Source organism: Haliaeetus leucocephalus, unplaced genomic scaffold (assembly GCF_000737465.1).
Source record: "Haliaeetus leucocephalus isolate CR32 unplaced genomic scaffold, Haliaeetus_leucocephalus-4.0 Scaffold587, whole genome shotgun sequence".
Taxonomy (NCBI): domain Eukaryota; kingdom Metazoa; phylum Chordata; class Aves; order Accipitriformes; family Accipitridae; genus Haliaeetus; species Haliaeetus leucocephalus.
In genome coordinates this window covers 5,492,048-5,559,482 of record NW_010973023.1, presented here as the reverse complement: position 1 = coordinate 5,559,482, position 67,435 = coordinate 5,492,048, and the positions used below count along the sequence as shown (strand labels likewise).

At 40.9% G+C, this 67,435-nt stretch overlaps 3 protein-coding genes across 5 annotated transcripts; 2 read left to right on the top strand and 1 right to left on the bottom strand.

Annotated features, from left to right (window-relative positions):
* Nucleotides 1-7,552: 7,552 nt before the first annotated feature.
* LOC104838285 (chromosome unknown open reading frame, human C6orf62) lies at nucleotides 7,553-14,806 on the top strand. 2 transcript variants are annotated; one of them, XM_010577946.1, is made up of 5 exons: nucleotides 7,553-9,115; nucleotides 11,090-11,263; nucleotides 11,835-11,957; nucleotides 12,844-12,978; nucleotides 13,526-14,806. In XM_010577946.1, exons 1-5 carry the CDS (start codon nucleotides 8,987-8,989, stop codon nucleotides 13,649-13,651), a joined length of 687 nt encoding a protein of 228 aa, XP_010576248.1. In that variant the 5' UTR covers nucleotides 7,553-8,986; the 3' UTR covers nucleotides 13,652-14,806. The 2 variants fall into 2 exon arrangements, with proteins under 2 accessions (XP_010576248.1, XP_010576247.1); XM_010577945.1 differs by having other exon boundaries at nucleotides 7,558-9,115; nucleotides 11,087-11,263.
* A 6,962-nt stretch (nucleotides 14,807-21,768) lies between these two features.
* ACOT13 (acyl-CoA thioesterase 13) lies at nucleotides 21,769-28,750 on the bottom strand. 2 transcript variants are annotated; one of them, XM_010577944.1, is made up of 4 exons: nucleotides 28,650-28,728; nucleotides 28,372-28,476; nucleotides 25,125-25,309; nucleotides 21,769-22,925 (listed from the first exon to the last, which is right to left on the bottom strand). In XM_010577944.1, exons 3-4 carry the CDS (start codon nucleotides 25,307-25,309, stop codon nucleotides 22,769-22,771), a joined length of 342 nt encoding a protein of 113 aa, XP_010576246.1. In that variant the 5' UTR covers nucleotides 28,372-28,476; nucleotides 28,650-28,728; the 3' UTR covers nucleotides 21,769-22,768. The 2 variants fall into 2 exon arrangements, with proteins under 2 accessions (XP_010576246.1, XP_010576245.1); XM_010577943.1 differs by lacking the exon at nucleotides 28,372-28,476 and having other exon boundaries at nucleotides 28,650-28,750.
* An 82-nt stretch (nucleotides 28,751-28,832) lies between these two features.
* Nucleotides 28,833-36,635, top strand: TDP2 (tyrosyl-DNA phosphodiesterase 2). Its single transcript, XM_010578006.1, has 7 exons — nucleotides 28,833-29,036; nucleotides 29,149-29,240; nucleotides 32,022-32,189; nucleotides 33,530-33,621; nucleotides 34,672-34,790; nucleotides 35,171-35,341; nucleotides 36,174-36,635. Exons 1-7 carry the CDS (start codon nucleotides 28,833-28,835, stop codon nucleotides 36,453-36,455), a joined length of 1,128 nt encoding a protein of 375 aa, XP_010576308.1. The 3' UTR covers nucleotides 36,456-36,635.
* Nucleotides 36,636-67,435: the final 30,800 nt, after the last annotated feature.

The following is a 67,435-nucleotide window of genomic DNA, read 5'->3' as shown; positions in this document are numbered from 1 at the left end:
GAGGGGGAAAGAGGACGGGGGGGGAGGGGGGGCACGAGATAGGAGGGCAGGGGATGCGGGCGGCGTGCTGCGGGGGGAAAAACTTGTGTGGGTAAAGGGGGTGGACAGGAAAGACAGACGTAGGGGGGAGGCGTGGGGGAGACAGAGACGGACAGCGTGGGGAGGGAAGAGGGAGACAGATAGACACAGTGGGGCAAAGAGACAGACAAATGGACACGGGGGGGTAGAGACATGGACATGGGGGAATAGACACAGCCATGGACAAGGAGGGGGGGAGACACGCTCAGGGACACGGGTGGGGGGCAGAGACCCACCCATGGACACAGAGCAAGGAGGGGAACAGACACACGCACAGACACGGGGTGGGGGAGAGACACACCTGCAAAAATTTGTCAGCCCAACTCTAGCAGAATATACATTTCTTCAGACCGAGTGCGATATAATGCACTTCAGCTTGTTTGTTTCATAGAAAATAAAAGTCTCTGTCACAAATACTTCTGACTATTTGCAGTGCAAGCCAGCCTAGGCAAACATGCTGAGGTTTCCCACATAGCTCCGCCAATTTGTTAGATTATTCGTGGCAGTAGAGAATGTGTACTTTTTAGGGCTTTTATACTCCATTGCTATCGATAAATGTTAGCAGTTTTTATAGCAAATGACAACAGAAAAAAAGCTTCTTGGAGGGCTTCATGTGCCTGGGAACATGGAAATAGTTGGGAAGGCACTACCCGATCCCCAATAACTCTGGGGTCCACTCTTGCTTAGACGCCTGCATGTGGAAACTTCCTAAACATTGTAGAGAGAGAGTTTGGACTTGGCCATCTGAATCAAGTACTGGCAAAACAATATTTCTACTTTACAGCCACATTGTGCCTTTTGCCAAGGCCTTTACAGTAATCCACAGGTAATTACCTAGCTCTGGGGTGCTTAAGGACTCTTTATTTTTACCTGCTACATTAAGTGCAGGTAAATTACATTGTAATTTTGTATTTTGTAAATTACATTATTATGTAAATATCATAGATGCTTTCCTATTTATTAGTATTTAATGTAAGCAACTGCTGTAACTGTTTTAGATGCAGAGAACTACTGTGCAGAGGGTCAAGGGAGTCCGTGCAGCGTTGTGCCTCTGAAGCACGTGAATGTCGTACCGCAGTCCTGCTCCAGGTGCAAGCCCTGCAAAAGACTCCAGGCAAGGAAGCCCTGAGGCTGGGTTTGGGATCTCTGAAACAATAAACAGGAACCGTGGCTCCCATGGTCCCTTTCTGCTGTTCTCCTGGCCCTTCTGCTCAATAAAAAGATCATTTACCGAAGGGATAAACAGGCTCCCCACAATTCGCTGGATGACACTGTAGGTGACAGCATGGCATCATGTCGGCTAATGCTTCCCTTCCCTCAGCGTCTCGTTCCTCGGGTATTACCTTGTATAGACAAGTGTTTTGTATGTTACCAACATGAAGTTAATGATTTGTCTTCTTTTCCCTAGGTTAATCAGCATGGAAGGTTGCATGCTAATGAAACTCAGTCCAAAGAAAGGATTATATACACAGCACAGTGCAGGTATAATTCATAATGCAAGCTGGTTTTCAATGATGGCCACTGCTATTAATTAAATATCTCCACAGAATCTGCAATTTTCATGTATTAGAATAAAAGATTGTCCTGTGAATAGTGATCCTTAGTGCTTCAGCGGTGAAAGGTTAAAAGAAAAATCTACATCTCACCTTATGAATTTTTTCCTAGTTATGTACTGTGTGAGTCACTAAGACATCCCTTAAAACACTGTTAGGTCCTAACCTTCTCAGCTATGGATTTACCTTGAAAAAAACATCATTTCTGTCATGTAAGATTTAAAAATGAAATATTCTCTATAAAGGCTAGGAATTATTAATCTAAAGCTACTTCCAATTCTGTTGACTACAAGTATTTAGAATATTATTTACAGACTGAGCAGATAAAACAAGTTGTTTCAAATTTTACTCTTATTCTTGCAAGCACCTGCTGAGCAAACACAAACCCTACATGACTATCTTTGGTTTTGATAGATCAAACCAGTCTAATAAAGACAAATGCATTTGCATATCACTAACTGAGAACATAAGTTAAAGATGACACAGCACGGTGACAAAGAGTCCATAGTCTTTCAGACACCAAAACACTTTGTCCAATGGAATTTGAATTGCAGGTTTACATACAAAGTGCAGGCAAGGATCCTTGTTTTTCATGTGCATTTCCGATGTTTTCAAAATAAACGCAAAGTTTTAGAGACAGAACGTGTGTTTGTTACACAAACAAATGGCCAAGCTGCTAAAGAAATCAAAACTAACATACTCAAAGAGGCAATTGATTGGGTGTCAGTGTTTGGGGAAACTATCATCTCAGCGAAGGCACTGAGAACCTTTAGTTACTTTTGACATCATAACTGCACATACTCAGCACTCCTAAACGAGTGAGGAAAGCACAAACTGGACAAGCAGAAAACGAGAACACACATACTCAAGTGTACTTAAGTATATATATGTATATATACACACACACATTAAGATGGAACAAACCCAGCAAGATAGTAGGTATAGTTCAGCCAAAGTTTAGGATCAATATCTCACATGCCCAAGAACGTATGGCCCGTTTTACGACCACCGCCCTACAACTAGAAGGCAGGACATAGGGAAGTGATGAATGAAGCTTAATATTGTAGCAATAGCTGTGCAGTGGATATACATTTGTCCACAGCATGATGTGAGGAATGTTTTATGCATTAAACGTTGCCATTTCTCTACACAAAAGCATTCCTGTTATGTCTTAGAAACGAGTGTTTTCTCTAAAGGCAGGAAAGAGTGAATCACAGTATATTCTGAAGTATATGAAAGAGTTTAAATTGCCACCTAATTTGTTTTGTTTGAATTTAGAAAGAATACTGATTTATTTTTGTCTGATGCATAAACATTTGGCACTGAATTAATCACAGTTCTGTTTTTGAAGCGAGTAGCTTCAGGGCTGGTACAACTCCAACATACACAGCCAGTACAGTATGCGTGGAAAGTATAAACAGAAAGATAACAGAATCCATTTAATCTCTTCCTAACCATAACATATATAGCAATTTGCTGCAATCTGTTAAAAACTTATTCTTATCTAGGAATTATTAAGTAACTAATTATTAAGCTGGAAATTAAGAGCAGAGGCATTAGAGTACAATCTTGCCCATATGCTTATGAGTAAATAGTTAATTCTGAAAACATGAATTAGATTCTGAAATCCCATAAATTTTGGGAAAAAAACCCAACAAGGTGTTTCTATAGAGTTATCAATCCTTTTTAATTTACAGAAAAAAACACAACTTATTATGCAACTGAAATGTGAAAAAAACTACGGTGCTCAATTTCACTGAAAATGGCAAGGAAACAATAAAATGGTGAATAGAAAATACAAGTTTTTCAGAGCAGAAAAGGAAAAAATACACAAGCAACCAGGCATTCCAAACTTGCAGTGCTTCTCAAAACTACATTACTCAAACACTTTCTTTCTCAAGGAATATATTTTTGTGACAAGGTCTTTCCTACCTAATCCTCCCCCCCACCCCGTGGCTGCAGAGACCGAAGTCCCTTGGGATGTGCGTGCATTTGATTCTCCAAAGACTACAGGACTGCAGCTACATGGTAACGTACAAATTCCTCCTCACTTTGAGTGGCAGAAAGACTAAAGGACACCAAAGTTAACGAAGCAGAAGCTGACCCACTCTACTGACTGCTTTGCTCAGCCTGGATTTAACATGCACAAGAAACACTATTTTTGCTGTGCTAATGGGACTGAAGCCTAAATAAAAAACTATTACATATTTTGCATATACTGCCACAATCGACTTGTCAGGTTTGTTTTGTATACCACGCACATTTCTCTCTTCTTAGTAATATAGTTTATATCATTTTAAATTAGATTTGAAGAGAGGCAGTCTGTCATTAGACCAAGTGTTATAATGCCAAAACACACACCAGCTTTCAGGCACACAAGCCTCTCTTAGAAATGGTACAACATTGCATAACCAGTAAAAAGCATAACAATAATATACAATTATCTGGTCAAGAGAATTATGGCTCAATAGCATAGAAATATTTATTTTGCTAAGTTGTAACTCTCCATTCAGTGAGAGATGTTACTTAATAATATATATTTTCACTGAGATGCTGATATTTTTCTACTATATGAGCTTCATCGTTGTGCACGATGGAGGAAAAGAAGCACAACTGTATAAAAGAAGGACAAGACTCAGCTCTTACCCATGGCTTTAATAGTGCAGAAATTTCTGCACATCTATGTATAAAAAACATACTTTGGTTGGTTGATGTACTCATTTGCGTAAACGTCGTCAGGATCTCTTTGCTAGCCCATAAGAGAAAAGAAAAAACTCTTCTCTGAGTTTGGTAAGGGAGGTAGTTGCCTATATAAGGAGGAGCAGCAACCTATACACAGGGAACCTGGAGTGATTTCAGTTCCCCATCCCCTTCTGAAATGTTGTGAAAGGATTTGAGCAGCCTGAGTTTCCAGAAGACAGCTGGTGGCTGCTTAAGACGTAATACTCTGTACCCGATCCCTCTAGGTATATATATATATATATATATATATATATCTCCTCTAAGTATATATATTCCTCTCCTCATAGCTCTTCTAGAAAGTCCTCCAGAAGAAAAACTGTTCTTGGCCTGCACTACATTTGACAAAATTTTTTGGATGCATTCCTCAACCTGGGGCTGGGCACCTGCCTACTCCCTTGTGACAAAGGGCAGTAGCTGTGGCTGCATCCCTGCACTCGAGAGGGCAGCTGGAGTTACTGGGCTGGAAGAAAACTCCTTCCTTTCTCCTCCGCAGGCAAGCAAGGTGCCAGTTCCCTCGGAGAGCCTTCTGTGCCGGGGCGATCCTCACGTCAAGCAGTGCTGCTGTGCCGGCACAAAGAGGGTCACAGGCCAAGTGTGAGTCACGGCTTAAAATAGCAGCGGGCACAAGACGGGAATTTCAGACTGCGGCACAAAATGCCGTACAGGGCAGCACGGCAAACAAAAGCGCTCTGACTGAAAAAGCGGGTAGCTAAACACAGCTCTCGTTAAGGGCAGGCTGATATTACAGTTAAAGAGTGTTGGCTTTTTGAAACAGTCCTAGCAGTGCAGAGCTAATGTAATACCCCTGTTTAGATGCCTTGCTTTTTACCTCCAAATAAAGGGTTATTTTCAATAGGCGTTGCCATTAGGAGCAAACAGCAGTCTGTAAGTGGGTAAAAATTACCCGTTTCTGCTCTGTTCCTGTTCAAACAACAGGGGAGCGTTCTGGGTAACGCCTGTGACAGGGAAAGCAAGGTTGAGTGTTGGCATCCGAGGGCCTGACTGATGCCGGGTGAAGTCAATGAGGTCTAAGGGCTGCGACAGAGGACAGGCAGGAGGGAAGGAGACAAGGCGTCCAAGGGAAAGTGCGTGAAGGTGTGCTAAAGGGACATAGCTAATATGAAGGTCAGGAGAGAACAAGGGAAACCAGCAGAGACAAGTAAGAGCAGAGACCAAGGGAAAAAAAGACTGAAATCTACCGGAGTTTATTGGGGAGTGCCATGGCCACGCTGCGTGGGCTTGGAAAGACAACCAGATGAGACAGACGGTGCCCGCGCTTGTCTTCTGCTTGTAATCTTTTTAATATCGTTGCTGTTCTGGTGAGTCACAGGCGCCAGCTTCCAGAGGGAAGGTGGGAGAGACGCCTTCGCCCACCTCGGCGGCCTGCCTCTCCCTCAGCGAGTCACCGTCCCCTTAGCTCTGGCGCAGCTGCCGGGCATTTTGGAAGCACGTCCAGCCTGGGTAATTCTGGATGGCGAGGCTCTCCCTGGCACGCCTGAGGGGAGACACGAGGGGTGGGCGCCATCGAACGCCCGAAGATGGCGGCTCTCCCGCCTCGCCTCCCGCCTTCCGATGCAAAGCGCCCAGGTCAAAGTCAGCTGCGTCGCAGGGAAGGTGAAAGGAGGGAGGCATAAGCCTTTCCTTGTAGTACAGAAATAAAAATGCTTACTTTTCTCCAAGGATTGGGTCTGCGTCTCTGCAATAGCCATTACTTATTTATAAAAATTAGGCAGCCTCCTCAGGAAGCATTACTACCACCACGGAAGAACATGGATTGTCCTACACGGGCTGGGCCCTGGTTTCTGTTGCAAGATCAGTACTGGAGACGCCACGTAACCTTTCAGTAAATGTTAGGGGTTTTTTTTTATTTATTTACAGTTTAGTTCACGTATGTACGATGGGCCGAACACCAACCCCAACGGACGAAATTAAACAAAATGCACCACTACAGGACTTAAAAGCTGTATTTACCAACACATCACGATGCTTAAGGTTGAAAAAAGTTTAAATATTCCCTTCATGTACGAAGGGGGGGGGGGTGCCCCGGGCAGATACCACCTCGGGGAGGGGAGGGGGGGCGGCCTCCCCTTCCTCCCGTTGTGCCTTCCTGCCCTGCCCCGCTCCCCCCCCTCCGCTGAGAACTGCGTTGAGCAACCCCATCCGGGTCCTTGTCCGGCGGGCCGTGGCCCACTCGGCATCACGTGGGGCAGGAGGGCGGTGGCACGAGGCGTGACAGTGGGGGGGGGAGGAGCAGGGAAGTGCGACCCGGATTCTTGGTGTGGCGACGGCTCGGAGATGCTCTGCCGCCGTCATACTCTCCCCTCTGTCTCTCCCGAACAGGAGTGTCTGTGGCTAGCGAGGCTACCGCTGAGCCTTACTGCCTGGAGCACAACGTTCTGTGCCCCCCCCCAGGGGTGGGGCACTTGCGCTTGGTACGCGCCCGCCAGAGCGCGCCTGCGCAGTGCGGGCAGGGCGGTGCCTGTGTGACTCAGGCGCTGCCATTTTGAGTGGTGGGTCCTGGCCGCGCAGCTCCGCTCCGCGCTCGCTCCCTCCCGTGCCGAGGCACAGGCGCAGACCGAGGCGCTGCCGCTCGCTCCTGCCGTCGCCTTCGAGGACGTCCCGGGACCGCCTGGGCGAAGAGAGGCTCGCCTCAGCCCTTTCGTCCTTCTCCCGGCCGTCCCCGTCCTCCTCCTCCGCTGCCGCTCCGGGATCTCTATGCCCGCCGCCCTCCGTAGGAGCCACTAGCGCAGGGACCCGCCGCCGTCTCCTCCTCCTTCCGCTGCTGCCACCGCCGTCGCCTCTTCCTCCTTCTCCTCTTCCTCTCTCCGCCACCATTTCCCCACTCCCCGGCACCGGGGCGCTGAGCTAGACTATGGGGACCAGGTTGGGGCTGAGCAGCGGCAGAGCGGGCGGCCCGGTCACCGTGTCCACTGCAGCAGGGATGGGGGGGCTCCGCGGCTTCGTGGCTTTATCTTGACATGGCTCCTCTCCGTGCTGCTAGCAGCGCCGCCGCCTCCACTGCTCCTCCTGCGCCCGCCGGCTGCGGGTAGCGAGCGGGCCACGGTCTCGGTCTCTTGCCTGAGTCTCTCAGTCTCTTGCTTAAGTAGGGGGGGGGAAGTTTTGGGAGGGGTTCCTTTTTTTTGGTTTTTTTTCCTTTTTTTCCCTTTTCCTTTCTTTTTTCTTTTTGTCAAGAGAGGAGGGGGAATACTTTTTCCCCTCTTCCTAACCTGGTCTGACGAATTTGCTAACCTAAAAACTTTTAACCCCGACTAATCAAACACCTGGGGGGGAAAATGTCTGGAGAGAGGAAGAAAATAACCTGATAACCGGGGATTTGCTTTTTTGGGGGGGAGGGTGTTTTAGAGGTTTAAAATTGCAACCTAGGCTTGCAATTAAAAAAAGAAACCTCGCAAAAATTTTGACACCGAAAACCTGTTTTGCGAGAAAAGCAGGAGCAAAACTCTCCATGTTTTCCAAGTCGTGACCATGAAGTGAGAGGGGAGACGCCGTGCTACTGTGGGTGTCCCGCTGCCCTGGGCACAGGCCGCCCGCTGCAGCCTCTGCCGTCTTGTGTAGAGAGAGGCCTAAGGAGAAGCGAAAAGCATTGGCCATGCACAGCCTCGGCTAACTGTGCTCGCTGTGGAGCGCAGCAGCAGCAGAGAGAGAAGGATCCCCGGGGGATCGGCAGCCCAGGGAGCGTGTGAGGTGTTGGGGGATGTAGGGCTCTCCCACTGGTAAGGAGCCCGGGTTTGGGGCACCGATTTGGGTTTTAGTCTCTAGGTGAGATAATACTGTCCCTTGAACCCCTGCCCGCCCCTCGTCTATGGCCATCATGATCCCTCTTCTCTTTGGCAGCAGTAGCCTCAGGGCAATGATGTGCCTGATGATGAGCAGGATGAAGTTAGAAATGACTCCGCTGTTTTTTCTCTTTGCTCCCCTGCAAACCAGCACTGTGTTGTCTGTAGTTGATTTTGTTGTTGTTGGCAGAGAAATGTCATACCTCCCAGGATGTGCACTCCTCCTTTGCACCCTTTTCTCTGCTCTCCACCAAGTGTAATAATTCTAAAGAACAAAAAAAAAAAGACGGGCAACATAGCAATAGTGGAAAGCTGGGAATAATAATCAGTAGAGTCATGAATCTGGCTGGGGTAAAACGCAATTTGTAATTTCAGCTTCATTTTTTTTTGTAAGCAGAGCAAAAGTACCCCCCCCATGGATTGGGCTTGTGCCAGTTGCTTTTTATTGTACACATAAATTGTGATAAGATTTGTTTTTTGTTTTTTTTTTTTCTCATTCTTACCCACTTATTCCTGCGGCTAAACTGTTCAAATTTTTGTCTTCAAAATTCTTAGGGTTTTTTTTTCTTGGTTTATTGTAAACCTCTTGTCCAGCCATGGCTGGACAACTACTTACTTTGTTTCTTGACCCCTCCGATACGACATTCTCGTAAAAATATTGCCTGAGGTGCGGTTTTGGGTTACATTAGTGTTTTATCTATTCAGTCGTATTAGCAGGAATAAAACGACTTGTTTCTGTTGTACTTGAGTCTTACGAAAAGGTGCCCATAGTTTAGCAACAGTTTCCAAAGGCTTTAGTACCACCTGTATTACAAAATGGGGGACCCAAACTCCCGGAAGAAACAAGCTCTGAACAGACTTCGTGCTCAGCTTAGAAAGAAAAAAGAATCTTTAGCTGACCAGTTTGACTTCAAGATGTACATTGCCTTTGTGTTCAAAGACAAGGTAACTTGGTTTTAATGTTTCTCTCTTACTGTGTTGTCTGTTACAATGCATGTTGACTACACTGTGCAAAGTCTTGCTGCCTGATTGCATCCTATGGTTTATCCTGAATAAATTCCATTGACTTTCTAACATTTTTTACATGGCTAATTGCTATAAAATTTACTTAGTTCATGTTTGCAATTTTGGCTTTTTGTATGTTTGTAGTTTTGTAATGCAGAGGGTGCTAGTGCCTCATTAAATGATTACTTGGTAACTTCTGCATTGGGTAAATATTTTTCAAAGTTACTGTAACTCATTAAGCCTAATTGGGGTCTGAATTGCATAATTGTTGGCTGTGAACAGTGGAGTTGGAAAGGGAGACCTGGCTGGAGCGATTGCTAAAGTTACTGCGTTTAACTAGATAAAGCAGAAGGGAAGACCTGGCAGTTGAAGGGAGGAGTTGTAAAATGCAACACTGAAATGGCCCAAGCATGCAGGCATATGTGAAACTGCTGCTACCATTTTGAAAGGGAGTGGGGAGGAAAAGAGGAAGTCTTCATTTGCTTGGCTGCCTCGCCTGCTGCTGGATGCTACGTGTCTGGGCCAGGGTGGTATTTCTAAAGTTAATTAGACCCAGAATTGTAGGAGAGTTTCCGTCCACAGAAGAAATAGGTGCTTATACTAAGTGAATGAGCTGAACAAATGATGAACAAGTGAAAATAGAAGCAAGTGGCAACAGGGTACATAATGTGCGAAATGCATGTAGATAAGCACTGAAATTCTTTAAGCCCCTCAAATGTATAGTTTTTGCATTTGCTGTAATAGTTATGTGTGTTTTAATGAAGACTCTGTTCTTTGAACTCTTAATTGAAAAGTTTCCGTGAAATTCCTAAGTTCAGTTTGCTTTTGTTCATCAGTTCTAGTGCAAACAGAGATGGATGTAGTGGGATGTAATTTCTTGGTACTGTCTCATAGTCATAAAGAGAAATATGAATGTTTAGTCAGTGGTAACAATTAGATTTTCTTAGATGATATGACTTTAATAGTTTTGGTTGGAGCATTCATACTACTTCCTGGTTGCTTTGTAGAAATTTGTTGCAAATGCCTGTTTTAAATCCTGTAAAATTTGCTTATCGCAGTGAACTGAAGATGTCCATCCAGTACCAGTTTGCTTAAAGTAGTTCAGCTCAGCCTAGCTTGGTCAGCAAATAGGTGCCTGTTATATATGTTCTGGCTGGGGGTGTGAAGGATTATTTGATAAAATATGCTTTGCCTGTTATGTAGTTCTTAAATAGGTCAAGACTTCTCATGAGCTATAAGAAAGCTGTTAGAAGGAGACATACAACTTTAAGTGATTTTACATACAGCAAAAACTCTTCCAAATTCCCCATAATGTTTTGGCCTTGTTTGAGAGATACTGAAATATTTGTAGTCAGCATAAAGGTTATTTAGCAGATTAAAATAGTCCTTCTTTGAGGAGGTTATGACTTCTAGCTAACTTCAGATTGGATCTTGATCATGCACTGCTACCAAATGTGGCATTGAAAGACTTCACTTTTCATAGAAGGCCAACTTTAAAGTATTGCAAAGGCCAGGGGTGGGGAAATGGGGATGGGGGAAGTGTTACTTGATTTGCAAAGAGAAGCTTGCAGAGGGCTCTTGGTCAGCCCAAAGTCATGTAATCTATGTGATAAAAGGGCAGTTCTGTTAATGGTTGGATACAACTTTAATGTTTGCAAGATTGGCGTGTAAATCTGTATCTTTGGAGACTACAAAAACATCTTCAACTTCTTATAAAAAGTTGTTGGACTGATTCTGTTTAATTTATAAAATTTTGCATGTAAATTTTAGTGTGGTTTGTGTCAAAGTCCTAACTTGTGATGTGCACTTTATATATGAATGCTAAGAGAAAATCATAAACTCTGAAATAAACTGTTAGCTATAATTGCCTAGAAGGGATTGTAATCTTGATGTAACCTGTGCTTTTTTTAGAAGAAGAAGTCAGCGCTTTTTGAAGTGTCTGAAGTGATACCAGTCATGACCAATAATTATGAAGAAAATATCCTGAAAGGTGTGCGGGATTCCAGCTATTCTTTGGAAAGTTCCTTAGAGCTTCTGCAGAAGGATGTAGTACAGCTTCATGCACCCCGCTACCAGTCTATGCGCAGGGTAAAGTTCCTCTTGACACTTGCTGAATTCTAGTTTTTCAACACTTGTGCTTTTCCTTGTGAATCTTAAGGCTAATCTTGCTTTTTTTCTCTGTGCTGCATGAGGGTTCTGCAGGCATGTGTTTATGGGATCTAGTTTGAAGGGTTAACAGCCTACGTGTTCTGTTCTGAAATTCTGTTTAAATATGTAGTGCTGAAGCTTGACCTTTCATCTGTCTCACTCAGATATGCCTTGGGAATTATATCTTCTTGCCATCCTTGTCCTTTAGTAGGCATGTGTTAATTCTTGCAATAACTTGCTGTACAACTAAGTGGGTTTGCTCTGAATATTGGAAGATAGTCTTTGCTAATGTTTTCTTAAAGTTGGAATTTATATTAACTGGATTCTGATACTAAAACTCAGTGGAAGGCAAGGAAGACTTTAGTTGTGCTAAGAGTAATACAAATGGAAAATTACATAAACATGGTAATAAGTACCACCTTTAAATGATGTGCCTGTATAGATTAAGTTGCTTATCTGTATCTTTGACTATAATGGAGGGAATGTAAGTACAGAACTTTACTACTTACAGGACGTGATTGGCTGTACTCAGGAGATGGACTTCATTCTTTGGCCTCGTAACGATATTGAGAAGATAGTCTGTCTCCTGTTTTCTCGGTGGAAGGGATCTGATGAACCCTTTAGGCCTGTTCAGGTATTTGTTTTTGTTTTTATAACTTCAGTAAGTAACTTACACCTGGAGGGGAAGGTAAGTACTGTCTCTTCTTAACCAATAAGTTGATAAGGTATGTGATTTCTGTGGATGTTAAAGTATGCTGTCTGTTTTTATTTATCAAGTAGTCAGTGTTTTGAATGCCAAATTCTGGTTCCTATCTTTATGCACTGTTATGTTAGCACTTGCAGAATTTAAGTGTCTGAAGGGCCTTTGCAAATGATGTGTATGTATAAATACATGCATGATGTTAGTGTTTGTACAAGTGGATTAGATGTGGCTTTTAGTACAGTTGAACCTTTGTCTAAATACGATGGTGTCATTAAGGGTCTGCGAGTTTCCTAAGTTGCTGTATTTTGTTAGATGAAAGAGGGTCTGAGATGGAATTGTTTCATAATAATTTTACCTTGAAATAAACTTCAAACATTTTAGACTATTTTTTCAGTAGCCAGCTTTAGCAGTTTACGTTCAGATTTTTGAACAATGTTACATGTATTTTCTGTGCTGGTTCTGCAATAATGGGAAGCTGTTGGAAGAAATGTGCTGTGTTGTTGATGCACAGGGATGTTCTGCCACAACAAGCTAAATCTGGTTTTATACATGCAGTTAAAGTTGTACCTTTGAATTGTTAATCCATTGTTGCAATGACTTAACGTCAATGTTGGCAGAATGAAACTAGGTAATGCTTTAAATAGTGCCAAGACTCAAGTGTGGTGGTGTTGCTGTGGTCCCCAATTTTCTGCTTTTCATAGATGAGAAAAGGAAAGAAACAAAAGTCATGGTAAAGCCCCAGATTGAAGAAGATTAATTGGTTAAATGTGAGCTTTAGCTTAATAAATATTTTATTCCCTTCCCTCACACAATGCAGGCCAAGTTTGAATTTCATCACGGTGACTACGAAAAACAGTTTCTGCATGTTCTGAGCCGAAAGGACAAGACTGGAATTGTTGTCAACAACCCTAACCAGTCAGTGTTTCTCTTCATTGACAGACAGCACTTGCAGGTAAGTTTATTTTGTCCCTCTTCTTAACAAGTGTCTTTTAATGATAAAATACTTTTTCTTAGGAACATCAGTGATTTTACTGCAAAATACTGAAGTAGAAAAATTGATCATGCATTCATGCTTGCATTTCAGCAGTTTCAGAGGAACCTTACAGTATAAATAGGATTCATACATGCAAAAACTAGCTGTGGGCCACAGATGTGTTCACATAGAATGAATTTAATGTTCTTGTATTGAAAATTAAGTTCTAAAATAGACTTAATGGTGTTTTGGAAGAATTAAAACATTGGCTTAATGTGGGTGATACTACAGAAATTATTCAAGTGAAGAATGAACAGAGTAGTGAAAATATTTTGGACATTACAGGTCACAGACTAATTTTGAGTTTGAGCTGTTTATACGGATGAAACAGTGGCTTTTAAATGTCTGTGGTTCCACAACCAGCAGCAAGCTAATAATTGGGCTGGATCTGCTGGGGGTCTGCCTGTTAGTCTTGAGTTACCTTTCATGTTTAATAGTTTTTCTTTGGGTTTTTCTTTGCCTCTAGACTCCAAAAAACAAAGCTACAATCTTCAAGTTATGCAGCATCTGCCTGTACCTGCCACAGGAGCAGCTCACTCACTGGACGGTTGGTACCATAGAGGATCACCTCCGTCCTTACATGCCAGAGTAAGGTACTGGCCAGCAAAATGGGGAAGATCACAGAATGCAGCAGTGGATTTTCACTTTCCTCACCACTTTATTCTTTCAGAATTTAGAAGAAAATGGACTCATGTTCAGAACACTATACATTGTGAAACTTGATCATCCTGGATTTTTTTTATCATTTGTATCTCAGAACTTTACATTTTTTTTAGATGTTTTCTGCATGGACCTTGTGAAAGAGAGGATGCTCTGCACGCTTCTGCACTGCATCAGCATCTTACTAAAATGTGAAATGAAGGGACTGTACACTGAAACAAATGTATCCGAAAGCACAAAGTGATCATTTGTGGTGGTGTTCCCATTTGTGCTGGTCATGCCCCCTAACATCTATAATGTTAACCATCAGTATTTGGAGGGTGAGAAGTGAATGTAACGGGTATAAAAGCCTTATAGCTTTGCTGTTAATGATTGTATCAAAGAGCACTATCATTCATTTTAATGAACAGAAAAGTGGCTATTACAATAGGAAGTAAATGCGGGAAAGAAATCTTTCTTTAAAAAAAAGCATCTCATTTAATGTGTAGGCATTTTTTGCCTCTTTTATTTTGCTGGGCCATGTCTAAGTTTACTGGCACTTTTGTTTTGGATCTCTTTCCCCAAGTTGCTGTATAACTGTATGAAAGTATTCTTTTTGAGTTGGATGCATTTATACAGATGAGGCAGACCTGGAGTCTGAAGTTGCTAAAGCAGCTAAAAATAAAGTAAAATAATAGCTGCAGAAACAATGTTGGTAGAGGATTATTTTTTCTTGAGAGTTGAGACTTGTAAACTTGCAGGTGAACTGTGCAGGACATACTGGTTTCTAAAACATTTCTTATGGAAAACCCGTTGAGGTTTTTTTCTTTTGGAATAGACATTATAAAACAATGTAAAATAGTGTTTGGAGTGTCAAAAGTTGGTTCTGACAGAACATTTTAAGATTGTGCAATGATAAAAGGAAGACTACTGTATAGTTTTGATGACAAAGAAGGCTCTGCTTAAGGGTTGAGTACTTTACTGGAGTAAAACTGCATAAGCCTGCTCCCTTTGGATAAAACTAGTGCTTACCTGTTAAAAACTTGTATTTAGCTTTTGTTTGGAATTGGAAAAAATTGGAACTTAAATAAAATTAGGTGAAAGATGACTGGTTTTATTTATGGAAATCCTATGAATTGAATTTTAGCAGTGTCTTGGTGTCACCCATTGCAAACACTGAAAATGTACAGGCTGTAAAATGGTAGTAAGATTAACAAAGAGTAGTGGCAAAGGTGTTCTGTATGTGGGCAGTATGTTTGTTCTGAAAAGTAGCTGTTGGAAATAATTGAATTACTAGCATACTATTGTATTGGTACATGGATATTTTTAGTTCTTTGGTCATCCTACAGGTTAAACTGGAGCTCCTTAGAAAAACACCACCCAAAAGCTGCAACTTCACATTAGTAAATGCCTTAAGTTACAAAGAAATATGTTGAAAATGCTGCTCTACAGAATGCCAAGACTTTCTAGAATATTTAGTAACCACCATACCTGCTAATAGTACTTAAAATTTCCCAGCTTTAAGTGCCCCTTCAAATGGCCTGTAAGACATAATACCAAGTGTCAACATGAAGCTTGAGAGACATTTTGTAGGATCTTGAACGCTTGTTTCATGAGTTTGGATTTTGTTTCCTCAGTGCAATCCCTTTGTTTCTTCTTAATTTGTTGTTTTGGACATCATCTTGCAGCAGAGAGAGTATGTCCATGGTTATCTTGGTTAGCAAAGCAAATGACTTAGTTCTTGCATTAGGAGTTTTGGTTTTCTTCATTCTGATTTCTCGTAGAAGAAGCCTCAAGATGTTAGCCTGAGTGGCTGCATACAATGCTTTTTTAAATGTTAGCAATGGTATGATCCTTAACTTTAATTCTCTGTATTAGGGAGGGAACAACCTCTTCAGTTTAATGGCTTTTTTAGTTTTGTGTGGGATGCACAGGCTACTTACTTGTTCTTTGTGACAGTGATCCCAGAGTTAAATAATACTTTGCTTTCTTGGGAGAACATGGTTGTATAATAATTTTGTTAAATGTGGTCTATTCTACCCAGCTAACAAACGTTACACTTTTGCTGTGCTATCAGGTTGAGTTGATAGCTATCTGTATTGTGTAAGTTGTGGAAGAAAGATAAAGGGGAACAATAGGCTTCAGAGCATGAGAATCTCGGGGAGTGTATGAGAGTTTGTTCTGAAATCATTTGGCATCTTTGAAAGGTGTCTCTTTCTCCACCTAAACAGGATGACTTTTGAGGGAAAAGATTAAACTTGAAATTGTCCCACTCCTCCTCAATGGAGCTTCTAGTTCAATCTCGGAATATTCTTCTGTTAAGTTACTTCAGCAAAATGCCCTCCAGAAGTGAATGGAAGCTGTTCACAATATCCAGCTTTTGGTTTCAGGCCCTCTTTATATCACCTTAGTGGCTTTTTGGTAGGCTTTCTTAACTTCAGAGTGTAGGTTTTATTTCAGAAAACTAATGTTTACAAAGCAGAGTTTGTGACTGTGTAAACCTTATTAGTTTGTTCAGTGAAGCTGTTTGTAAATACAAAAAGGCCTCTTTTTATAGGAGAAGAATTTTCGTTACTACCTGCTGTCAGCTGTTCGTGTGGCTTCTTTGGATATGCTAATACCAAGGATTGAAATACGCTCAATATCTTGCCTGAATATGGCAGTTTTACCAGGCTATTGTTTGAGGATTTGTCATGTGAACTTGGCAAGTGTGAATGGGGCCGGGATAAATGTGGAGGCAGCAAAATGAAGTAGAGAGAGGCCCATTCAATCTCTTGCATCTAAATGAAGTGTCTGGTGAAGGGAAGCTTGTGTCAGGTGCTTCCCAGATGATGAGGAGAAACTTAAGTGTCATTGCCTATACATGGCTGCATAGTTTCCCTTCACACTTCAAGCTTCTTCAGCTGCACAAGTGTTAACAAAAATATGGCAAGATGGACAGAACAGCTTGTACAAGCATTGTACAAATGTAATAGGCCTGTAGCTAGTTGGCAGTTGATGCCCTTTGTCACATCTGTCTCAAACAAAGCATAAATTGCTTCTCGAAAGCTATTCCATTCCACTAAAATTGCTGTGCTAAGCGATACATCAAGTACTAGAAACACATTGGGATTATTCAGTGTTTCTCTTTAAAAAAAGAAAAAAATGGCTACTCAAAGTAGAAACTTAATCTTGGTGCATTGAAAGCTTTAGATCAAGGTACTGATCTCTTGCTACAAGTTGATTTTTTTTGCATAGCAGAAGGTTAAGCCTATGAGGAACAAAGCTGGTGGAAAGATGGTAACTTTGCCAGTTTAAATTTTCTAGACCTCTTAAAAAATTAAATCCCTGAAAGATCTACTTGATCTGTATTTGCAAAATACAAAACAAGCAGAGGATCAGTTTTCACTACGTGTAAGTGCTCTGGTCCTTGCGAATATCCACATCTTTTTGTTGACACATTAAGGCATGATGTATTAGTTTTAAAATCCCTTTAAAACCCCATACAAGTGCCATGAAATCCTGCTCCTTGTACATACTTCCAGCTTGTGAGGTCTACAGGTGTCCTTCCCTGCCTGTTTCTGTTTTGCTGCCGGGAGAATGCTGGATTTTCTTGTACTTGTCATGTGCTGAGTCATTAGGTGACTTGCAGTTAATGAACACCCATCTCATGTTAAATCTGGATCTCTGGGGGTTGAACAGTAAAAATGGTCACTTAAGGGTTTTTTGCTCCTTAAGTGTGAGATTATTCTAGTGGACTGCTACAGGCTTCATTTAAGGTTATGTTAAGGTTCCTGCCACTAGGATGACAGTTGTTAAAGTCAAGAATTGCTAGACTACATTTACTAAGCAGAGACACATGTGGTGTGAGTTTACTTAGTTGCTGTTTTACTTTATTGACCTGGAGAAGCTTCTTCCATTTTTAGTTTTGTGGTTAGCAGCAGGAAAATCAGAAGTTGTATAAGCCTACAGATTCTGGAACAGCTTTCCGGAATGAAGTAATGAGATAAAGGGTTTTAATAGTGTTTTACAAAAGGGAAAAAAAGTTTAGCATGGCTGTTTGAGGCATGGGACTAGCGAGTGGTGTTTATTCTAGAATTCCTTTTGAGGAATTTTTCATTTTGGTAATCTTTACATATAAATCACTCTTTCCCAAACCATAAGGCCAGTATTACTACTTGTCCCTTATTATCATTAGCACACAAAAAGGACATTTCTGTGTATAGGTTTGGCCTTCGTTTGCACCTGTACTACTTGGTGCCATGTGGGTGTTGTGAGAGCAAGGCCTCAGCTTGTAGGTGTCTTCTGTACATGTTAGGCTACTTCACTGCAGGAGCTCAGCATGACTGTGAGTTAAAAAGCTCAGAGTGAGCAAGTGAGCCTCTACACTGCAACTGGAAGGTCCCTTAGCTCTTTCCCTGCTGTAGCGCACAGGGGCTGTGTGCTTTGCATTAGTTTGGTGTTTAGATCTTCCCTGTTGCGGTGTTCTTGGAGTACAGATGAACTCTCTCCTGTCAGAAATAGGAGGAGGAAACTGCAGTTCCACCTACGGTAGGAGATGCTGCGCTTTCTGGTTTGTGCACTGCAGGTGGGGGCTCACAAGGCTGACTACAGTGCTGATGCTGTGGAGGGGTGCATCACCTCTACAGGTTAACTGAAGCAAGCTCAGTGATAAGCAGCATTTCTGTTCTGCATGGCTGACTGAAATGCTTTTTAGGGCTGAAGATATCTATGACCTAGTTCTGCTTGGAAGGGATTTACATATGGAAAGGTCCCTTAATATGAGCACAATTAGTGTATGCTAGAGCACACACTCTACAAGCTGCTTTCCTGGACTCTTGAAATCTGTTCGAGCAGCTGCTGCTTTTAAGCAAAAGAAATCAAAGATCCAGATTCTTACTGCAGTGGTACAGCCCCAGGTACTGTTTTGGTGAACAACAGTAGTTTGGTGTTTTTTCTGGAGGACAGCCAATGTGTCTTGTTTGATTAGAGCTTGCAGGTAATTTACTCTGGTTTAGGTGAGAGCTGTATATGCTGCAGTGTCCCACAATCATGGCAGCTTGGGACCAGGGGATCTGGTCACCACAGTCGTTCAGTGAATGCATTGCAGAATCACAAAGGTAATAACTGTCACTGTGTCATTTCTGAACTCTTAAGTAGCAAAATAGGAATCAAAATACTTTTTTCTTCATTCCTTTGGACAGTGAGGTTTTGAGGTTTCTTTCTACTGGCTAAATGGTTTCTGCAGATAGAGGATTCTAAAATGGTTGGTTAGTGATAAAACGCAGTTGGAAATTCTTCCGTACGCCCTGGCAGTGGCTCGGAGCCAGTCAATGAAGCTGAACAGAATTGAACTGCTGTTCAGAACAGTTACTTAACAGCCTAATTCCCCCCCCCGCCCCCATCCCCTTTAGGTGGCAATGCTTGCCAGTTTGAGAATTGTAAACCAACTAGTTTGTAATTAAATTGGCAGAGTAACCTGGGTGAAGCAGCTCAGCCAGGAGACCCCTGTGACAGGTGGCTCAACCTGAAAGAGTAACAAGGAGTCCTGATAGTTTAACGCCTGTTTCAGCAGTGATGTCCTTCCTTACCCTCTCCTCCCCACTGTTTTATCGCTGACAAGTTGCCTCTTCCCGAGAGCTGGAATCCTTAATGACTAAATCCCTTCTCACGGCACCTTAATCTGTGATCGGTATTTGCCCTGATTAGTATCTGGACTCAAATGCCAGTGGGAACGATTCTGTTCTGATTCCTCATTTTCTCAAGGGATCTGTAATGCACAATTCTACCACTGTGCAAATGCCTGGGTGTCAGTCTGAATGCGTTCCTGCAATAGCAGTAACATGAAAACAGCATGAAAGTCTTGGCTGACCAATATTGGCACGAAGTGGGAAGCTGCAGTTACTTTCACTGATAGAAACAAACTGTTCCACAACATGTCACGTACTGCTACATGTGGCACTCTGTAAGGACAGACCTTTAGACATCAAGGAGTATGGTGTAGGTGTTTGGTATGTTTAAAAAAAAAGACTAGAAAAAAGAAACCCCAAGCAGCACAATATGGGAACGACAGTCTCATTTGCAGCTGTAAGATATGGAGCTTACAGATGCCTGTCGGTTATTGGATATGTAATCTGGTGTACTACCAAGACTCAAGATGATCTCATCAGGTCACTTTATTTGCTTGCTTGTAAGGGAATTATACGTAAATCTGCAGTGATGGAACCAGGTCAGCCCCACAGGAGATGTTTGTTCTGATGCCAGGTGGAACCATGTACCATTTGTCCTTATTATGGTAATTTTCTTCCATTATTTCCTTTGAGATTCAGCTGAGGTAAGATAACAGATTTTTCAACATGTAGGTTAGGGTGAAGTTAGTAACGAACGCTTCCAAATATTAAGTCTGATGTTTGACAGTTTATTCCCAAAGCCAAGCAAGCTCAACTGCGACAATTCCTTCTAAGATCATCTCAAAGCCTAAGTTAGTTGTGAAATAAATTAAGAGTTACACATGCTGCTGCTGGTGGAGGGATAACAGACAAGGTTGTCTTAAAATAATCAGTTTAATGAACCACTTCAAAATAACTGGCCTGCGTATTAATGATGTCCCTCTTATTAATTGGGCAGCACTAAAATACTGTGGTGAATAGTCTGTTACAAGGGAGCAGAGAATTCACTTGTTACGTCAGGGAGGGTTTTTTTTTTTTCCATTTCCCTCTCGGTCTGCAACAGTCCTTGCCAGGCTCGAACGGGAACAGGAGGATACTGTTGTTTCTGGTGTTGAGGTTTGCCACTCTTAATTTGCCTGGATGCTTTTCAGTTGTAATTATGTAGATACGATGAATGCTAAGTGATAGAATGAGACCAGTTAACTATAGTAGGTTCCTGACGCAGCCAGCTTTGATTGAGGGAAGTCATGTTAAGTTGCAGTGGGACAGTTACACAGAGTTGTGCCAGCACGCAGAGCTGAGAGTGTTCCCAATTTTTGGCATGTATTGAATTTGGCACCTCCTTCATTCTCACCCTCTGCCTTTTTACTTCAGATAATAGTTGAAATCACACTCGTGTTCCAGTGAAGGGGGGTGGGTTTATAGTAGTTGGGGGAGCAGTTTTAATCCTCACTTCTTTTTCCTCACAGTCTACTACATGGGTGACCTCTGGAAGTAAAGGGGTAAACTTAAGAATGAGAAAAAAAGATGACTGGAGATGCCAGAACATGTTAATAGGAAGACAACCAGAACAGAATTGCTAAACCCACTAGGTGTGTCCGCATGCTATGGTGGATTCTTTCTGTCTGCTCATGCCAGTAACTGCAGAGGAGCTGGAGATGCTTAAGACTCAGTAGAGCTCCAGGCAGAGGAAGCTGTAAAGTGAGAATTTAATGCAGTGATGCATATAGTTCTGCTGAGCAAAGATGTAAACAAAAAAGGTTGCTCCTGTAATACGTATCTTCACAGAACTGCTTTAGCAAAGCATTGTGTTTCTATAAGTGAGATTCAGGGATGATTCTGAGCATGAGTGCAAGTACTGGGGAAAAAATAATTACGAACGTACTGTGGAAGAGAGGATGCTACTATTAAAACTTCAACTAGCCACAGGCATGTAAGCCATGTATGCTTCTGAGACAGTCTCACAGAAAAAGCTTTTGTTGAGAATGTATATAGCACAAACAACTGTTCTAAACTTGCAGCAAAAATACATGCTGATAGCCTGAGCCCACTGTAGGTTTGTTGGTTTTGTTTTTTTTTTTTTAGAAAACTTCTACTGAAGGGTAAATTATCAGCTATATCACTTGTTTGAAAGTAATTTTGGAAAGATTGCTGATGTATTAGTAAACTTGTTCAACTTCATATTGAAAATCAGTCTGCATGAACAGGTCACTTAACTCATTGGAAATTATTTATTTAGGTTTAGGAATGCACAACAAAAGCCCTAACTGCACATTTAATGACAAAATTCAAATCACTGAAAACAACGAGTCAACTCCCATGAGAAAAAGAATTAGGCATGCCCTTTACTAATGTAGATTAACTTTTTCCAATCTCCCGCTAGAGAAGAAAAACTAAGGTCATGGTTTACGTAAACTTGCATCAGTTTTTTTTTTTTTACAGTGTGATAGCCTTGCCAAGCATCATGTGTCATCAGTTTGGAGAAAGCAGTTAAACCTGTCCCCAACAGTGCATGAGGAGACAAGTCTTCAGCTGATGAAAAGCAGCTTAACTCTACCACATTCAACCCAAGTCAGACAATCTACAGCCTTAGCCTGACGAAAGGCTCACCAAATTTATTCTGATACATCTTTAACTCTCAGCTGATGATTTTTAAACAAATATAGCCAGAACTTCAGGTAGGTAGAGGTGAAAAGCCCTGATGATGTAAGTAAGTGCATTGTCACATTCAGGAATCGCAGGGAGATAATGAAAACTCAGGTGAACTTGCGTACAAGGGTTCCACTGCACCCTCTCTCAGCCACTCCATGCTGGCAAGCTTTTACTCAGTGCAAAGAGATTACAAAACTATTAAATAATCTTTAAAAAGATAGTTTCAGAAAACTTTATTGAATACTTTTGAATGTTACAGTAAATCACATTTTGTATTAGCCTGCTTTACGCTTTCAAACCAGTTTCACACTATGTTATAGGAAGTCTGTATGACCATCTTACAGAACAAGCAGTTTAGTTTGTGAGCGTGTATAGTGTTGTTTGAACGTGACTGTGACAGGCCTGAAGACAGGGTTGCTTTGTCACATGATGACACCACAGGCAAAGAAAACAGAGATCTCTTAGAACACTGTCATGCTGGTAAACCATATGGCTTGTACAAAGGCTCTTCCCTTCTGCTATCTTGACCAAAAAAAGCCAGATGCATCCCCATGCTATCATGTTGTTCGTCCCAAAATAGGCACTAATTTTAGGCTTGTAGCAATTTTGGTGGTAATTAAGAAATTCGTTCGTTATGGGAGTGAGATAAATTCATTTTATATAGACTATCACAACTTTGTGCAGATGATGTCTTATTGCATAAATGAGAAAATCATTCTGTATAGGATTCTTAAGCCCAACATTATTATTTTTAAAATTACTTTCTTATATTAATTTCCTAGATACTTTGTATGTCTACCTTGTGCAATTAACTTTCCTGTTGCCTTATTTGTTAAATCCACACTGGCAAATGCAATATTTCTTCCTTGCTTCAAAATCTGAGCTGTAATCAGTATCTCTTCTCCAATCTTTGCAGCAGAAGTGTATCTTTAATGAAGAACAAAATGAACAGGTAAGAGGCTGTACAGAGCACAAATCCAATAATATTCCTGCATTTTAGGTTATCATGAAGGGAGTTAGCAAATGTGAGTAATAAAGACACATCTAACACTTGCTTGCAAATCCCCACTTCTTAAAGTCCTTGAGTTCCTCTGCGTACTGCAGTGGTAATTCACTATAAGAGTTCTCTGAGAAAATGGAGGACAGAAAGAAACCCATTGGCTTGGTTCTGAGGAACAGTCCATTTTGGAACACAAGCAATTAGGTATCAAAGACCTCAGCTACAAGTTCAGCTACAAGTCCTATTCCAGCCACTGCTGGCTCCCTAAAGCCTTTCTAAACCAGTCTGGCTGGTTCAGCTGCAAAATGTCTCTGTTACAAAGGCTCCAGAAGGTCATTTCTGTATAGAACCTCAGCATAGGTTAACTGCTTCCCATACCCTGGTCAGAGAAGAATCATGGAAATCTGGGAGGCCTCCAAACTTCCCAGGTTTAATGCTGTTTCCGTTCATTAGATAACTCTCTGGTTTTATTTACATGAGTAGGAGGGTGTGCTTTTAAAACACACTCTCCAGGGAACAGGAAGAAATTCCCCCACAAAAAACCTGGGAAGAATTAGGAGGAACATGATCCAACCATGATCTGAGGTAAGGGAACAATATTCAAATGTTAGAATTACAGAGGAGAATGTATAATTACTGGATATAAATCTTACTGAGAAAAATTTCATCAAGCAGTCCATTTTTATACATGACACCATGTCAAAAGGACGTCAGTAACGCCTAATGCTGATGTAGCACAAGTCCCATTAGTTGACAGGGGGCAGGGTTTCAGACTTGTTTTGTTCTCAGAGGCTGCTGCTGATCCTCTTGTGATTAAAAAAAAAAAAAGTTTCTCTGTTCTTTCCATTACCGAAATAGTTTCCTCATGCCAATTTTTTAAAAAGTTCCTTCCGAAAAAGGAAGAAGTTGTATGATACTAGTATTTGACATCCAGTATCACTTGTTCAATAAAAGCAGTAGTCTGGGTTAAACAAAGCTATTAATATTGCTTCACATAACATTTCCTAAAGGTTATGCTATGCAATCATTTTGGATCACCTCTGGAGAGAGAACTTTCTTACTATTTTAGCCCTTATGTAATTGGCTAGGCATACTTGACAGTGTAAATAATTCAGGTTTTAGCCTCTTGCTATACTACTGTAGGGAGAAAAACATAATCATAGGAGAATTTCAGGTTTTCATTTCCAGTAGTTTCCTAGTTATCACAGTGGTAGTATAAAGCTTAAATAGATGCTCCAGTCCCACTCCTCAGTGGAGAAATCGGAAGGTGCTGGGCGGGGGGGGAAAGGAGGGAACCTGGTAAAGATATAGATCACTCCCCCCACACTTTTAGAGCTTTTTTTTTTTTTTTTAAGACAGTTTTGATGAGGGTTTACTTTTCCAAGATTTTTAATGCTCTGTGTTAGTTATTCCAAGTAGGATTACTTTAGTTCCAATCAATCATAATCTCTTCATTAAAAGTAATGAATCAAAGTTGACAAGCTATAATAGCATGATCAAAGAAGGTTTCAGAACAACTTTTTCTTTTTTTTTTTTAAAGACACTGTGCTTTAAATTTGCATTACAGGAAGAACTATTCTAAGTATAAAACTACCTTTAAATGACCTAGAACAAAGCAATCTTCCTCCACTGAGAAATTCTGATTCAATCTGTAATTCACCCTCTATATAAGCATACAACAGACCTGAACTGTTTCCTGGTTTAATATTTTTCCTGTTCTAACATTTTTTGGACTAATACTAAAAAAGGGTTTATAAAAAGCTGCTTACCCTAGATCTTGGTGTTTAAGGACACACTCTGACACATCTTCGCAAGTGAAGACAGAAGTTGAGCCAATTTCATAAGACTAAAATTTACTACATATCAATATCCCTTTACATTCTATGAACGAATGGGAACTGTCTCTTAAACGTGTGTAGCAAATAAAAGCTTAAGTCAGTCCAACTCGAATTTTGCAATCAAATGGCAATATCCCCAAATACAGTCCCCCCTTAATTTATCAAGACAAGAGTTCTGAAACCAAAGAGGTGAGTACTACAGCATAGAAACAAAGTACAATGGAACCAATACCGTATTAGGGGAAGAGAAGTTAGTATGTTCTGGTAAACATGGTGGATGATACCTACGTGATGTTCATGTCCACACTGACCCCAGGCACTGCTCTTTCTGTGTTCAGCAACGCTGTTGTTGACACCACATCCACAAGTGTGGCTGTCAAGCCTCCATGTAAGGTGCCACCTCTGTTTGTATGCTCCTCCTCTACTTTCATTTCACAAACAACTTTTCCAGGAGTTGCAGACAGAAGTTTCATCTGTATGACCAAAAAAGGAATAAACAGCTTACTGACAATAGTACCAACACTGAATACTGCCCTGAATCAAATGGAAAGTAAATCTTGTTTAATTCTGGACTCATGAGACAAATTAAAAGATGGAAAATACAGGAATTCAACTGTCACATTAGGTATTTCCATAAATTTTGAGCAGAAGATTGTTGCCTTAGAAAAAATTGTATTTCTACTGCAGATAAATATTTAAACTGACAGCTTAACAAAACTTCAATACTTGCTATGCTCTCAGGAATTGCTTAGGAGACAACATTCTTCAGTCTTCCTTTTGCTTTAATCTGTAACTGAGAAGCCAGATTAGAGGAAACACAAAACTGCTCTATCTGTGCGTACCATAGCTGTGAAAGTGTATTTGTTAGCTCACAAAATGGAAACGAGACTGACAGTAATTCATTAATCATTATACTAGAGCAATCTCAGTAAAAATCAGTATTTTGAAATGAGCACTGGAAATGCTAATCAGATAGGCCTCCCTGAACTGAAATTCATATTCCTTGGTAGAAGTATCCAAGACTGTATCACACTGTATTACAGCATCGTGATTTGCATATACACTTTTATTCCAGCCCATGGGTGTTAAATAGAAAATTACAGTACATCTATGGTACCATGCTTCCCCCTGTAGCCAACGCAAGAAGCTGGATTTTTGAGACCAAGAAGTTACTGCAATTCAGTCTTTTAAAATCTTTTTTTCAAGTTTCTTCAGTTAGTAGCACTATATTCAAAATCTGAAAGCAGGTGCAAAACTGGGGTAAGTTCAGCATATATATTTACACCTACAACTAAGACTCTGAAGTACCTTTAGACTGTCACAAGTGAAATGTGGGCATAATATTTATTATAATTCCTACTAATTTTCTAATTTTTTTAGAAAGTTTTTTTTTTAACTTATATGTTTCCATACCGTATCAGCTGAGTTGACTTAAATCTTTTTAATCTTAGAAGGAATTAAGATTGAAGTGTCTCCAGTTTCACTATTCCTTATTTATAATGCAGTGTAAGAGCTCAGTTTCAGCCCATGCCCCTTTCTGATAGGCCAAATTTTATCCAAATTTTGCAGAGAAACGATACTAAGATAAATGATGATGTAGTACTGTCGTGGTTTAACCCCAGCCAGCAACTAAGTATACCACGCAGCCACTTGCTCACTTCGCCCCCACCCTGTGGGATGGGGGAGAGAATTAGGGGGGGAAACAAAAAAGTAAAACTTGTGGGTTGAGATAAGAACAGTTTAATAGGACAGAAAGGAAGAAAATAATAATAACAATAATAAAATGACAACAACAACAATAATAAAAGGATCGGAATATACAAAACAAGTGATGTACAATGCAATTGCTAACCACTTGCTGACCGATGCCCAGTTAGTTCCTGAGCAGCGATCCACCCCACACCCACCCCGGCCAACTCCCCCCAGTTTATATACTGGGCATGACGTCACATGGTATGGAATACCCCTTTGGCCAGTCTGGGTCAGCTGTCCTGGCTGTGTCCCCTCCCAATTTCTTGTGCCCCTCCAGCCTTCTTGCTGGCTAGGCATGAGAAGCTGAAAAATCCTTGACTTGGCATAAACACTGCTTAGCACCACTTGAAAACATCGGTGTGTTATCAACATTCTTCTCATACTGAATCCAAAACACAGCACTATACCAGTTACTGGAAAGAAAATTAACTCTATCCCAGCCAAAACAGGGACAAGTACACAGTCTGTCTACAAACGGAAAAAGCTGCAATTAAGCAGAGGGGAAATCACTGAGCCAGTGTCCTAATATAGAAAATAGCACCTTGATCAATGAAAATCCCGAGTCCTAAACCAGGCATGCTGTGCTGTACTGACTGGAGGCCTAAGTTTCTGACAGAATTTCTAATGAGGACTTCACGGACGCTTGACACTGGGAGCAGATGGCTTCCACTACTGTCAGGGAGTGCTCCAATCCATCAGCCAGGAGAGGAAGGCATCTCATTTCATTTGTCATTGCTCTGATCTGGCACTAGCTGCCTGCTCTCCTTGACGAAAACGGTTCAGTATTTGAACACTTCCAGGACTTCCACAGGTAGAGCTGTGTTTGTACTTCTCACAGCCCTTCTGTGCCTGTCCTCCCACGCGTCTGCCTCCGTGAACAGTATGCTGCTTCGGCTTCCAACCACTACTGCGATGCTCTACTTCTTTGGAGAAGGGGCTTTCAAACCCACAGTCGTTAAGCCCTACATAGATACCACACTGGAATTAAACCAGAAACTAAGTCTGATGCTGGAACTGAAAAGTTTCACACTAAAATCTGTCTTTTCCAGAACAGGAAAAAACTTGACTCATATTTAGTTATGGTAAGAAAGGCTTCAGGTGTCTCCCAGAAAAACAGCAGATACTTTAAATTCAAACAAAACTGTACTTTGATATTATGATTATGTTCACAGCAGCATAATTTTAAGAGGAGATTGCAGAAGAAGCCTAGAAGTATTCCAGAGCAAGGCAGGAAGCCTGTCTCCCACGGCTCACTTCCAGCCAGTTACCTTTATGAGCTGAAACACTACATTGGCTCTCCATTTAGTAGGATTTTAAGGTAGAGGGAAGTTACTACAGTGAAGAGGTGACTAAGAACTAATTAGACTCTATAAATAAGTGAACTTCTTAAACTTAAAGCTCTATACTTTTTCTATACAAGACCAAAACGTCTTGGGGAAACAAGAGAGTATAAGAGTTGCTTTACAAATAGTTACTTTCTATTAAATGTATCGGATCGTGGAACTGTCAATGAAAGCACCGCTTCCAATATTACATTTGCTCGTGTAGGGTGCAAAACATACAGATTTTGACATGGTTGGTTTTCTTAGATATATTTGCTGCGTCACTCCGTATCACAGTTACACAAATAGAAATTAAATGGAGAATTCTAGCGTTGCGAAATCTAACGAGGACACTGAAACTGCTCCACAGGACCACCCTACACAGCAGCTACACGCTACAAAGCTGAAGACAACACGGCAACACCTCAATTCAACCTTTATTGATCCTGACGCAGCGTTACCTCAGAGCCGTACCAGCCAAACGCAGCTCTTTATACCAGCCCTCGTGTGGAAACCCACGGAGCACTGAGGCGCAGGAGACCGCGCCTGAGGACACGCACCTCAGCCTTTACCTCAGCCTTTCATTCCGAGAGAGTGAAAAAAAAGGGAAACCGGCTTTTTTTAAACGAGCAGCCCCGCCTGGCCGGCCGAACCGCCGTCTCTCCAGTCAGCGGCTGCCGCTAACGGCCAGCCGCCGGCGGGACGCCCGCCCGCCCTCTCCCCTGCGGCCCGCCCGTACCTTGCGGAGCACCCGGTCGAAGCCCTGCGACTCCACCATGTACTTCATGGCCTCCCTCAGGCTCTCCACCGTGAACCCCATATCGCCCTTCCCGCCGACGGCCGCCCGCGCCCCGGAACGGCAACCCCGGCGGGCGGAGCTCCCCGCCGCCTTCCGCCCGCAGCGCCCTGCGGCGGGGGAGCCATGGAGGAGGCGGCCGTGCCGGCGGAGGAGGGGGTGGATGAGGCGGCCCGGTGCCCTCCGGAGGCAGCGGATGAGGAGGAGGAGGAGGAAGAGTCACACCTGGCCAAGCGGAGGAAGGTGCTGTGCTCCGAGTTCGCCGCCATCACCAGCAGCGACGCGGCGGTGGCGCGCAGCTTCTTGGCCGGCAACGGCTGGCACATGCAGGTACGCCCGGCGGCGGGGGCGGGGGGCTGCCCCTTCCCCTTCTTCCCCTTCCCCTTCTTCCCCTTCCCCTTCTTCCCCTTCCCCTTCCCCGCCATCTGCCTCTGTGTTTCAGAGGGCCCTGAACGCCTATTTCGACCCGCCGTTGGAGAAGAAGGAGGAGGCGGCAGGCGGGCTGCCGCCGGCCTGCGCGGGGCCCGGGAGCTGGTAGGTGACCGCCGGGCCGGGGGGAGGTGACGGGAGGAGGCGGATCGGGGGCGAGGGGAGCGGTGCCTCTGCCCTCCTCCCCGCATGCGGGCCGGTTCCCCTCCGCTGGAAGGGGCGGGGGGCCCCCCCCGTGCCCCCCCCCCCCGCCTGCCAGGGGAGCAGCACTCGCTCTCTCCGCCTGACTTCGCGCCTCTGCTGATGTGTGGTGGGGCAGGTGGGTTCCGTTCTTCGCATTTCCACACTGGTTCTCCTCGTTTCCCGAGGCTGCCCCCTTCGAGGGGAATCGCCCGCTCCTCTTGAGAGGCTGTCAGGCTTGCGGGCTGCACTTGCCCTCTGCAGATGCTTCAGCCGCCTTCCTCTGGGCTAGCAGGTAGTGAGCCTTTCGGGGAAGGGACAGAGTAATTTCCTTTTTATTGTCTTGTCTCGTGCAGCGATACATAGGCAGATTTTACTGTACACGCACACACATTTGTGTACATGTAAACTGTGTGTGTATGTCATGTACTAGATGTACGTGTGTTTGTATTTCTATAAATAAAATTGACATGCCTGTGCATACCTTGTTAAACGTACCTGTGGAGGTTAGGCTCTAAGATCTGGGTCTTGCATACACAGATCATCTCATGGCCTACCCATAGGGTATACCAAAGGTATTGAACTTTTACAGATCCTTGCCCTTCACAGTCCTGAGGGAAGCTTTTTGCCTATAGACCTATTTATTATAGGCTTGCATGTTATATAGAAGAGCCCTTATGATCTTTCTAGTTATGAGTAAGCTGTAGTTGATAACAGCGTACCTGGTTTTGCTTGATATGTGTGTATGAAAAAATGCAAGCCTACTGAACATTAGCGTTGGTCTCTAGGTAGTCCATGATGAGTCAGAATAGATCTGCATCAAATTGGCAGCACCTTTTTCTTTTCCAGCCTCTGTCTGTCTTTGCACTGTGGGCACTGTCTTGACCTGCTGTATGCAGGATGTGTTGGGAGGGAGGACTGTGTGGAGACCTCCCAGTCAGGGGAAGATCACTGCAGACCACACGGACTTTCATATTTCATCTCATAGTCCCTCAGGTTACAGTATAAATATAAAAAGTCAAAGTGGAAATATTGGAGACATAGACCACGTTATTTACCTACTTAAATATCACTTAGCTTCACCTCCTTTGTCTGCTTTTCTTTTTCTGTTCAGGTTAAATCTCATGTGCATGGTAGCGGAATCTTATGTTGTTTGTGCTGCACCAAGTACAAAACCAGTACAAAGTTCTAGGGAATAGATTTGTTTTGGTTCCAGGCTCTATTTTCATGTGTGCATACAAATTTTGTGTTTAAAAACAAAACTCTACTATCGCAACTTTGCCAAAGTACAGCTTGTATATATACAAGCTGTATATAGCTTTTGTATAGCTATAAGACTATAGCTAGTCTTAGCTATACTATTTAATGTATTTTGTTACAGACTTTCCCTTTACTCAAGGAATTTACATTGTATCAGTGTGGTGGTTTAACCCAGCTGGGCAGCTCAGCCCCACAAAGCCACTTATTCTCCCCCGTGAGATGGGGGAGAGAATCGGAAGGGGGAAAGTGAGAAAACCCATGGGTTGAGATAAAGACAGTTTAATAGGTAAAGCAGAAGCCACGCACACAAGCAAAGCAAAACGAGGAATTCATTCCCCACTTCCCACGGGCAGGCAGGTGTTCAGCCATCTCCAGGACAGCAGGGCTCCATCATGCCTAATGGTGACTTGGGAAGACAAATGCCATCGCTCCCAACGTCCCCCCTTCCTTCTTCTTCCCCCAGATTTATACGCTGAGCATGATGTCGTATGGCATGGAATATCCCTTTGGCCAGTTTGGGTCAGCTGTCCCGGCTGTGTCCCCTCCCAGCTCCTTGTGCCCCCCCAGCCTCCTCGCTGGTGGGGTGGGGTGGGGTGAGAAGCAGAACAGCCCTTGGCTCTGGGTGAGCACTGCTCAGGAACCACGAACACATCCCTGTGTTATCAGCACTGTTTTGGTCACAAGTCCAAAACACAGCACCATATGAGCTGCTATGAAGAAAAATAACTCCATCCCAGCCAAAACCAGTACAACCATGTGTTAGCAGGTAGAGTCTGGTTCTCTTTAGCAACACAGTCCCCAAACAGTTACTAGGCTTGGTACTCAAACTTTGATAAAGGCTAAGCAATACTGTCAAATCAACTGGGTAGACAGGCCTGGCCTGTGTTTTTGAGGTGGGATTTGGGGTGAATGTTCCCAAAGAAAAGGACCATCAGTTCGTCACAGAGTGAGTTTGCACATGTACGTACCCCAGGGATTTGGCAATTGGAAGAATCTCAGCTGTACTGCAAAGGTGGGCATATAAAAGCAAGTCCAGGCTGCAGTGCTTTGTGTCTAATGTGCTGGAAAATGTTTCAAAAACTAATATACACAGCCTGTCAATCTCATGGGGAAAGAGTTAAATTACTCAAGTGCTTTAGATTGCATTGGTCGCCATCTGATGAACTTAAATTGGAATAGTAAATGTTATCTTGTGTCTATAAGGAGGAGGAAAAAACACTTCATCTGTGTACTAAGGCTCTGTATGATTGAGGTCTGTATGTTTTAGTTACTGTGCTTTTAAGTTATGTTGAGATCAGTACATGTTAACTTATTTGTTGGGAAAGTTTTAGGTGGCTACCTGTAAGTTGTGATGGGTCTAGAACATTTTCCTTTAGAAGATAAGGGTGGTAATTGCAAGAAGAATAGTGTTATGCATGTTGACAAACGAGTAAACTCTCTCTTTAGTATTGACCTCACAGCAGATGCAACTACTAGTAATGCCGGTGTCAATAGTGCAGACTCGAGGCAACAAGAAGATGACAGCAGCTTCTCACTGATAACCTGGAACATTGCTGGGCTGGATCTAGGAAATCTAAAAGAACGAGTTAGAGGAATCTGTTCTTACCTGGCATTGTAAGTATAGCTTTATCTTTGTATTGTCATGTACCCAGCTTTAAAGGAAAAAGCAAACTTCTTGGTTTAGATATTTACAACTCTTCATGCCCAAATTGTCTTAATGTTGATGCAACAATACAATCACTTTATAAATCCTAAGTAGCTGAATAAAAGTTGATATACTGGTTGGAAGAGGTGTGAACCTATGCAGCATCCCAAAGGTTAAATATTTTGTGATGGCTACTTCAAAAAGCTTTTTTATAATGAACAATATTGTTCAAGTTGCAGTCATACATCAAGAGCATACTTCATACTTCCATCCTGTACATGAGAGAAGGGTAAAACTGCAAGAAACTTGTTTGTCTCATTCCAGTAGTATTGAATAACTTCACATTAGAGCAAACTTTGAAACAACAAAAAAGATTTTTTTAGTGGAATGTGAAAAGTGGCTCTCTTGCTGTTACTGTAACTTGTCTGTCAAAAAAGAAAATGTGCAAGGTAAGATGAAAGCAATAGAATCTGTGATTACCTTTTATAGTTCCACCAGTGGAAGCCTCCCATGAATATATTTATGAGCAATTTAACTATTACCTAAACTGATTTATCTTAACACAGTAACTTATCAGTGTAAATGAAACGATTTAAACAAGTGGTAATTTAAGTTTCTCTTGAAACAGCAGAAACTCCTTAACTAAATCAATTATCACTTGATTTTATTAATCTGTGGTGACAGTATTTTTCTTCTGTAAATAAGGCCTTTGGTTTGTCCTTCACCTGCACAGAGCAGGGCTATTCAGCAGTGTAGCAAAAATAGGGACAGCTGTAAAGTCATGTCAGCATTTTCAGGATTGCTGCCCCACATGAACTGTTAGTGATTGCACAGCTCTAAGAAATAAAAGAGCTTGTCATTGTTGAGACTGGAGAAAATGGATGGCAGGTTACCCACGGGGATCTGTTGTGAGGGAATGAGGTGGTGGTTGGAATGTCCTGGAGAACTTAGATGTTGCAGAACATGTTCCAAAGCTGCTTTGCAGTTGAATTCCTCGTGTATGTAGTATATGAAACCTGTGTAAATGTTTGCAAGATGAAGGTATAAGGAAGTCATGCATTTTATTACCATGTCAGTTCCACGTCCATAATAATAATTGTTTCGTCCCTTTTAACAATGGTGATGTGTCTACATGCTACTAAATATGATGGAGAGAGTTTTTTCCTTTTTTAAAAAAACAGATTGTTACAATATCTAGGAAGACGAGGACAAGGTGCAACTGAAGTTGCTGACCCTGTTCCCTTTGGCCTCAGTAGTTAATTTACTACCTTTCAGTAGTTAATTTAAAATCTTGTCTTGCCAATTTCAGATACAATCCAGATGTTGTGTTTTTACAAGAGGTCATCCCGCCACAGCTCTGTCTTCTACAGATGAGAGCAGGCAGTTACACTATTATTCCAGGTAAGAAATAACCCTCAGTTTCTAAAGACAGAAACCGGAAAAGTAAGTTCAGTTTTATTCTGTCTCCCTTGCCAAAATCTCAGGCTGTTTGTAGGACTGAAAAGAGTAAAGTGAAGAAGAAAGCACTTAAATTACTTTCTGTGTTTTGATATCAGGATATAGTTTGATGCAAATTATGCATGTAAAAAGCTTGCTTGCTTGGTGGTTTCATTTTTCTGCATTTTGAAAGACTGATAGCAAGGTGTCGTGGTTTAACCCCAGCCAGCAACTAAGCACCACGCAGCCGCTCACTCACTCGCCCCCATCCAGTGGGATGGGGGAGAAAATCGGGAAAAAGAAGTAGAACTCGTGGGTTGAGATAAGAATGGTTTAATAGAACAGAAAAGAAGAAACTAATAATGATAATGATAACACTAATAAAATGACAACAGTAGTAATAAAAGGATTGGAATTTACAAATGATGCGCAGGGCAATTGCTCACCCCCCGCCAACCGACACCCAGCCAGTCCCCGAGCAGCGATTCCCCTGCCCCCACTTCCCAGTTCCTAAACTAGATGGGACGTCCCATGGTATGGAATACACTGTTGGCCAGTTTGGGTCAGGTGCCCTGGTTGTGTCCTGTGCCAACTTCTTGTGACCCTCCAGCTTTCTCGCTGGCTGGGCATGAGAAGCTGAAAAATCCTTGACTAGTCTAAACACTACTGAGCAACAACTGAAAACATCAGTGTTATCAACATTCTTCGCATACTGAACTCAAAACACAGCACTGTACCAGCTACTAGGAAGACAGTTAACTATATCCCAGCTGAAACCAGGACACAAGGGTAGCCAGAAAAGTGCCATAGACAAGTCACTTCTTAAATATTTGCATTTAAAAAGCCTGAAAAATTCAGAGCGCAATTATGAAACATTTAACTAATGACTTTGTACGTATTACAAATTAACATGATTCTCCCAGATCATGGTAAAAAGGTCTCTTTCAGAACCTTAACTACTTTATAGCACAGCAGAAGACATCCTCGACCATTTCTTTCCCTGTTCCTCTTTAGGTAACGTAGATGGCTATTTCACTGTCATAATGTTGAAGAAACCAAGAGTGAAGCTACTGAAACATGAGATAATACCTTTTCCAACAACTTCCATGATGAGGAACCTTTTGGTTGTGCATGTGAGTAAGTCAGTATGTACTAAACAGCTGTATTTCTGCCTTCAAAACAAAAGATCCCAGGAAAGGCTGGACTGGCTTTACTCTACAACAATCTCAAACAGCAGAAAAACTTCTTGTCCAAACATACAAACCCAGTTGCATTTGATACTAACAAACCTAATTTTTTTCTGTAAGTTATTGCCCGTGCCTTGTTTTCAAGTCTCATAACCTCTGAAAACAAAACTAAAAGCCTGTCATCCTCCTGTAAGCCACTTTTCTTCAATGTAAAACTAATAATAACTAGAGGTCTGTCATTCAGTAATTTACTTTGTGATTAGATTTTTGTCTTTGAACTTCTTATCATGGTGTGGATAGTAACATTGCCTTTGTTTCATGCACAGGTAAGCATATCTGGTAATGAACTTTGCCTTATGACCTCTCATCTGGAAAGCACTAAAAATCACTCCAAGGAGCGTATGAAGCAACTGCAAATAATGTTAAACAAAATGCAGAAGGAGCCTGAGTCTACCACTGTTATATTTGGAGGGGATACAAACCTCAGAGACAGTGAGGTAAATAGAAATAAGTGACCTTGTTATTTTGAGAAGGTATTCTGACAAAATCTTCTGAGGCTTTTCTGTTTTTTGTGAGAAATGACCTGCCTAGGCAGAATAGGCATAAGCAACATTTATTCTTAAAAAGTGGAAGCATGACTAAGTAAAAGCTGTGGCATTGCTATGCGGAGGCTTTGTTATAGCTGAGGTGAGGTATATGAAAAGCTTCCCACCCTCCGCAATAACAAAATGCTTTATTGGCAATATTTATATCTGAGAAGATGCAGGGGTAGTCAATGGAGTTTCATTTTGAGAATTTTGAGAACTTGATCTTTATTTGCTCAACTCTCCAATTCTCAGAGTTAATGCTTGTAGAATCAATGAAAGAAGAGGGTGCTCTGGAGAAATCGATCTTGGGAGTTTAAAATTAATTCCCCATCGCGACATAATTAGAAATAATTTTTGGCTGCTGATATTAAAAGTGAAATTTGTGCATTATTACTAAAAGGTCAGTGTTTCATCTTTCCTTATCATGAAATTCCATTGCAGTGAAGTGGAACGACATTGTTTCAGAGGACATGGTGTTGACCCCCATACCTCAAAATTTCAGAGCTGAACGTTTATTTTGTAACATGTTTTGGATTTAGAAAGTACTACAGGAACTGGTCATTCTTTAGAGTATCCTGAGAAATACCACAATTTAGAAACATCTCCAATATCTTTGTTTTTGACAACTCATGTTTTGCAGGAAAAAGTGATATTGTGACAACTCAGTTCTGTTTTTGAAGGTAAAGTCTGAATTCAGCATCTTGTGGATTTCCCCCCCCCCCGCCCCGCCTTCTACTTTCAGGTTACTAAACTAGGTAACTTACCTAACAACATTATGGATATCTGGGAGTTTTTGGGTAAACCTCAACACTGCCGTTATACTTGGGACACCAACTCCAATACCAACCTGGATGCAGAGTACAAGTGCAAGATGAGGTTTGACCGCATTTACTTTCGGCCTGCAGCAGACGGGGGACATATTATTCCACGAAGTATGGACTTAATAGGATTGGAAAAACTAGACTGTGGCAGATTCCCTAGTGATCACTGGGGTCTTCTGTGTAACTTTGATGTGATACTATAAAAAAGAAAAAAAGGCTTGCATTGTTAGTTTTTAGGTGATCTGTTCTTGTTTTTACAAAATGTTACCCTCTCAGTTTAAGTAGGACGTATTTAAATTTTAAACCCTAATGCATTCTCTGCTCTTGACTTATGCTTGAATGGCTTCATTTCAAGCCAGAGTTCCCTTTTCCTCGTTGTATGCATCTGTAAAAATACTTATTTTTAACAATGGACACAAATACAAAAACAAATTCTAGTTTTAAAATGGGAGGAAAAACCTGTAATACAATTCATAAACATACTTGGTGGTTTAAAAGACACTTTTATTTTGGCATGTATTATAATTTCACTATAAATGCTGCTTTTTTTTATTTAAAGAATACTTCTATTATGCCTGCTTTGTTTCTTTTGTAACCATTTTCATCATCCTTTACAACTCTGTCTTTTGTAAGGTGTTTTGTATTAGCTTCTGAAGTTTGTGTTGTACATATGTATGCTTTCAGGCAAGACAATAAAGGAGCTGAGGACACAATGCCTAGATTCTCACAGAATAAGCGTTTCTTAAGAATTAAATCTAATATTGAACAGATTTAAGAACGATATGCCTTTTGTTTGACAAGAAAAGGATATAGGCAGATGCATGGAAGTTGTTCACTTGGGATGGTGTATACCTTACTTTGTATTTATTAACCTGGATATGATTTGCAGATTAAAACGCATTATCTTTCTAGTGAGCTTCTAGAAACAATGCTCTTATAAATTACTGTGCAAAGCCTAAGTAGCTCAAGGTCTCACTGACTTTGCAAAAGATCAAACAGGCTTTCTTACTCAAAGAACTGTGTAATCAGTCTCATACAACCTGTCTTTTTATAGATGTGCAAAGTACTAAGCTGATTTAAAAGGGAAAGTCTCCTAACTTTCTGACGTGAAGTTCAGTGCACAGGTATGGAGAGGAAGCACAGACAAGCGATGTCAGTGATGCAAAGAGAACACTGACAGCCTAAATTCCTTTACTTCTTTTTGTTGTTGTTGTTTGTCTTTAGTCTTAAGCCCAAAGCTTACAAACAACTTGTGTTTTGCTGGACTGTGGTGGTGTTGGCCCTGGCTGGTAGCCAAGCTCCCACCCAGCCGCTCGCTCAGTCCCCCCTTCCCCAGTGAGATGGGAGGAGGAAATAGGAAAAAACAGCAACAAGAAAGCTCACGCGTTGAGCTAAAGACAGGAAGATCACTTACCAATTACCCTCATGGGCAAAACAGACTTGATTTGGGGAAATTAATTTGTGGCCAATTAACAGATATATTCAATTACTGATTGGGGTATTGGGAAGCGAGAAGAGGAACATGAAAACACACCGTTCCTCTCCCCTTTCCCCGGCTCAGTGTCACTCCAGGCTCCTCTCTTCCCCCTTGTTATGGCCGCAGGTCACGCTCTGTCCCTTCAGCAAGGTCAGGAGCAGCACAGGAGGGGGTTACGGTCGGCGCACAGACGTGCCTCTTGGCTGTGCCCTCCCTCTCCCGCTTCTCTGCTGGCTTCAGGCATTATGTGCTCCGCCATGGAGCACCTCCTTCTCCTCTGACCTTGGTCTTTCCTCTGCTGTTTCTCAGCTCTTCTTTTTCCCCCTCTTCCTCTGCCTGCCCAGCGTTTTCTGCCCTTTATCTTACACACACTTCGCCCAAGGCCCCCCCACCTTGGCTGTGGGGCTGAGCCGTGCCCTGCGGCGGGTCGGCTGGAGTCGGCTGGAACCAGCTGTGTCCGGTTCGGGGCAGCCCCGGCCTCTCCTCACGGGCCGACCCTGCAGCCCCTCACTGCCAGCGCCTGGGCACCTGTGCCCACTACAACCATAAAAAAAACCCAAAAAGTATCTTCTCACACAGGCAAACTGTGGTGGCACCCCTTGTGGCCCTTCCCGCCCAGCAAGGGAAACTCCACTGACTCCATTATTGCTCAGCCTAGCATGTCTGTCCACATGCTCCCACCAGCCAAGCACAGGGGAAGAAGTGTGTCCGAACATTCCCCTTGCCGCTTCTGTATTGCACCCTGAAAACACAGCGAGTGGGGCTTGGTGTGATACCAGGCAGCAGAAGACAAATTCGTGGATCCCTACCCTGGAATAGTCAGGATCCAGAAACGGGGAGGCCTGCGGTAGATGTGGTTTTCCGTTGATTCAACAGGAGGCCTTGGTGACCTTACTAAACAAGCAAATAAACCCCAGGAGGTTTATTCATCTCCACAGAAATCAGCTGGAGAAATCTCCAGTTCTGCTTTTGCTTCTTTAAACGTCAAACCCCAAATTCCTTTTACTAAAGGTAGAAGAGGCCGGCCTGTTTTGGGAAGGATGTCCAAATCCTTGTGGCCTGATCGTACTCAGCATATCCCATTATTTTGTAATTACTCAGCTTCAAAAACAAGGAGGGAGAAGTCACTGATACTTTTTTTTAACTCATGTTGGGCCTGTGATATCTTCTTTCTATTCCCATATAAATAGTTCTATAAAAAAGTGAAAAATATCTACAACTGCCAGGATTTTCCTTCTGGGTTTAAAATGGAGCTGGTGCAGTCACACCTTCTGACTTGCTGTGTGCTCTCTTCTTCCTCACCAAGAGCCTTCAAAGAAATGTCATGGGGTTTGTTTTCACCAATTCCACCTTCTCTCCCCTCCCCGGTATTTACAGCCAAAGGATTTGTGGGGAAGGTGAAGGCAGGGGATAATGGCTTAACTTTCCTAAACGCGTTGGAGAAGGGGAAAGACCAATACACTCATGCTTTGTCACAAGAAACGCCAGTTTATGTGGCCTTCTCTATTATGGCTGCTTTTGTTTATGTGGCTGCACCTTCTGGACTATTTTGGAAGGTATGAAAAAGGCTGATTGCTGTTGTTCTAGGATAGATTTTTAATTTGGGGAAGAAAGAGCAACAACAACAAAAAAAGGATTCAGAGCAGTGTGTGACTTAGTTTGAAGCCTAAACTCCAGCCCCATCTCTAGCATTGACTAGCTGATCCCTCCTCTGATCGGCAGTCTTTCTTAACCTTTGAAACAGATAGTGAGTGGCGACATAATATTTTTATGAGGAACAAGCAAAGACATAACACTTTGTAAGGGCCAATTCATTTTTCTAATTATAAAAGATAGGCAAGAGGAAGGCTCTGTTCAGTGCAATTAGTGGTTAGTCATTCTTTCAGAATGAGGAAATCATGCTTGCTGCCTTTAAAACTCTTCTTCTTGAACTACAGAAAAAGTGGTAATAAATAAATTTAAGAAGACATAAATGCTAAATGTTTTACTATTGGATGTGAAGCAATAAATCTTTAATTAAATATACTTTATACCACTTAATAAGCATCCAAATTGCTGACAATCAAGAACATTCAGAGCCCTTAAATTAATTTGCCTCTTAATTTAATCAGTGATGTAAAAGCTAAAATATCTGCTGAATATGGCAACTAAAACTTAAAGGGATAGAAACAACAAAGTTAAACCAAGCAAAAGATTTCTTGGCCTACAACTTGTAATTTGATTTGTTTTCCTGATTCAGTAACATAATATTGTGGCATCTATACATCCCAAAGGACTTACACAAACTTGAATGTGAGAAAATGCAATGATTGTCTCCTATTAATAACAACAGCAACAATGGACCTTGTGGAAATCATGTACTATGGAGGCATTATTTTATTAATACTTTGATTCAGATATCAAGAGAAGCAATTTCTTCTGAGGACCCAGCCAGTCTTAAACGTTTCTACATCAAAAGAGCTTGGACTTACTAAAAGAGAAGAGATATATATAGAACAAAATAAAGAAATGTTAAAACATCTAGGGAGGTAAACAATAAATAGATGGATTAAAGAAAAATGGAAAAAATAGTAGCAGGCAAACACACAGTAGCAGCAGAAAACTACATTATCATGACTGAAAGTATATACTTTAAGAATATGAATGCTCTTGACTGTAGGGAGTAATCTGAAACTATAACTAATAAAAATTTGTTTTACAAAGAGGAAGTGCATGGAAGATTAAAGCTGTAAACATCAGACATCATATACAGGTTTGGCAGTCAATTTGATACAAGAACAGACAAGACCTATACAAAATTACTAGATCAAAATACAAACATGATAACCTGTATTATGTCAACACCTGCAGAGCCTATTGTGGTTATGTTTGCTGTACAAAATAAAAGGTGAGAATAATTATGCAGAAACAGATGGGCTGCGTTTTGATGAGCAAATGGCATGATTTTCAGTTGTATCAGCTCAGCATGGTTGAAAAACTCCACAAAGGTTGTGTTATCACTTCTGCATATCTTAATGTGTTTGTACCCAGTGGCAGGCAATCTGGTACAAAATCCTGCTACAGACAGTGCCTGTGGGTGCTGTCTTGAAATAACCCAGTGCAGGTAAACCCCACACAGGGGTTACAGAGTGACTTCACTTAACTTCATTAGGGTAAATTTCCCAGGTTTTTGTTCACTAAGAGTATCATAAAGACTCATTAATGATGATTCATAAATAGTATCTTTTTATTTCTCGGAGACATGGCTTGTTGTGTAACATCAGCTCGGAGAAAACAGACTCCCAGCGACTGAGAAGCCATCAGCCTAACACTGCCATTTTGGTAATGGCTGAGAAAATGTAAGGCTTAAACGGGAGGTGCAGTAGGCGCAAATGTCGCAAAATTACAACTGAAATGAAAGCAATACTGTATCTGCAACAACCCACAGTAAAATCACTAGTGTTACCTTTATATATGTATTTATGCACATACGACAAGAAATTTGGCTACTAACACAAGGAAATATAGTAGATCTACAGTTTTGACCAAGGAAAAGGATAAGAGTATGTCTGCCTTGATGAAGGATAAGACTTCAGTGAAAGAAGGAGAGGAAGGATTACACCATGTCATTCTAACATTTTGTGCTATTAGATTTCCTGATACTGTTACTGGTGGGGCAGAGAAGCTAATGAAAACCTTCTCAGAAGTCATTAGTTGAGGCAGAAGCTTTACCTGGACTTGGTAGTAGATACTGTGTGTGAGTACAACTGACAATGCTGGACAAATATGGCCAAGAAAGGGAACTTGCCTCATTGTGGCTTTCAAAAATTCTCCCAATTATTGAAGAATCACAAAAAAATCTGTTTCAGATGCCCCGGCGGTGAGTACAACCCTCTTTTTCTGTGTTGGCAGACCTTTGAACTGAAACAGGTCAAGATTTTTACCCATTTGAGATGGGAGGTGAGGAAATAAAGTGTTTCTGGAAAAGCACAACACAATCTTAACAAAGGTTTGGTAACCAAACTAGTGCCATCTCCCAGACCTTCTTTGGAACAGACGTCATGTGAAAAACTTCAAAGCAGCTGGTTGACTTGTGAACAAGCTGGGTGAGAAGGGGAGGGAGAGCAGGGTGCAGGGTGCCTGGCGGGCTGCGCCAGCCCTCTGCAATGGGAGGAACCTCCCTGCACGCTGCAGTAATGTCTCCCCTTGAGTCAGGGCTTCCCTGCCACCAGCAGAAGAGCAATTTGGTGGTGATGGGGAGGGTGCTTATTGGGTATCCAAACTACCTCTGGATGTCTGGCAGTGAGTTAGATGTCCTGGCTGATGACAGCTTCACAGGGCTGTTGTCTGACCGACGGAATGCGCCTACTGCTGAAAAGAGCTGGAGGTAACCGGATCAACATGTACCAGGTAGGCTATGTTTTGAAGTTTTAGTGGTCTTTTAGATAGCATTACAGCACACTCAGCCTGTTATTTCACCAGTGTCAAGCCCATTAGCTCATCAGTGTTATAAAAGGCAAGAATTGGCTCAGCAAGAAAACACCATCTTCACCTCAGCCATCTGCAGTAATCCTGCTTTCTTGGTCTGCTCCTCCATTTCATAATGTTTCTGTAGTTCATAGACAGTGAGTAGGCAATAGGTGCTGCTGCTAGGTTTCTTGAGTGGGAGCTGTTTGCTCTGACACCTTTCTGTTTGCACGGGACTAGCTGCAGCATGTTCATTCAACAGAGAATGAAGTCTGTGTGCGAGAAAGTCGAGGGCACTGGACCAGCTACTCCCGTGCAGAGAAAGCAAACAGGGACAGTTGCTGCTTTCATCTTTCCCCCCCTGCTTTCACTAAGATGGTGGGAGGCACCTCCTGACAGGATGAGAAGAGGGCTTATCTCCCTAAGCCTGCGCTGCGCCAGGGAGCCTTTTGCATACTGCACAGATGGTTCAAAAAGTGCTAGCATTGAGTATACAAGTGAATATTCTTTCCTGCAGAAGAAATATAAAAAAAAATTGTGCAGCTATAGCTGGTGCTTTTACAGTCACTAAAATTAGGAACTCGCAACCATGCAAATACTTGGAGGACAATCATCTTCCCCCACTGGGTCTGTAAATCAACCCTCAGTGCTGAGAGGAAGGCTGCAAGGCATGAGAAATGGGGCTGCCTCGGAAAGGAAAGATAGCCAGGCTTCCTCTTTCCACACACACCTTCCTGTTCAAAGCCAAGCAGTCTTGGCCAACATCAGAAAAAATGTAACGTTCTCACTGATCCTTTTGTGTTTTTATTAGAATAATTGTTTTTACATCAGATAAGCAGCCTTCAGCCTCCATAAGTCTGGCCTAAACATGGAAATCACAGAAACTGTGGAATCAAAAGTGACATAACAATGTAGCATGAATAAATATTTTTAAAAGTGCAATCAGACAATTCCTTTAGGCTCCTTCATATATATCCATAAGCAATCCAGTATTACAGTTCAGAGATTAAATTCCTTGCTTTACAGAGCAAGTACATGAGTTACTATCTCCTTGTACCAAGGGACATTTGAGTAGCTTCAGGAAATGTCAGACAACCTATTGTTAAAAAAATCGGTAAGGTGGGAATCAGAAGGAAAGTAAAACGAGGAGGTAAAAACAGTTGTATGCTGAAGAGATGACATTTTTACATCTTTAGAACATCCATTTTTTCAGTCATCCTGTAGCACCTGCAAAATACATTTTCCTGAGTGAAGCATTGTCAATTTATTAAGCAGAACTCAGCAACTGATGGGAGCAGCCATAGAGGTGACCTGGTTATAAAGGAAAAAATACTGAACAGAAGAAAATGCCTGCTGAAATACTGACAGGGAAAACGCCTGCCAGCCTGGGAACCAGGAGTATCCTTGAGAAGCACAGCTGGCATCTTTGAGGTGTGGCTGAGTACTGAGAAACTGGAGATATCCTGAGATACCATCGATAAGTGCAAAACTAAGGAACTGTAACAGCAACTACTTATCATCTGGAAAGGTGAAAAAGAGTCTGGAGAAGAGGGGAGGCATGCTGAGAAGGTAAATAAAAATTATTCTGAGAAAACAGAAACCATCATAATCTATTGGCTGTCCCAGGTGAAAAGTGGAAATTAACAGCATCCATTGCCTGCTCCAGGTGGTGGTGTCCTATACCCCCTTATGTCTCTGTGATACAAAAACTACTTATTTTTTACCCCAAATTGAGCCTGTCTTTCTGAGAACTTCCCATGCACAAATCTTTTCTATGAGATCTTCTAGACAGACTGGACCCTTGCTGGGAATGCCTGGCTGACTCCAGACTCTGTGACAGGATCATCATTGAAGTGAGACTCTTATTTTACTGGGCCCCCTGGGACCCCTTCTGAGAGCGATTGCAATTGAACCCACTTCTGGGATTCATTTGGTGAGTGCGGTACCGATAACACTTCAAATATGCATAGGTATATATTGTTGTAGAGGTTAGGAAAATATGAGCATCTTTGAACCATTTTTGCTAATAATGTTAATGAAACACCCACTGTTTATTGCATGCATTACAATATTTTTATACCCTCTGCTCGTTCTGCCACAGCAATTACATGGCTCTGTTCCTAGGTCTGTGCTGACATCCTCCATTACGCAGCTTCCAGACAAAGCTGTTTTGACAAGCGAGACAGAGCACGGTGGCAAAAATCCTGTTCCCTCCCTTCATGGTAGTCAGCAGGATGCATCATCTTTGGGTGCTGTGCTCCTTGTGCCAGGGCCCGCAGAGAGATTTTAAACAGCGAGAACCGGCCAAACGCAGCCTTGGGAGTTTGTGCCCTGGGAACATCCTTGTCATAAATGTGCTCGGGTGTGTGTGGGGAGTTCTGTACATGGCTTTGGATATGGCGTATGGAATTTGTCCTTTAACAGAGTTATCTGGTTTTTGGATTTATCTTCAGCGTTCACAATGGTTGTTTTGACTGTCAACCTCTAGGAGATCAATAACATGAATACATTTAGAAATCTGTACAGAGTAAACACTGCCAAGGTGCCCAAAATGAAAATCTGCAGTGCTGTGCATCCTTGAAGTGCAACATCTGTGATGCATTTATTGTCTTTTTAAAGTAGTAGTTAGCTGCTGATCTGTTAACAGGATGAGGTTTTTCAGATCTTAGCAGTAGCTGGAATCTGCCTGTGCTGATGATAAAATTTTTCAAATATTTATTCAATAGGTTAAGCCTGGCTCAACTCTTGATTGTATTGCATTCTCTAATTCTGCTGTACCTTTTTGAATGGATAATGTTAGTTGACACAGTGACGTAACATTTTTATTTTACTTCCACTCCTGTCCCAATAACTCCTAACAATTCTCTTTGCCTTTTTGACTAATGATGAGAATCAAACTGATGGTTTTTTCAAAGATCTAGCCACACTGACTCCCATATTGCCTTCCCTAGTGCTATATTAGTCCAGCACTGCATAGATACTTAACGGTTATGCTTCCATGAGGCCACTATTCTGCAATACGTCCTTGTTTTGGTCTATCAGATAAAAGCTTATATGATGGTCTGCGAAACAGGAACAAGTCAGGGAGGAAACTTTTTACTGGAGCAAATTTTCCATTGCATCTCAGCAGATTTCGCTTCTTCACTGACCCCTGAGTGATAAAACTAGGGAAGAAATAAACTATGTTCCATGCATCTCTCCTCTTGATCTAGCTACTGCATTTCAGTACAGAGCTTTCACAACTAGAGAGTAAGTATCTTGTGCTTTTGAGAAAAATCCTACCTTATTGATGTCTGCCCAAATGGGCATTTGGGAATGCCCATTAAGCACAGGGAAAGGGTCAGCTCTGTGAAAACTTGGGTAGCAGGTTTTGGATCAGGGTTGGAGAAATACCCGTCTGCAAGGAACAGATTACAACTTGCCACTGCAGGGCTGTCGCCTTCCTGGTCTTTGGAGAGCGTAAGAACTATTATTCTCATCTTTCCTTCTTTTACAGAAAAGCAGCTGGTAAAGTAACAGGGATCATTTACACTGTATGTGTGATGGGTTTTCCACAGACCACCTGCTCCACTGATTTGCAGTCTGGGATAGACAGTTAAAACTTACTCATCTGTCTAAAAGTTCTCCCACATCTGGGTGGCTTAGCTGGGTAGTAGACATGCTTCATATTGTAGTATTATCTGCCATTACAAAACATCCTGGGGAGAACATGGGTGCTGAGTGAAGTGCAAAGTTTTTGATTTCGTTGCAAGGAAGGGGAGTTTGTCAGAACTGTAAGGTCAGGCTGGCAAAAAAAAAACTTTCTGTGGTAGGCTTCTGTTAACAAACTTTGCATGTTTTCTCTCCTCCTGAGAATGAGGCAGGGAAAAAAAAGGACCCTTTTTGTTATGGCTATTTGAAATCTAATTTGCCAGGCCAAAAGACAGTCTGAATGACCTAACAGTTTGAAGGACCGAGGTGAAGTACAAATTGTAGAGGATCCAATAATTCTGTTTCAATGGATCAGCTTCTCAGGCAGTATCCTTCGGTTGAGACTTTTCAGATAAGTAAAGTAAACTAAGTTGAAAACAAAATGCTGCTTTCTAAGATGTGGTTTTCACAATGTAGTTTTGGTCTGGTAGGAGCCTGGTAGCTTTTTTTGTCTGCTTGAGGCCTACTGAGCTGCATGTACTGTACTCTCACAAAGCTCAGTTCCTTGCAGCTCTGAGAATAAAATACTGCAGTTTCTCCTATCGACTGACTGAAATAAAATAATCTATGATGCATGAACAAGTCTAAATGAAATAATAATACCCTTAGCAGTGAAAACTGGATTGGTAATACAATAATTGAGCAGATTTATTGCCATCTCCTTGGACTAGCCTGCTGAAACAGCCTGTTATTTTATTTAATCTCATATCAGAGGAATTACTGGCTGGTAATCCATCGTTAAACATCATTTAGAATGATGGATGAAAATGTCAGCTTTTCCAGCATAATCAATCCATATCTCATTAACAGATATTATTTATGATTCTTATAATGGGACCTGCAGGGGTTTCCAGGGGGAAATAGAGACATCAGCTGTTGTTGAAATGAGATATACTGTAGCTTATGAGTTAATAACTGCATATAAAAAAATACTTGCCCACAGTATCGATTGTCCTTTACCATTTTATAAATGAATTGAGTGCCTTGGCTTTCCCTCTTGCTGTGTATGGCAGCTCTTCCCTTTATTCATTTTGTTCCCTCTATCCATTTTGTTACTAATAATTCAGTGAGAAAAATATTAAAAAGCATGTAAGAAAGACCATTCTGCATTCTGTCTTATTTCTAAGACATAGTGTGGGGAAAAGCCCTTGAACATAAAGTAATAAGAAACCCTTTACTGCTCTGTTGCTGTTTGCTAAGGACTTTGGGCACTTTCCCCCCCCTCAGTCCCTATGCAGACAAAACTACAGCACAGCTGCATTTTAAGGATACTTTCTACTGTGTGCTGCCTCAAAGATGAATGAAAAGGAAACCTTGATTCATGGACTTAATGCAGCTGATGGTGCAGCAGTAGTCATGGTCACAATGTCAACTGTTGCCTCAGTTAAACTACATTTGAGAATCATTTTATGCTTCAGCTCATAAACATCAATAAAGGAAAATGTGTAGTAAATGACTGTCTAGAGTACAAAAGACCAACTCATATTTCAGATGAAAATGAAGACAAATTTAGCTTTGATTTGCCTGTGGAATTCCCATTAACTGCACCACTGGCAGAAGGGAGTTGGATCAATAGTTGGCTGGCCACAGGAAACAGTTTCTGTCTGTTCAGCAGCCAATGCAAAAGAAAAACTGTCAAAGTGTGATCTTTATCAGGTCATCCTCATTACACCGGACCAATGATAAATGTATATGCTGGTCAGCTAGGCGTGCTTTGAATTTCTGGTCCTATTTGTGCTCTAAGCACAATGTGCTCACAAATTATTTGTTTATAGCCATGAAACGCCTTCAGTGTTAATCTCTCTTCTTCTTTTTATAGGTAATCCATAACTGGGAGCTTTCTCTTAAGACTGCTTTACTCAGAATTTTTAAAGAAAGGGCTGTATCAAAACTTACCTTTCTTCCTGCTGAAGACGAATCTGCTAGCACCTTTTCTGGCTGTTGTTGTTGAAGCTTGACTGAAAGATTTACTCTGTATCCTTCAGTAAGTTCTTGGAGGGTATTTCTACTTTATTATTTTCTGTGAAGGAAAACCAAACATTCTCTATGAGCTGATAGCTTTCCACGTGCCAACTTGTCCATATGGCAAACGATATGTAAAACACAGTGATCTCATATTTTTCCCCACCCTAGACCTGCAGAGCAGAGGTATTTTACTTCTTTTCAGTGTTCTGTAATTCATATAGCTTCACCTTATTGTATGCGAGGTGAGGATCTGTATACACAAGACAGCAATTTTGGCTTGGTTGGTGCACGGTTCTTGGAAGAATAGGTTTTCAGAGCACAGCACAGATTCTGAAAATGTTGCTACTTACAAATCTAAAGTAGGAGGAAAAAAATGACTTCTTCATGGAATGATAGCATAAATTACATTATCAAATCCTCTAGCCTAATGCTAAAATTAACCACATTATTTTTACACTTATTCAGAACTCTATCAGTGAGCTACTACAAAACTGGTTTTGCAGAATGTATGTCTTTAGAAATTACAACGATGTTGTCTTCAGATTAAACAAAGGTACATTTTATGGCAGCTGAAGGAGTCACACATTGGAAGGTGGAAAAGATGTCTAACTATGAACTGTTTACAATTTTTAAATTGCAGAAAACAAATACACTGAAATATTATCAATATTTTAATATAAGTGTAGCCCCAGAAGTTTTAAATTATGTAAATCTTACAGATTATTATTATTGTTATTATTATCATTATCATTATTACAGTACATTTCAACCTAGTGAACTCTCAGTTTTCCCTGACAGAATGTGGAGATTTGGTTGAAGAATGTCTACCCAGCTGAAGTTATGTGTGATAACACTACCACAGAGAATTATGTAGTCTAACACATAGCAAAAGGACTGCTTTTTGCATATGCTTCCACTGATAAAGAGATAATGTTTTCAGTACACTTCCAGATTGGAAAAGAAGTTCATAGATTTATTAACATATTTGACTGTAGCTGATGACTCCTACAAAATGAACTTTTTTAGGATAGTATTTCACTTTCTGTCCAAATCTCAGTGGTGAACTCCAGAACAGAAATGGGGATATATATTATAAAAAAATGATGGAAGTCAGAAAACAATGTTGGTTTCTCTGAATAAACCAGAAAACGTGCACATACCCAGTTTAGTGCCTATCTCTAAAATGCACAAATACATCACAAAAACTCTGAAAGTGACATTTGGTGAATTTTTCTTATTCATCTCTCTCTGGGGAGGGAAAATAGAATAAAAGGTTGTATTTTATATTATGTTCTCTCCCACATAACCACAGTTTTCTGAAAAAAAAAAAGAGATCCTTTAAGATTAATCCCTAAGGATTTGTTCAATCAGTTTTATGGCAACTATGGGACAGATACTGCCCTTGGCAGCCCATATAAGATGGTTGTAAATATATTAGATGAGGCCATCTTGCTTAGCTAGCCCTTTTCAGTAAGGCTACCACTGGGGCCTATTTGCTTTTCCTATCAGTTAGGAAATATATCAGTAAGAGGAGATGCAGAGTCTACCTTTTCTAGCAATTAGAATATTTTTCCACAAATACTCTGATTTTTTTAAAAGGAATGTTTTTCATTTCTCTGAGTTTGATTTTAACAATACTGTAAAGACTTCTAAGCAACCTGATGATTCAGTAAAGTTGCTCCTGGCTCTTTAGTGCTATTGTGCTTTGCCAGCAAATGAGTCACTTTCAAGAAATATGCAATTCAACTTAAAGAAAAAGGCAATAATTTTAGTCTGATCCTTTCAGTTGAATTTTGTTTTATTTGTCTAAGCACAGGGCAAAAAAAAAAGCACCAGCAGGGTGTGGCTTTTGGAAAGAAAAATCTGGGCAGCACCAACAACAGCAGGACTATCATTAAAGCCAAATTTCATTCTGCCACAAAAAGGGACAAGGTTTTAAATTACTACAAATTGAAAATATATGACAATCAAAAACTATACCTGAAATGAGAAAAAAATGTTGAGCATCAGCAGGCATCAATGGCCTTTTAAAATATGTTAATATTTCACTTTCAGTGAACAAGAATTATCTGTTTAGGTAACCGAAATGCATTTTTGAGAAAAGATGGTGCTGAGAAAGAGAAGGTTTTGTGTTCATTATTATTAAACTAGGTATAAGCTCCAAACAGAGCCACCAGATAGGGTTTTTTTGTAGTCCTAAAAAAAAAGAAAAGTCAGAACTTGAAAAGGGCCACTGAAAAAAAGCAAAGAGGAAGTAGGACAGAGGATCCAAGGAGCAGAGAGGTTGCAACATGTTTGGGATGAGGGTGAAGTGTCTGCCAGATGTGATTAGATAATGTATTATTCCTTTGTGGGATGTTATTCTGTGATAAATACTTCAGGGCATTGCTATTTTTCATAATTTGCTATATGGCTTATAATTAATGCTAGGTTACTACTTTATCATTAGACTACAGAAATAAAGGCATGTCCTTCTTCTTTTATAGTAATAGCTGATGCTTTAATTAACTTTTGAAAAAGTAGATGGTAAAAGAAGAACTGGATGGTGAACTTTGAGAATACTAAACCACTGCCACAGACATATTGAGTGCACAGCTAAGACACAGATGAGTATCATTTTAAGGCACAGTTAACGTGGTACAGCTTTTATAAATATTTTCCAGGTGGCTGGAGAATTTAGTAGTATTGCACTAAATATTTGTGCTAAAATACTATTTTCTGCGGGAAGATAAACAAATGATATAGCACCCACTTTGATAATTGTATTCATTACATGCATGATCTGTATGAGCCCATGATACTTCAGATACAGTGTAGGACGAGTGTCTTTTGCATCACTGATTTTACAAATAAACATTCTAAGTAAAAATATTAAAAATATAAATATTTACTACCCTTTACTTTCTATATAAATTAGTTTCTGGCTTCTTTTGCTAGGAAAAGCCAACCCTTTTTGCACTTAGTGGGTATGTAGCTTATTGTATTGAATGAAAGCACTAGTGTGCACTGGTTTATGCTAGGAACTACCAGTAGTATGGACATAATATATTGTATTGAATGAAAGGCTTCATAAATCAGTTATACAAGGGATCATACAATGCTTTTAGTGAATTTCCAAAGAGTCACAAAACCTAAAAATCAATGTCTTTTTGATTAATCAACTCACAATGTCAATGTTTTTAATTCATTCTATGTGAATCCACAATGTGCCAAGCTAGTTTGTTTTAAAGTTGAAGTCTCCGGAATTGAATTGTGAGAGTAAGGGGAGATTAAGACACCAGAGTACACTAAAGGATGATTTCTACAAAGTAAATTATGCTCGGTAGACTTTTCAGATCATTACCAGCGACGATTAGAGGAGTATCATTCTTAACTGTGGTGGTTGACCTTGGCTGGACGCCAGGTGCCCACCAAGCCGCTCTATCACTCCCCTCCTCAGCAGGACAAGGGGGGAGAAAATAAGATGGAAAAAACCTCGTGGGTCAAGATAAAGGCAGTTTAATAAAGCAAAAGCAAAGGCCATGCGCGGAAGCAAAGGAAAACAAAAGATTTATTCTCTGCGTCCCAGCAGCAGGCGACGTCCAGCCACTTCCTGGGAAGTAGGGCTTCATATGCATAGCGGTTGCTCTGGAAGACAAATGCCATAATAACGAATGTCCCCCTACTCCTCCTCCTTTCTCTCAGCTTTTATTGCTGAGCAGACATCATATGGTACGGAATATCCCTTTGGTCAGCTTGGGTCAGCTGTCCTGGCTGTGTCCCCTCCCAAGATCTTGCCCAGACCCAGCCTGCTGGTGAGGGGGGAATGTTGGAGAGACAGCCTTGATGCTGTGCCAGCACTGCTCAGCAGTAGCCAAAACCCTGGTTGTGTTACTGACACCTTTCTAGCTACCAGTACAGAGCACAGCACTGTGAGGGCTGCTATGGGGAGAATTAAGTCCATCTCAGCCAGACCTAATACATTAACAAATCTGGTACTTGTCAGCGCAGACCGGCCATTTGAAAATGAAAAGCAATTCTGTGGTAGGATCAATGGGAACGAGCCTCCGGCCACACGGAGATGCACTAATTTATGCTCCATTGGAGGACACAACTCCCCAGCTAGAATATTTCAAGTGAAAGAATCCAGTAGCTTTGAACAAAATTCCAGCTGAGTACAGCTGTCAGTAATTATTAATCTCATTGCAGATATGAAACACCATGTGATCAGTAATCCATATTTCTGTCTCAGAGAGGTGTAAGTTGATGTAACTCAAGAATGAATTACTGTGGTCTTGTCATCTCCTATCTTGACTTGTTCTGTTCCTCTTGATAAAATACAGCATACAGTGACAGTAGGGCAGACCACAATTTCAGTTATCTGTGGAATAATGCTTTCAAATCCCATGCGAGTACTTTAATACTACACTGTTCAGGTAGAAATTACAAAATATTTCTCTCCACTACTAATTTGGCAGGACTGCTAAGGCTAACACTTGGTTTATGGTGTTGACAAAAATTTAATGCAGTTTAGCCTACTGATTTCAAGGGAGACATTTCAAAAATATGGGAGAATAACATGCTTTCTTTGAGCCTCACTGAAAAAAAGTTATTTTTAATACATAAATCAGCTACCCATGAGCTTCCCAGAATAGAAGAACATTTGACAGTAAGCATATTCCCCTACGTGTGTCTCCAAGCCAAACTTTACTTTAAACTAAAAAACAAAGAAATGCTTCTAATACAACGGTAATAGCATCTGCCTCTTGCTCCTTCACGGACCAATCCCATACAATTTCATAGAAAGTATATTTTTCTGTAATTCCAATAGGTTTTAGTTTGGATATACACCCATGGGATAATTACAAATACATGGAGATTTTACTTTAGGTATTATATACGTTTAGATAATTTCTTATAGAGCCCTATTAAGTATAACCCTGCAAGACTTTCCATGTATTTAAAACCATAAGCAAGTGATGGCACATGCTGTGCAGCTGGTGCTGAGGAATCCTCATTCTGATAAAGACTGCATGTTCTTAGCTCCAGCCTCACAGTCAGCAAGCAGGAGGTTTGCCTTGCATGTGCATTTTGCTAAGATCGAGGCATAATGAGAGTTTCAATCCTAGTGCTTTTTCACTAGCAAGCTCAGGGCATTGATTTGCCATTGCCCTCCCTACAAAGGAGGGCAGTGCAGGTATAAGCATTGCTGGTATGATTTGGTAGCACTTTTGCACTCTCTTCAGAGAATCGAGAGAAAAGCCAGTTTGAGAGAAGGAGAGGAATTTTTTACATCACTTACCAGCATATTTTCATTAAGGATAGTGTAAAGATATAAACTGGAATTATTCAATACATTTTTTATTTTGTTACTGAAAACAGCATTGAAACTTGAATTTTTTTAGAAGCTATTGCTTGGTCACTACCATGTGCCAAAGGTTACTAGTACTGTCTGCTCCTTAAAACACCTTGGAGATATTGGAAAAGCTGAAGCCCTTAGAGATTTGAGATGCTTCCACTTGAAATTCTATCCAAATACTGATTGATTAGTGGTTATTTCAACAGTGAAAACAATGTACTTATAACTTAACAAATACCTAGTAGTGAAATGCATGTTTTAACATTGATGTTCTGAGCTAATAATTCACAATTGCTAGGAAAGATATTTTTCAGGAAATCAAAATATCAACTTTATCTTAATAGTCAGTCCATGCTCAATTCATGGTATCTCAGATATTTTCATTCGTTTGTATTATTTCACATTGAATAAACCAACTCTGTGTTAAAACTGTTTGTGCTGTTTTTCCAGATCCTAGGAGCCCATTCTCAAGTGTTTGCTGGGTTTTTTTAAGAAAAATGGAGATAATTCCTTTCTCAGGTCGCAGAGGTCTTGGGTGCAGCTCTGGTCCCCTAGGTTGGTCCAATGCTGCTACTGCATGGTCCACAGCTGGGGCAGCGTGTGGGGAAGAGGAGGGTCCCGATCCGACACAGCGACACTCCAACCAAGTACTCAGTTGTAGAGAGCCTTACTACAGGCATAAATACTTAACAGCTAGGAACTAATGATGCCTATCATAAATCTAGTAAGATTTAGTGTTTTCTTGTGGCATTCCCTGGATACATGGGAACCTCGTCTTTCAGAGCTTAGAAATTTAGAACAATTTCTGTCTCTCATGATTGCTGAGAGGAGTTTGATAATGTTAAAACACATGCACCACAACTGCAGAAACCAGAACACAGATAAAAAAATTAAGCTTTAGGTTTGTTTGGTTGGTTTTTTTTAGTGTTGTCATATTTTGAAGATAAATGCATGACATCTTGTAATCCAAGTTGTATTCAGTAATTTAATGCTGACAGTAAGGTATGGTTAATAGGGTCAGAGGGTTATAGACATGATAACAGGCCCACCCCTCAATACCAAGCACCTGTAAGATCATAAGATCATATATAACATAAACTTTATCAAACGTTATCATACCTACTTTAACAGACCACCTTTTCTTAATTTAAACTGCCCCAGCATGACTACCTGCCTTACTTTAAGTAGCATGTCATATTTTCTTTATTTGTCACACAAATAACGGAGAGATTGAATCAAACTAAACAAACCTTTGTAAAACAACACTAAGTATCGTAAATGTTACTAATCCTGAGGTTATGGGAAGATTTCAGCCTTAATAAAACTAAGGGTGTGTCTATTTGAGGCAATGATTGCCAAATCCCTCTAACATCATCGAAAAGACTGCAGGCAACTACATTAGGATGAGAAAAGGAAAAAAAGAGGTCTAAAGAAAATCTAGGGAATCAGCTTAGATATCATAAATGAATATTTGATCAAATGGACCCCATTCCTCACATTTACAAAAACTAATTACAAAGCATGTAAAGAGATGGTGAAATGTTCTTACTTGATGCTTCGTGTCTGGTACTTTCCTTTCCTTTCCCTACAGATATAGTTACTACAAAAGGCTTTTTGTGCCTTTGTAAAATAAGTAAGGAAATAGTGATGCAAGTAAGAAAACTTTTAGATATGTTCATTAAAGGATAGGCAAATTTGCTACATATATTTCTAAATGTACTTTACAGAAGATAGTTTCTCAGTTACTCGGGGAAAATTGTCTGATATAGGACAGTATGGAAATGGAAGAGATAATAAGATATTTCTATCATACCTTCTATGAACAAAATTCTTGAAACATTGTCATTTCTTGTGCAGTTTTGTGTCATAAAAATAACTTTTTATCTTTATGTATACATTGCAGAATACTTTCTAACAGAAAGCCTTCATCTATCTTTACCTATCTTTGCTGAATGCACCTACCAGTTCTATTTTCCCTCAAAGAGCCATTTTAGAGAGGTCAGGATATTTGTCGTTGAAGAGTAAGGGAACAGCAATATCCAAATTCCCTAGCTCGACTCAGAGCTGTAAGCAAAGGTAGCACCACTTTCACTTGTGTACACCATGACACCTATCCTCAAAGGATTACTTCAAATAAATCTCCAAGAAAAGTCAGTCAGTTCTGACTTTCACTAAACCAGCTTGTAAGTAAGTCTTTGTGCACTGTCTTTGCTCTAACACAGTGCACTGTGATGAGCACATAGACCCCCGTCTTCAATAGTTTTTAAGAAGCCTTTGCAATGATGAGTTATAGGAACCCACGAAGTCCGACATTACAGAATGGAAGAGGAGGTTACCCACACCTCTACAGTGCTCTGTATGAAACCACCGTATGCAGCTTCTCTTCCTGAAAATATTCTGCATATTAGGAGCACAATACATAAAAACCTGTTAAGTATAACTTAACGGAAGCCTTGCCATCAGCATAAATCTAGACAGGAATTCAACCCAGGAGATCGTCTTTATGTCCAAGCATTTGCAGGAACAGGATACTGGGTAAGAGCTGTGTTACTCTCTCTCACAGTAATGTGGAATGATTAGTTTTGTTCTCGGTCATAATCTTTAATGTAAGGAAGTCTCATGGGCATGTTGTATACTTCCAGTCTTCCAGGCATTCAAAGTAAGTTTTAAGTATTGCTTTTCCATTCTTGCCTTTCAGAACTTGCTTGATAGTTACCAGATGCTAAGACACTGGTAACATGCTGTCGTGGTTTAACCCCAGCCGGCAACTAGTCACCGCACAGCCACTTGCTCACTCCCCCCGGGTGGGAAGGGGGAGAGAATCGGAAGGGTAAAAGTGAGAAAACCCATGGGTTGAGATAAACACAGTTTAATAGGTAAAGCAAAAGCCATGCACACAAGCAAAGCAAAACGAGGAATTCCTTCCCCACTTCCCACGGGCAGGCAGGAGTTCAGCCATCTCCAGGACAGCAGGGCTCCATCACGCCTAACGGGGACTTGGGAAGACAAACGCCATCACTCTGAACATCCCCCCTTCCTTCTTCTTCCCCCAGATTTATACATTGAGCCTGATGTCATATGACATGGAATTTCATATATATGGTCAGTTGGGGTCAGCTGTCCCGGCTGTGTCCCCTCCCAGCTCCTTGTGCCCCCCCAGCCTCCTCGCTGGTGGGGTGGGCTGAGAAGCAGAACAGCCCTTGGCTCTGGGTGAGCCCTGCTCAGCAATAGTAAAAACATCCCTGTGTTATCAGCACTTTTCAGCAGAAATCCAAAACACAGCCCCATACCAGCTACTAGGAAGAAAATTAACTCAGCCAAAACCAGCACATACAGTCTTGCCGAGTGTATAAGATATTTAGAAAAATGCATGTAACTGTAGCAGTTTAAAAGCCTTGACTGTTACTGTAAGTACCACTCTTGGACTAAATCTGGTAATGCTTTTTCAAAATAAATATTTTGAGCAGGCCCTGCAGTGGAGTGCATCATTCTGACTAATTTATGCAATAATGAGGCAGCCTTTTTAATTGATAGTGATTAACGAGCTTTCTAAATCTGTACAGCTTCAGCAGGCTTAAGCTTCCAATAAATACCAGTGTCTATTTTTACACCACAGCTTCCACTTAACAGAACAGGAAATACCTCAGCCTGAAGCTGCTGGTGCTGCAAACACCAAAAAATGGCTTTTACTTCACCTACAGTGCAGCAGGAGTGTCTGCCCACATCATTTTTTATCTGACCTGCTCCAACCAGAAAGCAAAACCTAAGTATTTTTATCACAGCATTATCTAGAAATCAACAATTTACCTGTTGCTGCAGTCTTGACCCAAACTTATCTTAAGATCAGTGATTAACCAGACAAGAAGTGAGGGTGAGTAGAAGTAAGTTTAACTTTACCCTTTCATTTTCTGCCATCTGATTATGACCACTGCTTGTTTTGTTTTTAAATTTGATTAAAGAATGCTTGTGTACAGTACAGCAACTTTACCAGTTTCCTAGCACAAGCTCTGGAAATTTGAAAATTAAATATATACAAATTACGTGACACCATGATGGTCTCAGCTGGAGCTCCTCTTGGCTAGGCTGTGTGTAAATGCACTGGAAAGTGCAGGGGGGAACTGGTATAACACTGGTGTAAAAGGCAGGAGAATTAGAGCTTTTTGTTTAAAGTACTTTCATATTCTGACCATAGCCTTGTCTCCTCTTACCTGCTCTGCATCACCTCTTTTTCTGAGCAAACTTGGGTTGTCATCAGCCACATGAGCAGGGCTCTCTTCAGAGCTGGATCAGAGCCTTCTCCAGCTGTTTTGAATAGAACTGAGCTTCCAGTCTCCCTGGGGAAATTTTTCCACTGTGTAACCACTCTTAACATGGAGAAATTCTAGCTTAATCCGTGTGGAATTTCCCTTGCTGCAACTTGTGTCCGTTGTTTGTCCTATCACTGTGCAGCTGGTTTTGGCAAGGGATCGAGTTGTTGGGATAAAAATAATCTCAATAAAAGCTAAAGAGTAGCAGCTTCCAAAGGAAGAAATCTGATAAAATTAAGGTGTGATAGACACCTCAGACTGGGTGATCTGACCTAATAAGTTATTAGCAGGGAATAATTAATCCTCATGTGTTTTTTTATTGGTAAGGCATTGCCTTTTTGTCAAGATTAGTGGATTATAAATAACACAACATAAATGATCCAACCTACTAATAAGTCTTTGGAAAGATATGCTAAAACGGAACTGCATTAAAAAAAAGTGCCAACAGAAAATTAGGCATAATTAATGGGAACACATAAATAAACCAGAGACAGAGGGAAAAGGACATTCTCTCCATTGATCATTTTGAGGATTAATTGCTGATATGCTTTAAGGACATATGAACTTTTACTGTTTTTATAAGGACCATTTCACAGAAGATGAAATCCATGTATATGTATTGCAATTTATTGCCAGAAGATAATGACGCTATTCACACACCTCTAATCAGTCATTATAGTTTTGAAGGCTAGAAGATAGAGCTTAAAATGTAATATACAACAAAGGCTTGTTAAAGTCTCCCAGTAAGATAGATATATACATATTGTTTTACTGATATTCAACTACTCTCTCATCTCTGCATGTTTATAGTACAACGGCCCAGGACAAGCCACACTGAAAGTCAGGAGGTGGGCAACAGCACTACTGTTTTCCAGGGGTTAGGGCCTTGGAGATGCAGGAAAATATTTTTCACATCTCATTTGCATTATGGAAGAAGTGGGTAGAGTTACACAGTGGACCAACACTCTGGTCTTCTCCATTTCCCAACATATATAAGGTTTCCTTGGGTCTCGCAGTGCTGCCTCCAGGGTGTGTAGCTACGTCTGGTTTTCACAGACTTACAGAAACTTTCAAAGGCTTTCACTATTAATCAGGAATGTAAATATGAAGCTTTATTACTCAGTCTTTTAAACAATATATTAGATAGTAAAGAGAAAAATTATTTTGTTCACGAAGTCCTCTCTTCTGGGCAGAAGAAGAGAAAGAAGATCCATTCATTAGAAATATCCTTGTAAGAATGATATCTTACAGTGGTCTTTTTAAACTGAATGCAAGGTACATCAGGGCTTCTCTATTTGAGTAGTTGTGGTTCTTTGATTTTTCAGTTATATTTAACAGATTGAAAAGAGAGCAAAATAAAATTTGAGAGGTGATGCTGATGCACAGTAGCAATTATTAAAAAAGTGCAGCTCTTCTAAAAAAAGAAGCCTGGAGTCTCCTCTCCTCACCTTAGGGAGCAGATTATTGTAACGCAGATTTTCTGTAGAACCTCAAGTTTTCTGTCTTCCACAGGCTCCACTGTAATTAGAGAAAACCAAAGCGGAGTACTTTAAAGCTTGAAAGGAAAGCTGTCACCTGAAGTTTGCATGCCTACAAGAGAATAAATAATGGCCTGCATAGGAAGCAAATGTTTCATCATCAAGTTGCTTATATTAGCAAGTGAAAGATTCCTCTCAACTGCTTGGAGAGTTGAGAGCCGTATTCACCAGTGCTGTATTTGGTGAGCTGCAGAGTCTTTATGTGTTATCACTAGATAAACTGAACTCAAAACCTGTTTGCTAATCAATTGCTCAAAATTAGTTGGGGTTGCTGCAGTTGCTTTTCAGGTTTCTCATGGCAGCAGGGCAGCTGCATGGAGCTGGTTGGTGTCACACACCCCTCACAAGGCAGTTAGCAAGGAAAGAGTCTGAAAAACCTGTTTATGTCCCTAAAGGAGATTACTTGTGAGTTAATGACAACCTCACTTTCACTCACAACGTTGAACTCATAATCATCTGTAAATGTAGTTCAGCGTGCCCCAAATATATTATTTCTCTTTTCAGTTTGTGAGAAGATGGCAAATTTGTGTCCCATACAAGACATCTGAAGTCCATCTAAGTCCATCTAGGAAAAAAAAACCCTGTAGGTACTACTTCAGCTCTGCCTTATTCCTATAGCTTGCTATACTCGTAACATAAAACTGTATAAAAGAATACCACGTCCAAATTATTTCTGTGTCTTTTGCCCTCCAGTGGCTAGGATAAGAAAAAAGCAGGAAGCTGTGAGATGCTTCATGAGCCAATTGCTTATGCATGAAGCATTACTGTCCCCAGAATAGCTACTTAAAAAAGCTATATTGCTGAATTGTGATTTGCACATGAATGCAAAGAAGGGGAAGCTATTAATTGGAAAAAAAAAAAAAGTGCCAAAGTAGTAAGCAACAAGAACAACGCTTCCATTTAACTTTGTTTAGTACAAAAGATGTGATAGGAAAACAAAACCAAAATCTATTTGTGTACCTGACCCAATTAAGAGTAGTTTGCCTCTCACAAGTTAACTCCTTTAGTCTGTTCCACATGGATCAGGACCGTGGATGTGGGCATAGTAAAAGAGTTTCCAAAAATATGGGTAGTTTCAAGTTTAAATCTTGAGTTGTCCCTGGTTTTATGATGGATTAGCTGCTGATGCTCTTTCTTATCCATTTTGGCTTAAATTTGCATGCTTCATAGATGAGAAGTCTAATTTCAAAAATTCCTAGAAGAACTTGCAACTTCAGAGAAAACACATTTTAAAAGAAGCATAGGATACCCAGTCTGACAATATTTAATAGACTGCATCACTTCTCTAATTTGCAAAAGGCAAACAACTCTTGCTCCAAACTGCTCAGTTTGGGTATACACCTGCCCACTCTCTAAATAATGTTCTCTCCTCTCCCTACTCATTCAGAAATAGTTGCCAACATTAAGAAACTGAGTTGTTTATCATCCAGACTTTGTAAACCCACCTCATTATCCTCCCATATTGTTCTACAACTTCCAAGTCCTAAACTGCACTAGTATCCACCGATCCGAAATCCTAGTGTCAGACACAAGTAGCTCTGTTAAAGAGACACAAGATTAAAAAAGACTTAAAGGGAAATACATAGAGAAAACCTCTTGCTGTTGATGATGATAAAAAAAGTATTTATATCTGGTGGCACCAACTACTACCTAGCAGGGAAGTGGAATATCATGAAACTCGTAATTTCAAGTTCCACCAGTGAACAATGTTGATTTTAAACACAAGAAGTGCCCACTGGATATAAATCCCAGCTGCCTCCCAAACCACAAGTCCTTTGCATGGGTTTAAACCTGAGCTACTACTCCATGCTACAAAGTTTGTACTTCTGGTTTTGCTACTGTGACTCCTTACTTTTCACAAGTCTTCATTTGGTTACTTACAGAAGCGTATCACTTACATAAGAGGGTTTGGGGTTTTTTTCTTTTCCTTTTTTGTCATGTTTATTCATATAGACCCACATCTGTTCTTTGTGAGACAGTTTTGTAGAAACATTAATTAGGACTTCTGATATAATACTAAAACACCAGCCTACTTTGTATACGTAAACTAAAGTTTCATGTTATTTGTGCTTTCAGATATAACCCAGTTTTGCTTCTTCTTATCCTTACTAGCTTAAAGCACCTGACAATCATTCTACAATTTTTGTACATCTTACTCCTGTCAAGAGTTCTTGTCCTCCTAAGGCCATCCTCATAACCTCACGCTCAGCAGCATTCAGAACAAAGACAGCCCCAGAGCTCGAAGTGCTCTCTTCCAGAAGAAATCATGTAAGGAAGGGGGATTGCTTTAAAATATGTTGTCCTCCTGAACCACACGATGCATTCAGAGGATTAAATTTTCAACAAGTCATTTGCTGATAGCCCCTCTGGGAGTGCCACTCCTCCAGCTTAAGTTTCTTGTGGTTCCACAGATATTTATAGGATGGGGCTTTGTTTTGGAAAGATGCTACGTGGAAGCATTTCTGTTTGTCTTTTTCCACCAACGTTTGTTCTCACTGAACAAGGTCAGAAATAACATCAGGACACCAATATCTGGACAAAGTGCACTAACAAGATAAACATGGACTTGGTGTCATTTTGTTCCTTGATCCCTTTCCTGTTATCTCAAATGGTCCTTTTTTACGGATGAATACTATACCAAGTGACAATTACAGCCTGAATTGCTGTCTTCTGAAGTGAAAATGGAGCAGGCTTTATGCCAACTGTAAAACACCATATGCAGTCCACTTTGTGAAATGACTCCTATTTATGCAGGGTCAGGTGCAAAAGGAGGTATTTGATCAAACTGGTCCTGCTGTGTAAGATCGCTGTCAGTGAATGGAGAGAAGACAGGATTGCATTTTTACTGATTATTAAGCATTAATAGAAAGTCCACTTGATTAGAAGTGGGACTGCTTTATTATACATGATCATTACAGTTTATAGGGGTTTTTTTAGTTCCTTCCTTCAACTTGATTTCTCTGATGATAGAATGCAAATGAGTACTCTGATGGCTCCATGCCAGTTACCTTCTTCCCCAGTCACTTCCCTTGTCTGACCTTGACCTATAGACAGGTATCTAATGATAATGGGGCTTGTGATAGCAGAAACTGCAAAATGGGATCTTTGCAGTGTCCTGAAGCTAGAGTGTTACTTGTTAGCTAATGGTTAGAATGGAATGGTGATAGTGATGGGTGGAAAAAATCTGAGATTTTTGCATTTCTGTTAGCTTGAAATAAGAAGAAAAATCTGCACTAGAAGTATCTGTGATCTTGCAAAGTTTCTTGGATTCTGCAAAGGGTGCCTTTGTGAAATTACAGTAAAAATTTATTCAAATATTTTTGTCCACGTATCTAACATCCATTAATGTCTCAGTTGTGTAAATACTTCTTTCTAGAAAAAACCCCGCAATCATAAGTTCATATTTTTCTTTTCCCCAATATAATTTTATTAAAAGAAACCCTTTATGCAAAGCAGGGAGTCAAATTTTGCCATAGGTACAATCACCCACTGAAATAGGTTGATGGAAGGAAAAATTAAGGGCAGACTTCGACCTGTCTGTACAACAGCTTTTCTTCTAGCAAGCCGATAAAGTGAAGTATGTAGTCAGTTATGGTCAAAGTAAACCCTTCACTCTGCATAATGTCTCACATAACTTCCCAAGTAGGAAAAGTCATAAGGCTCTGCTACACATTATTTTGACCATGCAAACTGTAATTGTTGATATGCTGGTGCAACTTGATACTTTCAGTAAGCTTTTGGTGCGTGACTGCAGTAACTTCACTTTCCACATTGAAGTTTATGATCTGCTCCTCATTTCCCTATCAAAAAATTGTCATCACATATATAGCTAGCATACAGACGATTCCAGTCTTAGGCATTAGTCATTTGAATTACATCCATCACTGTTTTAATACACTGAAATAATTGATGACAAAACTGGCATGATAAAACATGTGTCTGCCTGGAAGGGGTGGTGAACACCATCTGCCTGTTTTCAGCCAGTACGGTACTACTGCTCGGGTACCCTGGAGGCTTGAATTCAGCAAAAAAATTCTAACGTTGAAATGAATCTTAGAAATCAGAATCTTGCCATTATTTAAGACAAGGCTTTAACTTACCCATCAGAACATCGTGCTTTCCACCTAAATATTTGCATGAAATGTAAAGTACACTCTGGATCCCTACTGCATCAATACCGTTTTGATTTGTTATCTGTTACGCTTGCAAGTCACTACCTGCTGGATCTCCCCTTTGTTAAATAGGCTCATATGTATGGTTCCCACATGTGATTTATATCTAAGAGCAGATATTATCCCTCTAAAGTGAAGTCTGCATTCTAAAAGAAGCAAACAACCCCCTCATGCTTATCCGAAACCGGAGTGTTTACCTGGAGGAGTTACACCAGCCCCTGTATTCCAGTGCGCGCTCTTTGGCTACAAGATTATGTTGGTCACCGTGCCATTTAGGGAAGCTTTAGGTCATTTTTGACAGACTGGTACCTACCATGCATCCTTTATTTTGAGAAATATCTCTTTTGACTTCAGAGGGAATTCTCCCCTGAATAAAAGCACGAAGATCAGACCAGTAAAGTCTAGGAAATATGAAATACAACACTGAGGCTCCTATGAGGTTCCAGTACAGCACAGTATCTAGCATTAATTAGTACTGCCTGTGTAGCAGACAAAATAAAAAAATCGAAGAAGGGGGGAGTCAATTTAAATCAATTATCAGATACTATTTATCCTTTTGGAGCAAGAAAATTCTGTCAGCCAATGTATGTTATTCAACCCAATACAAAAAGTTTTGGTTGGTTTTGGCTTATTCTCTTCACTTATTTTAGCAACAAAGATATCCAATGTAATTTTTAAAAGTTATATTTAGAAGTCAAACAAAGTATTTGGACATTATTTACTGCTTCAGCTTCAGTACTTCCACCTTGGTAAACATTTTTCAACAGTTTTCCATTTCCTCAAAATCTTTATTTCCCTTGGTAAATAAACTGGTTATTGACACATTTCTGCCCAACTCCAGGTAGTACCATCAAGCCAAGTTACAAATATGCAGGTAGTTTTATTCTTAGAACACTAATGAATTCAAATAAGAAACATGATCGGAAAATAAAAGTCTTATTTGATATAAAAAACAGTGCAGAGTTTCACTTCAAGCATTTTATGGTCAGAATGCTCTGCTTCCTTGCAAAGAAAAGGTATTTTGACTTTCTAAATATGCTGTCATATCCGAGTAGGATAAAACCAGTGGAACAAATCGCACAACCACATACATGATTTTTGCGCAGGGTTCCAGTCCTTAGTACCAGAAATAACAGCGTTCCAGAAATAACAAAACCCCATTAAAATGTCATTCTTCCTCTGGCTCTATGGTACATCTCAAGTTCTCAAGCTGTACTTTTCAACTACAAGCACATACCACAGATATTACTTTGGTGCTCGTTAAAACCATCAGCATCTAAAACCATTTTTGAATGATGCAGTGTGTAAGAAGCATGCATAATTTCAAAGACTCATGAGGAGAGAGTCAGGAACTGTTGTAGGTCCTGGGAAAACCCAAATGAATATTCATCCTCCTTTTCTCCCCACTGGCTTCCCTCAGGCATCGCTCCCTTCCCCATCCTATGCTCCATCCCTTCCAGTTACCAGAGGTGCCTCCAGCCACCAGTGCCAAGTGGGCTTGCTGGATTGCAGGAGGAAAACTGTCCTGGCTACCGTGCCTGCAGCGGGCCCTACAGATTGCTATCATTAGCTGACTATGAATATTTATCCATTTCTAGTGGCGGGGATTCAGATTCTATAGGAATATGGCTGTATTCAGACAGCACATTTGGGGAAATTTTAATAAACCAAAAGCCTGTATTTCCTCAGCAAGAAAAAACAGAAGGGAAAGTGGCCACGTAACACAAAAATAAGGAATTCTCTTGAGAATTTATACATCTGTGCACAGAAACCGCCATACAACCAGTGCATAGAGATAATAAAAAATATTACTTACAGTCAGTCTTCGATATCTATGTACTTCCAGATTTTTATAAGTCATCAACAAGAGGATAGTTTCCCAGGAGCCCTGCTTCTGCAACACATGCTGTGACAGAAAATTCCTCTGTATCCCTTCAGGATCTAAGCTGTGCGTAATGAAAAATATTTCCTAAGTGCAGAGCTCTGACCTACCTTGCGGCTGTTTTATGGGTCGTTTGTGCCTACACAAATTTGCACTGGCAGTCTTTTAGTGCTGTACCTGGTTGCAGGTCTTTTTTAAGAGAATATTATCAGTTTGCTAACTGAGAATGAGAAGAAATTTTGTGGGAGGAGGACATCTAGTGATCTGACACGTATTTACATGCTTATCTGTTAACAAGTTACAGGATTTTTTGAAGAGTAGCAAAGAGGGGGCAGGTATGCAGTTTATTTTGCTATGAAGGAGTAGTCTTGGGGTGTTGCTAAGACAACATCTGAAACAACAGCAGCTATTTAAACACTTAATTCTCAAATCAAGCTCTTTGAAATTAAATGTTGCAAAGATTTAGTGATTATTGCTAAACTTCTCAGCTACAGCTATGCCATCTCCCAATCTGTATTTTACTGACATTAATGACTGCTTACACAATTCTTGCAGAGTAGCCATTAAAATACTGATATATTTAATCTCAAAAGCTCCCCGTTGAACTACACAACTGCTCACCATAGCAACATCTTTGAAATAGTGACAGTTCTTTTAAAATTCCTTTGAAAATACTTCTTTTTAAAAAATTCTCCTGAAAGTATGATTTATTACATCTCGGCTTAATGAAAATTATAGTAGTTATTCAGCATTGTAACTCCCTTGAACTAGGTTTTAACAGAGAAACACTGGGAATTTGTAACTATAAAAACCTCAGATAAATAATAGTAATGACCCATGACACAGAGCAGTCATTGTTTTTGAACTGCATATCATTTGGAGACAAAAATGCCAGATTTCACTAATATAAAATAAGTATTAGTAACAAAGACATGTGAAACCATTACCATCTCCACTTATACCATTTTCAGAGATATCAAAATATCACATTCATATTTTTAAAAATAAACCAGATATAAACCAGATGTTAAAATATTAAAATAATTAAGGAAAGCAGTCAACCTATTAACCACTGACAACATAAAATATATTCTAAAAAATGTTGGCTTAAAAAGGACGTGTATATTTTCATAGCCATAGAGAAAGTCTAAAAAGACATGCATTTGCTTCTATACACTTGTCTGTTGTTTTGTAATGCAGGGGCTAAAACTGACTGCACTAGTAAATCTGTATGTGCACCGTGAACATACTTTTTTCCTACTGGACTAGCAGTATGATTAATATGTCCCATAAAATCTCATTCCACGATTGATCCAGCAGGATTATCTCACCAGGATATTGTCCAAAATGCTCTTGCATTGTGGAGGAAATAGGAGTTGATCAATGAGGTTGCTCCCATCGATGAGATGTATAACAAAGAGAACACTCGCAGCAGATGTAGCTTCCGATTCAGGCTTTTGTATGTGTGTTTGTGGCAGAATATCTCTGTAGTTCATATTATTAACCTCTGACAGACCAGATTTCTCCCGCATGACTTCAGCTTGGAAGAAAACTTGCTAATAACATGCAGCTTTTCATGGCTGTGTTTGCACTGAACTGGTAACTGCCTGGGTTGAAGCTCCGTGTGTACGTTACAGGCAAACACCAAAATAAGCGATTCTCAAAGTCGCAGGGCACGTGCAGAGGGCTTAAAAAATCTGTTCGAACCATATTAAGAAATCACATCCTTGATTCTGGACTGCAACTCACCCATTAATACCAGAGCAAACCCTAAACTCAGAACAGACTTTTTAAAGAACAGCTTATATTGGTAAATTCAATAGAGCATGGAAATTCTAAACCTGCTTTGACTTTGAGAGGGATCAGTCCTGCCCTACATAATCTTAGACTTGTTTTACTGTATGATCCTTTTAGGTGGCACCCTCTCACCTTCCCCACAGACACAAATATTCCTCAGAAGATCTGATTTTTCTGGGAAGGTAACAGCAGATGATAGCAGATAATCGAGCAAAGCAGTTCTCCTTTTTATCTCACTGTCTTCCCCATTCCTGAAGTAATGCTAACTAGTGTAACCTCCTCTGGAAAACCACTGCTCTCTCCACTGAAACGTGTTATTGAGGGGTGGAAGGAGCAGCAGAGATCCTCTCCTGGCCTCCCCTGCCAGAGCTTTGAGGCTCTGAAGGTGCTGACCCAGAGCCAGGAGCAGAGGATTTGGGGGACAGCAAGTCCCGGCAGGGCTGAGCTGGTTAGGCTGCCCAGTAAAGGCAGAGGAGAGCACAAAACTGATGCTCTTATGACACCATGGCAGTACTAATGACTACACTTGTGAATCAGTTTGCATTGTCTACGTATGCCATGATGATGAAAC

What these genes read in the sequence shown, in the direction of transcription:
- LOC104838285 (XM_010577945.1), top strand. Translation starts at nt 8,987, where the DNA reads ATGGGGGACCCAAACTCCCGGAAGAAACAAGCTCTGAACAGACTTCGT. An exon ending in CCTTTGTGTTCAAAGACAAG is followed by an intron (nt 9,116 to 11,086) that starts GTAACTTGGTTT and finishes TGCTTTTTTTAG; the next exon opens with AAGAAGAAGTCAGCGCTTTT. An exon ending in GCTACCAGTCTATGCGCAGG is followed by an intron (nt 11,264 to 11,834) that starts GTAAAGTTCCTC and finishes TACTACTTACAG; the next exon opens with GACGTGATTGGCTGTACTCA.
- ACOT13 (XM_010577943.1), bottom strand. Translation starts at nt 28,730, where the DNA reads ATGGGGTTCACGGTGGAGAGCCTGAGGGAGGCCATGAAGTACATGGTG. An exon ending in TCGACCGGGTGCTCCGCAAG is followed by an intron (nt 25,310 to 28,649) that starts GTACGGGCGGGC and finishes TTGGTCATACAG; the next exon opens with ATGAAACTTCTGTCTGCAAC. An exon ending in AGTGTGGACATGAACATCAC is followed by an intron (nt 22,926 to 25,124) that starts GTAGGTATCATC and finishes TCTTCATTAAAG; the next exon opens with ATACACTTCTGCTGCAAAGA.
- TDP2 (XM_010578006.1), top strand. Translation starts at nt 28,833, where the DNA reads ATGGAGGAGGCGGCCGTGCCGGCGGAGGAGGGGGTGGATGAGGCGGCC. An exon ending in ATCTGTTCTTACCTGGCATT is followed by an intron (nt 32,190 to 33,529) that starts GTAAGTATAGCT and finishes TGCCAATTTCAG; the next exon opens with ATACAATCCAGATGTTGTGT. An exon ending in GGAACCTTTTGGTTGTGCAT is followed by an intron (nt 34,791 to 35,170) that starts GTGAGTAAGTCA and finishes TTTCATGCACAG; the next exon opens with GTAAGCATATCTGGTAATGA.